The sequence below is a fragment of the Bos javanicus genome, chromosome 12 (genome assembly GCF_032452875.1).
Source record: "Bos javanicus breed banteng chromosome 12, ARS-OSU_banteng_1.0, whole genome shotgun sequence".
NCBI lineage: Eukaryota > Metazoa > Chordata > Mammalia > Artiodactyla > Bovidae > Bos > Bos javanicus.
Window position 1 is genome coordinate 51970852 of NC_083879.1, and position 72089 is coordinate 52042940.

The window sequence follows — 72089 nt, forward strand, 5'->3', positions numbered from 1 at the left end:
AAAGATGCAGAGTATGAAAATAGAAAGACATGATAAAAGAGGGACTATGGTGGAAGCTATTGGAGAGAAGTAACTCAAAGCCTGGGAAGCCTGTGTCACTGAGGCAGATGCTGAAGGCATCCCGAATATGACATAGCCGGAGGGTCCAGAGAAGGACTGAAGCCTAATGCCAAAGCGGAACCTTTTTAGAATGGTGAGTGCATTGACTCTTTCAGGACAATAAATTAGACACAGGATGTATTGCTGATCCTATTTGTGATGCCAATTGTCTCACTATATCTTACTGTGCACACTGTCCGTTGAACCCAGGGTAGGCAAGGCACAAGCTAAAATGTTGGAAGAAGATGCAAGGAGCCGTAGGAACTGCAGACATGTTTATTCTCTGCTGGCTGGCTCGGCAGGCGTAGAAGCAGACACAACATAATACAACATAACCACGCATAACACAATCATGATGCCGCTCCAGTGTAGACCTGATGCAGCAGCATCCAGGGTTTTCACAGTGAAGCTCATACAGGCTTACTGCACACAGCAGCCCGAAACCAAGTGAGTACCTCCTGAGGCGCAGGTGCAGTGCTATAAGCGATCTCAGCTGTTCCTGTTCCATAGTCATTATTGACAAAACATGGGGCAAGAGAGCCTGAACATGCCATCTTGGCTAATTTGCTCTCTCCACGCACACGACAATCAAAAAAGGAAACCTGAACTATCTCTGAGGCTTCCACGGTGGTTCAGTGGTAAAGAATCCACCTGCAATGCAGGAGACACAGGTTCAATCCCTGGGGCAGGAAGATCCCCTGGAGGAGGAAATGGCAACCCACTCCAGTATTCTTGCCTGGAGAATTCCAGGGACAGAGGAGCCTGGTGGGCTACAGTCCATGGGGTCTCAAAGAGTCAGACGACTGAAGCGACTTAGCACACATGAGACTTTAACTTTTCCATTTCTAAGACTGGATGGGGAAATGAGAATTCTTGGTTTAAATGTTCTGGTTAATTTCACAAGTCAAATTTAACTTCACCAAGAAAAGTTATGAAACATGGTTCTCTGGCATAACAGTAGCAATCAAGTGATATGGCACCACAGCATGAGATTTCAATAGTCTATATTTCAACACTATGAAATATAACACTTCCTAGAATTTCCCTTAACAAAAAGACAATGAATTCTGGGGGATTGATTATTAAAACATAAAATGTACAAAAATTCATTTAACAAATATTTATTTCGTTAGTTTAGAAAGCTATTTACAAATCATTAAAATTCTTATTACCTATAACCAAAAAGAAAATGGTGGAAGAAAAGGAATGAGTCTGCTGCTAGCTAGGACAGTGGATAGGAACTAGAGTAAAACTGTAGAATGTTATATAAAAGTGACCATCATGGGAAAATTCCAATCACCTGTAGCCTCCCTAGTACCAGCCATCAATTTCCTTGGAATAGCATTCCGTTTCAATATATCAGTTCAAAGAAGATGTGCTTGAAGCACTGAAGTTCTAATATCAAACCAAAAGTAAAAACTCAGGCATGTAAAAGCAAAAGGTAAAGTTCCCTTCGTCCTGATTCCTTTGATAAATAATTAAATAATAATGAAATTGGAGGGCTAATTTCACTTTAAAAATTCTAACTTGTTCAGATGAAAGTCTACTAAAAATTGCATATTAAATGACGATGCTTTGAGGCCCCAGTGCTTGATCCAAGGAAAAACTCCTTTGCAGTTTTGGTTAAAGTAAGATTCTCAACAAATAACCCCCAAGTATTTTTCTGATTAGTACTCATACACTAACTTCACAAAAGCTCAGAAAACTATTACGTTGGGGAAAAAAGAGATTGAGCAAACTATAACTGACTTTATGATTTTGTACTGGGGTACAGACGATTAACAATATTGTGATAAGTTTTTGGTGAACAGCAAAGGGACTCAGCCATACATATACATGTATCTGCTGCTGCTAAGTCACTTCAGTCGTGTCCGACTCTGTGTGACCCCATAGACGGCAGCCACCAGGCTCCCCCATCTCTGGGATTCTCCAGGCAAGAACACTGGAGTGGGTTGCCATTTCCTTCTCCAGCATACATGTATCTATTCTCCCCCAAAGCTCTCTCCCATCCAGGCTGCCACATAACACTGAGCAGAGTTCTGTGTGCTATACAATAGGTCCTTGTTGGTTATCCATTTTAAATATAGAAGCATGTACATGACCCTCCCAAGGAAAAGTATCATATGACATCTCTGATATGTGGAATTAAAACATAAATGATACAAATGAACTTACTTACAAAACAGAAAGAGACTCATAGACTTATAAAGCAAATTTATAGTTGCCAGAGGGAAGGAATAGTTAGGGAGTTTGGATTGGTTAACAGTTATGGTAGAACCAAGATTCTTGGCAGGAAATTAATTTTTAAATGAATACATTTTTTTAAATATTTGTCTTTCTATACAGTTCCCTAGGGGCATCCCTGTTGACTCAGATGGTAAAGAATTTGCCTGCAGTGCAGAAGGTCTGGGTTTGATCCCTGGGTTGGAAAAGGGAATGGCTACCCACTCCAGTATTCTTCCCATGAACAGAGGAGCCTGGTGGGCTACAGCTCATGGGATCACAAAGTCAGGCACGACTGAATGAATAACACATTCAATTTCACTGTTAAATTTGGGTTGGGTTTATTACTCTTTTTCATTTGAGAACCAATTTTTATTCATTCTACTTACATATGTTATACATGGAGACTGAGAACTTTAATTGAAACTACAAAAGCCCTAAGAATTAATAATTTCATTGTTGAGGGCTCATAAACCTTAACAAGTAAGTCAACTTTTGATATTAATGTTTGAAACGAGTTTTTGTTTTTAAATCACAAGTAAAAAATTCGGTAAAAAATGAGGGGAAAAAAGAGAAACACACATACACACACACATGCAAGAAACAAAAAATATTTGTTTTATTCCTCTAAATACCAAAGTGACAAAGATACTCATTAGTCAGTTTCCAGGTAGCATACAAGTATGCCAGCATTTTTCTCACATTGAAAATTTGAAGGGAGAATGGGTACTTTTTTCTATTAGCTTTGAAAATTGAGGAAAAATATGTGTCCAAAATAACCCAGACCAAGTGGGAGTATATGTTTTTAGCAAAACAAAATTTAAAAAGTTAATGTCCATGTGCTACAGTTAAAAAAAAAAAAAAAAGACATACCTCTTTACCTCATGTCTTAAGAATTAATTCAATGCTTTTTAATTTTCCATAAAAGGATATCTTCTCACTTTAACATAAGAAGGCTGAGTATAAGCAAAACTGTCTCTATTTCATGTTTCATTCTCTGAAATAAATAAATCAACATAAAGCTACTTCTCAGCTTGACACAGTAACAGTTAAACCATCCCAGACAAGGATTCTGTAACCTCTCTCTTTTAATTTGACAACTTAATCTCCAAGACTCAGTCTGGAACACTTGCTGACCAAAACATTTTATGACCTATTCCTGGAATTATTCAAAAGAAAACAATAAAACATATCACACTGAGTAATTCTTCTTTTTGGAACACCACGGTAAAATCTTACAAAGATTTGATTGAACAACAGTGTCCCTCCGGAGATAAATTTTAGCAAAGATGCTTTGACCAGGAAAATCTTTTTCTCGTAAGATATGTAAGAAGAGATACAAAGTAGTAAGTATTCATTTGTGCTTTTCCTACCATCGGTGACAATGTAAGAAGGTTTTATCTACCTTCATTTTTGATGGCAGCATAAATTTAAGATAAGCTGTTCCCCTTGTAGACAATCCACTTGTAGATGTGTTGGCCCTGGTGGCTGTTTCCTTCCAAGTTATTTCTCTAAGAAGAAATTCTTTATGCTCAGAAAAAAAAAAAAAATCCGTCACAAAATAATGCATGCTTGTGAGTATGACTCAGCATTTTTTCCTTGAAAATTAGTCACTTCAGAAGAAGACAGATCATTAAACCTTGACCTAAATATCGAAGGTTCTATTTCAGCAAAGTATTTTGAGATTCATGAGTGACTCAAAGTAGATAATGATTAGAGTTTAAATCAAGGGAAGGACTATAAAGCATTGGCCAAAATGCTGGAGACCAAAGAAGAGTGATGATGATAAATAGCAGCAAAACCACTTACAAACAAGTTTTTTCCTTTATCAAAGCTTCAAATACAGTGCCATACTAACTCACTGTATTGCTTAAAATGACAGTTTCTCAACATGTCACAATAAAAATAATCAAATGGGTTTGCCTTAAAACATCTTACATGTTGTCGAAATGGTACTGAAAAATATTAGATTTTCAACCAAAATGTGACTGGCAGACTCTTAAAATTGGTGTCATATTCACTTTAAGAATATACTGCTCAACTTTTGCAGATCCCCTAGCTTACCTTTGCTCTTGCATCAATGAAGCATTTAATCTTGTCTGCCTTCAACAAAACCAATTAAACAGTCACACTGTCCAGCAAGAATTGTTCTTTGAAAATATGAAGCTTAGGTGTCAGAACTTGGCCAGAATATGTGCTCCCAGGCACAACTAGAACCCTATGGTCAACTGGATAGAATTTTTCTTCTAAAACACCATTTGCTCTTTCTCCAAATCCAAAGCAAAGATCTTTTGGGCAAAGTAACTGAAAAGACAGGCTCAGGATAAAGGGCAAATACAGACTGATTTTTTTTTAGAACTGACCTTTCCTTAAGCTAGAAATAAACTAATTTAGAATTTGTACACAAGAATCAGAAAGATGTCTTTCCTTTTTTATAACTTTTTTAAAAAGCAAAAACGTACCCAAATTTTGAAGGAAATATTACTGGAATAAGAGCTATGAATTCAATATTTCAATGAGTAAAATTGGAAAAAATCTTTTTAGTACAGCTGGCTTATAATTCCCATGTATTACTTCCTCTCACTTTTCTACCTTCCTCTTTGTCAATTTTCTGTCTTTTTTGTGTTTTCTTTTATCCCTGTCCATAGGTTAGAGAAGTTTCCATGGTTTGACCTTCTTCCAATTTCTTGTCTCTCTCTACTTGATATTTCATAGTTGAGTCTCATTGTATAGCACTTCATACATTTTATTTACAACAGTTACCACATTTGATTCTCATAGCCATCCTGTGATATAGTCCTGGAATTCAGTGTAATCTTCCATTTTACACCTGAAATCATACATCTATTAAGTGGTAACACAGAAACTCACAGTAATCTTCCAATTGTTTTCAACCACTTCAAAGAGACTAGACAGATCACACAGAAAAAAAAGGCTGTCCTGCATCAATGCGGTTTTAACGATTAGCAAAGTCTGTAGCGTATGATATATTTATACATACATAATATAGAACTATACACACATCAGCAGTGAATATGCTCAACATGTTAAGTAATAAATGAATTACAGACAGCTCTACTTCTTATCTTTCTATGAAATCTTACACTTTTCAAAGTGCTTTTAAAAATAAGACCTCTCTGATGAACACAGAATTTTATGAATTAGAATAATTGACTACTTTGGTCCCCAGTTTTAATGATAAAGACATTGGGGTTCAGAAAAGCTAAAGAACTTACTCATAAGTAGCCAGGAGTAGTGCCAAGCTTAGAGCCTAAAGAATATCGATATAAGAAGGGTTTTCAATCCCATATGAACCTGTGGACTATACTATAATGTTACAGTTAGGACTTATGGCTAGTTATTTTCATCATTCTGCACAAACCCAATAAAGCACACTGTCTGTGTATATCATGTGTGCTAGGCTATTTAATGCACAAGACCCAGGCTCAATTCCTAGGTCAGGAAGCAGTGGAGATGGAGAAGGAAATGGCAACCCACTCTGGTATTCTTGCCTGGAAAATGCCATGGACAGAGGAGCCTGGTGGGCTACAGTCCACAGTGTCACAGAAAGTCAGACATGACTGAGCGACTAACACTTTCACACTTTCATGGGTAGTTATTTTCATCACTCTGTACAGACCTGATAGTGCACATGTTTCTGTTTATATCACGTGTGCTAGGCTATTGGGATAGGCAAAAAACCTTACATATTTTTACTTAGCAGATTGCCTCTAAGCTGTGCATTGAAATAAATCCAATTACTCAGTTCCTTCTAAATTCTAAAATACATAATTAAAAGATCAAAACACTTTAATAACTATTTAAGCCAAAATAATAGTTCCCCATGTCACTGTTCTGTATTAACACTCCTTTAAACAGAAAGCATTCATGAATGGAGACATTCCTAACACATTACACGTATGTCCACACACGTATGGGGCACACACACTGTTTCTTGCAATACTCAGCACAAGGCACTGCCTTGCCTTTTGGCCCTCCAGATGGCCCATCACTTCTAATCAAACTGAACTCCAAGTTTCCTCTTTCCTAATTGCTGGCTTCCAGAAGGAGCCATTTGTGGCAGCTGTTCCCCCCAGTCAATTGCAACATTCCATTGCTTGAGCCTGAGTTTCAACATAGCCTTCAGGCTCTTCCTCTGCCTACCTAGTTCATAGCCACAACCAGTCCTTGATTATCCATGCAGAAAGGCGGAAGGGGCAACAATAATTGAATATATCATCATCAAATGATTTTATTTGAATGAACAAGAACTATTGTATCAACTAAGACCTGTGATCTGTTTTTTGGTCTCTGAAGGCAGCAAGTAGACTTGTGGAAAAATTTGGTTTTCAAGATAAAGTGTGTTTTTCTTAGTAGTCATTCATTCATTCATTCATTCATTTCTTAGTAGTCATTCATTCAGTAATTATAATAAAGAGTGTAGAGATATATAATGCCTCAATCAAGTGGCTGGAGGATGAAATCAGAGGAGAGAGAAAGAAAGAAAAAATAAAAGGAAAGAAGGAAGGGAGAAATGTGAATCATTATTTCAAAGCACCTACATTCTAAATGGAGACCTCCAGCTAACATTTCAGTGGTGATATTTTTTTCTCTTGGGCCAGTCCTGTGTTCTCCATTCTTTCCTCCTATCTAGCTAAGGCTGATTCATCATTCACATTCAACATCCAATTTTGCCCAGTGGAAACTTCCCCTCAACCTACCTCCCAACCACAATAGCTGTCCCTCTTGACTGTGCTTTCTTCTCCCATCTATTATCACATGCTGCTGCTGCTGCTAAGTCACTTCAGTCGTGTCCGACTCTGTGCGACCCCATAGACGGCAGCCCACAAGGCTCCCCCGTCCCTGGGATTCTCCAGGCAAGAACACTGGAGTGGGTTGCCATTTCCTTCTCCAATGCATGAAAGTGAAAAGTGAAAGTGAAGTCGCTCAGTCGTGTCCAACCCTCAGCGACCCCATGGACTGCAGCCTACCAGGCTCCTCCATCCATGGGATTTTCCAGGCAAGAGTACTGGAGTGGCTTGCCATTGCCTTCTCATTATCACATGAGACCTAATTTTATAGTTTAAATGTTTTAATTATATTTAATGCATATTTAATACAGGCACTACTGAGCGACTGAACTGAACTGAAGTGAAGACATTGTATGTCAGTTCAATTTAGTGACTCAGTCGTGTCCAACTCTTTGCAACCCCATGAACTGCAGCACGCCATGCCTCCCTGTCCATCACCAACCCCCGGAGTCCACCCAAACCCACGTCCACTGAGTCGGTGATGCCATCCAACCATCTCACCTTCTGTTGTCTCCTTCTCCTTCTGCCCTCAATCTTTCCTAGCATCAGGGTCTTTTCAAATGAGTTAGCTCTTTGCATCAGGTGTCCAAAGTACTGGAGTTTCAGCTTCAATATCATTCCTTCCAAAGAACACCCAGGACTGATCTCCTTTAGGATGGACTGGTTGGATCTCCTTGCAGTCCAAGGGACGCTCAAGAGTCTTCTCCAACAACACAGTTCAAAAGCATCAATTCTTCGGTGCTCAGCTTTCTTTATAGTCCAACTCTCACATCCATACATGACCACAGGAAAAACCATAGCCTTGACTAGATGGACCCTTGTTGGCAAAGTAATGTCTCTGCTCTTTAATGTGCTGTCTAGGTTGGTCATAACTTTCCTTCCAAGGAGTAAGCATCTTTTAATTTCATGGCTGCAATCACCATCTGCAGTGATTTTGGAACCCAGAAAAATAGTCTGACAGTTTCCACTGTTTCCCCATCTATCTGCCATGAAGTGATGGGACTGGATGCCATGATCTTAGTTTTCTGAATGTTGAGTTTTGAGCCAACTTTTTCACTCTCCTCTTTCACTTTCATCAAGAGGCTCTTTAGTTCTTCTTCACTTTCTGCCATAAGGGTGGTGTTATCTGCATATCTGAGGTTATTGATATTTCTCCCGGCAATCTTGATTCCAGCTTGTGCTTCCTCCAGTCCAGCGTTTCTCATGATGTACTCTGCATATAAGTTAAATAAGCAGGGTGACAATATACAGCCTTGACATACTCCTTTTCCTATTTGGAACCAGTTTGTTGTCCATGTCTAGTTCTAATTGTTGCTTCCTGACCTGCATATAGGTTTCTCAAGAGGCAGGTCAGGTGGTCTGGTATTCCCAACTCTTTCAGAATTTTCCACAGTTTATTGTGATCCACACAGTCAAAGGCTTTGGCATAGTCAATAAAGCAGAAATAGATGTTTTTCTGGAACTCTCTTGCTTTTTCCATGATCCAGCAGATGTTGGCAATTTGATCTCTAGTTCCTCTGCCTTTTCTAAAACCAGCTTGAACATCAGGAAGTTCACGGTTCACATATTGCTGAAGCCTGGCTTGGAGAATTTTGAGCATTACTTTACTAGTGTGTAAGATAAGTGCAATTGTGTGGTAGTTTGAGCATTCTTTGGCATTGCCTTTCTTTGAGATTGGAATGAAAACTGACCTTTTCCAGTCCTGTGGCCACTGCTGAGTTTTCCAAATTTGCTGGCATATTGAGTGCAGCACTTTCACAGCATCATCTTTCAGGATTTGAAAGAGCTCAACTGTAATTCCATCACCTCCACTAGCTTTGTTCATAGTGATGCTTCCAAAGGCCCACTTGACTTCACATTCCAGGATATCTTGCTCTAGGTGAGTGATCACACCATCATGATTATCTGGGTTGTCAAGATCTTTTTTGTATAGTTCTTCTGTGTATTCTTGCCATCTCTTCTTAATATCTTTGCTTCTGTTAGGTCCCTACCATTTCTGTCCTTTATCAGCCCATCTTTGCATGAAATGTGCCCTTGGTATCTCTAATTTTCTTGAAGAGATCTCTAGTATTTCCCATTCTTCTGTTTTCCTCTATTTCTTTGCATTGATCACTGAGGAAGTCTTTCTTATCTCTTCTTGCTATTCTTTGGAACTCTGCATTCAAATGGGTATATCTTTCCTTTTCTCCTTTGCTTTTCACTTCCCTTCTTTTCACAGCTATTTGTAAGGCCTCCACAGACAGCCATTTTGCTTTTTTGCATTTCTTTTTCTTGGAGATGGTCTTGATTACTGTCTCCTGTACAATGTCACAAACCTTCATCCATAGATCATCAGGCACTCTGTCTATCAGATCTAGTCCCTTACATCTATTTCTCATTTCCATTGTATAGTCACAAGGGATTTGATTTAGGTCATACCTGAATGGTCTAGTGGTTTTCTCCACTTTCTTCAATTTCAGTCTGAATTTGGCAATAAGGAGTTCATGATCTGAGCCACAGTAAGCTCCCAGTCTTGTGTTTGCTGACTGTATAGAGCTTCTCCATCTTTGGCTGCAAAGAATATAATCAATCTGATTTCGGTGTCGACCATCTGGTGATGTCCATGTGTAGAGTCTTCTCTTGTGTTATTGGAAGAGGGTGTTTGCTATGACCAGTGCATTCTCTTGGCAGAACTCTATTAGCTTTTGCCCTACTTCATTCTGTACTCCAAGGCCAAATTTGCCTGTTACTCCAGGTGTTTCTTGACTTCCTACTTTTGCATTCCAGTCCCCTATAATGAAAAGGACATCTTTTTAGGGTGTTAGTTCTAGAAGGTCTTGTAGGTTTTCATAGAACTGTTCAACCTCAGCTTCTTCAGCATTACTGGTAATCATATTTAATAAGTATAGTTATAGATTTTAATTATTTAATGTCCCCAGAAGCTAACACCATGCCAACCATTTAAGATGTCTCCAATAAATATTCCTGAATAAAGAAAAAAGTTAGGGGCTTCCCTGGTGGTCCAGTGGTTAAGAATCTGCCTGCCAGTGGAGGGGATACAACCAGGAACACTCCACGTGCCAAGGAGCAACTAAGTTCAAACACCGCAACTACTGAGCCCACGCTCTAGAACTCACGAGTCACAACTACAGAAGTTCATGTGCCCTAAAGCCTGTGTTCTGCAGGGAGCCACTCCACCACCAGGAAGAGTGGTGGTCACAGGCCACACTTAGAGAAAGCCCAGCACAGCGACAAAGACACAGCACATCCAATAACACTTTTTTAAAAAAGAATGAGTTAGTAAATGATAGATTTAAGACAAAATGATGTAAGCCCCTAGTGGTTAAAAATGCAAATTTTGAGTCAGAATTCTGGGCTCAAATCCTTCAAGCTGAAAAAACTTGAGATTAAAGTTGCCTCATGCAACAGGAGATTTTCAGTAAGGATTCTGTGAAGGTTAATTTTATGTGTCAGTGTGGCTAGTCTATGGTACCCAAGCACCAGGCAACATGTTGCAGTAAAGCTATTATTTAACATGTAATTAACATTTAAATCAGTAGACATTGAGTAAAGCAGAGTACTGTCCATAATGTGTGTGGGACTCATTCAATCAGTTGAAGACCTTGAAAGACTCAGGTTCCTCAAAGGGGAAGAAATTCTCCCCAAAATTGTAACATAGAAACCCTGCCTGAGTTTCCAACTTGCTTTCCTGAAGCATTCAGACTCAAGACTGCAGCATTAACTCTTACCTAAATTCAAATTTCAGACTTGCCAGTTCCCACAATCATGGGACCCAATTCCTAAAAATAAATCTATTTCTCTCTCTCTTTCTTTCTCTGACTCTTCCCCTCCCTTTCTCTCTCTGTCTTTCTCTCTCTCTCTCTCTCTCTCTATATATATATACACATATATGATATAGAATAGCATGCAATACAATAATACATAAATATATGTGTTCTATATATTTTACATACACATATACACTAATTACATATTACATGTATATTACATACATGTATAATAATTAAATGATAAAATATTATTATATGCTATATAAATTACATTTATTTATTATATATTATATAAATATTCTATATTATATAATGTGCATGCTGCTGCTAAGTCATTTCAGTAGTGTCCAACTCTGTGCGACCCCATAGATGGGCAGCCCACCAGGCTCCACCGTCCCTGGGATTCTCCAGGCAAGAACACTGGAGTGGGTTGCCATTGCCTTCTCCAATGAATGAAAGTGAAAAGTGAAAGTGAAGTCACTCAGCCGTGTCCGACTCTTAGGAACCCCATGGACTGCAGCCTACCAAGCTCCTCTGTCCGAGGGATTTTCCAGGCAAGAGTACTGGAGTGGGGTGCCATTGCCTTTTCCGTATATAATGTGCATATATAATATTATATTTATATATACCCTATTACCCTGGAAAACCCTGCCTAATACAGATCTATACTAGGGAACCTAAGAGAGGCCAATGGCCCTGTCTTACACAGAAAAGACAAGATAGAATCGGGCTCCGGGACCAGAGCCATTCAGATACCCAGTTACTCAAGGCCTCAGCAGCAGGAATTTGTACTTCTCCTTCTATGGCTTTGTCATTGGTGTGGCATCTGATACTTTTTCTCGTCCCGACCATTCTCCAGGAGCTAGAGACTGACTCTCCATATGCTAATCTGTTTCTCTTTTCCCTGCTTTGTATCTTCTGCTTATTCATGACTTTGGTTTGTTGTGATCCTCAAGGTGCTAACACTACTCCACGGCTTTTCTCTAAGCAATCTTTCAGCTCCCACAGCTGACCTCTTCTCTATCGTTACAATCCACAGATCACATTCTTGACAGAGAGAATTGAGTCAGTACAGCTAATTTCTTGAAGCCAGATGATATCTTAGGACTCTGGACAGCCTGGGAATCAGCTGCCTCTGGGACAGGTACCAGTCTCTGGAACAATGAACTACGACTGGGGACAAGAGTCATGTGATGCCTAGGAAGACCATCTGAGACTGTTGGTTCCTGGGGAACTATAAAAAATTTTCCTTGGAGGATCTTTAAAAAATTATAAATAGAACTACCATATAATCCAGCAATTTCACTTCTGGGAATATATCCAAAGAAAATGAAAACACTCACTTGAAAAGATAAATGCACCCCCACGCTCATAGCAGCATTATTTATAATAGCCAAGGTATGGAAGCAAACTAAGTGTCCACCAATGGATGAATGCATAAGGAAGTAATGAATGGAATATCATTCAGCTATAAAACTGAGGATATCCTACCATTTGCCACAATATGAATGGATCTTGATGGTATTATGCTATGTAAAATAAGACAGAAAAACAAATACTATTTGATCTCACTTATGTGTGGAATCTAAATGAAAAAAAGTGAAATACATGGAAAAAGAGATCAGACACTTGTGTTTACCAGAAGCAGAGGGTGTAGGAGGGGAAATTGGAGGATGGTGGTTAAAACATACAAACTTCCATTTGTAAGATTAATAAGTACCAGAGAAGTACTGTGGGCTTCCCTAGTGGCTCAGTGGTAAAGAATCTGCCTGCGATGCAGGAAACCCAGGTTTGATCCCTGGGTGGGGAAGACCCCCTGGAGAAGGAAATGGCAACCCACTCCAATATTCTTGCCTGAGCAGTTGCACAGACAGAGCCTGGTGGGCTACAGTCCAGAGTCACAAAGAGTGGAACATGTCTGAAGAAACAGCATAGCATAGAGATGTAATTTACAATATGATGATTGTAGTTAACATTGCTACATGATATATAAGAAATCTGATAAAAGAGTAAATCCTGAGGGTTCTCACTGCTGCTGCTGCTGCTGCTAAGTCACTTCAGTCATGTCCGACTCTGTGCGACCCCATAGATGGCAGCCCACAAGGCTCTGCCCCATCCCTGGGATTCTCCAGGCAAGAACACTGGAGTGGGTTGCCATTTCCTTCTCCAATGCATGAAAGTGAAAAGTGAAAGTGAAGTCGCTCAATCGTGTCAGACTCGTAGCAACCCCATGAACTGCAGCCCACCAGGCTCCTCCATCCATGGGATCCTCCAGGCAAGAGTACTGGAGTGGGGTGCCATTGCCTTCTCCTAGGAAAATGTTTTTTCCCTTTCTTTCCTTTTTATTGTACCTATATGAGAAGATGGATATTTGTTGTTGTTGTTGTTCAGTGGCTCAGTCGTTTCTGACTCTTTTTGCCCCCATGGGCTGCAGCATGCTAGGCTTCCCTTTACTTCACCATCTCCTGAAATTTGCTCAGACTCATGTCCATTGAGTCAGTGATGCCATCCAACCATCTTATCCTCTGTCATTCCTTTCTCTTTCTGCTTTCAATCTTAAGAGAATCAGAGTCTTTTTTAATGAGTTGGCTCTTCACATCAGGTGGCCAAAGTGTTGTAATAATCATTTTACAATATATGTAAAGCAAACCATGATGCTTGTATGCCTTAAACTTAACAGTGATGTATATTAATGAGTTCTCAGTAACAGTGGGAGTCGGGGAGAATGTATAATTTCAGGGAAGGCAAAGATGTAACACACTTTGCCTTCAGATGCTTCAGATGGGCTGCAATAGGTGTAGGATGGCTGTCCTAAGAGATAAGTCACATAGGCTTCTCTTCTGTAGACAATTTGGCTTTTAAATCATTAGGACTCAATGCTCTCTGGTGATCTAGTGGTTAGGATTCGACATCCTCCTTAGGACTCTACATTGGGCCTATTTCTTAAAATGTTAAACACAGTGTCACCATATGAGCCCATAATCCACTCCTAGATATACACCCAAGGGAAAACAGCTGTTCATATCAAGACTTGGACATGAATATTCAAAACAACATCATTCATAATAGCAAAAGAGTTGAAAGAATCCAAATGTCCATTGACTGATAAATGAAAAACTAAAATGTGACATATTGACACAATGGTCCTGACACAAGCTATAATGCTGATGAACATTTAAAACCTAGGCTAAGTGCAAGTCACTCACAGAATACCATATAGTGTACAATTTAATTTGTATGAAATCCCCAGAACAGGTGGGGAATAAATAAATCCTCATGACAGGGAATAGATCAGTGTTTGCCTAGGACTGGGATGAGATGATGAGGGAGAATGGGAATTGACTATTTATGGGTACAAGGTTTCTTTTGTGGATGATGAAAATGTTCTAAAATTGATTGTGGTAATGGTGCCCAACTCTGTGAATAGCCTTTCCCTTCTCCAGGGGATCTTCCCAACCCAGGGATTGAACACAGGTCTCCTGTATGCAGGTCAGGAAGCAACAGTTAGAACTGGACATGGAACAACAGACTGGTCCCAAATAGGAAAAGGAGTACGTCAAGGCTGTATATTGTGACCCTGCTTATTTAACTTATATGCAGAGTACATCATGAGAAACGCTGGACTGGAAGAAACACAAGCTGGAATCAAGATTGCCGAGAGAAATATCAATAACCTCAGATATGCAGATGACACCACCCTTATGGCAGAAAGTGAAGAGAAACTAAAAAGCCTCTTGATGAAAGTGAAAGTGGAGAGTGAAAAAGTTGGCTTAAAACTCAACATTCAGAAAACGAAGATCATGGCATCTGGTCCCATCACTTTATGGGAAATAGATGGGGAAACAGTGGAAACAGTGTCAGACTTTATTTGTTTGGGCTCCAAAATCACTGCAGATGGTGACTGCAGCCATGAAACTAAAAGACGGTTACTCCTTGGAAGGAAAGTTATGTCCAACCTAGATAGCGTATTCAAAAGCAGAGATATTACTTTGCCAACAACAGTCTGTCTAGTCAAGGCTATGGTTTTTCCTGTGGTCATGTATGGATGTGAGAGTTGGACTCTGAAGAAGGCTGAGCACCGAAGAATTGATGCTTTTGAACTGTGGTGTTGGAGAAGATTCTTGAGAGTCCCTTGGACTGCAAGGAGATCCAACCAGTCCATTCTAAAGGAGATCAGCCCTGGGATTTCTTTGGAAGGAATGATGCTAAAGCTGAAACTCCAGGACTTTGGCCACCTCATGTGAAGCGTTGACTCATTGGAAAAGACTCTGATGCTGGGAGGGATTGGAGGCAGGAGGAGAAGGGGACAACAGAGGATGAGATGGCTGGATGGCATCACTGACTCGATGGACGTGAGTCTGAGTGAACTCCGGGAGTTGGTGATGGACAGGGAGGCCTGGCGTGCTGCAATTCATGGGGTCACAAAGACTCAGACACGACTGAGCAACTGAACTGACTGACTGAACTGAACTCCTGCATCGAAGGCAGATTCTTTACCAGTTGAGCCACAAGGGAAGTCCAAGAATACTGGAGTGGGTAGCCTAGCCCTTCTCCAGTGGATCTTCCCAACACAATTTAAATTGGTGAATTGAAGAGCATGCAAAGTATATCTCAATAAAGTTGTTTTAAAAATGTTAAGCTTCCCTTGGAAGGACCTGTGAGTACACGATCATATGTCTAACAAAAGAGGAAATGGCATTGACAGAAAAGGGACCAGCCTCGGGACGATGACTAGGGTGGGAACTCTCTCATGCAGCCTTGTGGAGGGAGCATTTGGCACCACCAGTGGTGGCAGCACCACCATTCTGACCTGTCCTCAGTCACCTTCAGGGACAGGGAAGACTCAGAAGTTGCATCGCTTACAAAACTGAGTCAGAGATGATAACCAGTATTTATAGTGTTGTCACGAACAGTGTTCCCAGTATTCCTAGTATTAACACTATCATGAGCCCTATTCTTTTACTTTTACATTAGAGTGGGGACAGCCTTCAGAAATATTTATGATCTTTGAGGGAGAAGGGATTTGACCAGGAATAGTCCAAATTCCAGAGCAACATTCAGCTACCCCATAGACCAGCTGCCCCCTCTCGACCTCAGCTCCTTGATGTTGTGGGAAATTGCAGTGGGACTTTGAAATGATCTCAGTCAGATCAATGTGGGCCCTTAAAGACCACTCCTTGCTTGGGGAGTACTGTTGAATTGAACTGTGGCAAGGGCACCACTGAATAGATGGAGCTTATAGCTGCTGGGTTCGGAGAAGGCAATGGCAACCCACTCCAGTACTCTTGCCTGGAAAATCCCATGGGTGGAGGAGTGTGGTAGGCTGCAGTCCATGGGGTCGCAAAGAGTCAGACACGACTGAGTGACTTCACTTTCACTTTTCACTTTCATGCATTGGAGAAGGAAGTGGCAACCCCCTCCAGTGTTCTTGCCTGGAGAATCCCAGGGACGGGGGAGCCTGGTGGGCTGCTGTCTATGGGGCTGCACAGAGTCAGACACGACTGAAGCGACTTAGCAGCAGCAGCAGCATAGCTGCTGGGTTAGAATGGAGCTGTACTGCCTAATACAGTCGCCCCTTGATATAAGTAGCTATTTACCTTTAAATGAATTTAAATTTTAAATTTAGTTTTCCATCATGTGAAGCCACATTTCACATACTCAGTAGCCACGTGTAGAAAATGGCTATTGTATTGGACAGCCCAGAAAGAGAACATTTCCAGCATCATAGAAAGGTCTATTGCACAGTGCCACTTGTCACGCTTACTTGATGTTCACGATGAAGGGAACGGGAACACAGTCTTACTAGAATTTTCCTTACAGAAAAATGATCCTAAGATTTCTAGGAAGATACTTGTGAAGAGAGTTCCAAGAAAAAAAAAAGTGTTTGAGTCCCCTGCCTGAGATATTGAACTTTTTAAGTTAACCCATTTCCTAGAAGGGGCTTTCCTGGTAGCTCAGACAGTAGGGAATCTGCCTGCAATGCAGGAAACCCAGGTTCGATCCCTGGATTTCGAAGATCCTCTGGAGAAAGGAATGGCAACCCACTCCAGTGTTCTCACCTGGAGAATTTCATGGACACAGGAGCCTGGCGGACTACAGCCGCTCAGTCGTGTCCAACTCTTTGTGATCCCATGGACTGTAGTCCGCCAGGCTCCTGTGTCCATGAAATTCTCCAGGCAAGAATACTGGAGTGGGTTGCCATTCCCTCCTCCAGGAGAAAGTAAAGTGAACACATCATAAAATATAGCCAAAGCCCCACCACATGAAATCACCTTTGCAGTGCCACATGCAGCCCCATTATATTACAAGTATGCTCATACACTGGGGCACATGTTGGGTGCGTAATTCAGCAAAGCCCTTATAGAAGCCACAAAAAATCAGAACATTGGTGATCTTCAAGAGAAATCCTAGGTGGGTCTCTGAGAAAAATTTCTGAAAGCTGACTACAAAAAACAGCTATAATGATGAATGGCAAGTTTGAGGAAGGAAAACCATGGAATTCACTGGAGTTCACAAGCACTTCTGTCCAAGGCAGCCATGCTCGCATATGGTTCCTACTTGGGTGTCGGGAGCTCTGAGAAACTTAATCATTCTAGCAGGACAAAGGAACCAGGTTAGAAATATTACACGACTTAATAAGTAACTGGAAGTTGGAAAGCATCTGGAATTACAGTGTCCAACACTGACGATTAAAACAAGAACAGTTACTCAAGGATCACCCCCCTACCAGGTCGGAAGAAACCAGAAGGAGATGGGGCTTCACAGGTACTCACGTGCTTTTTGTTATTTATTCAACAGTACTATGAATCACCTCCTTTTATTTTTTAATCTTCTTATAATGGGAAAACACCTAATAAATATCACTATATGTGTGTGTGCTTAGTCGCTCAGCTGTTCGACTCTTTGTGGCGCCATGGACTGTAGCCCACCAGGCTCCTATGTACATGGGAATTCTCCAGGCAAGAATACTGGAGTGGGTAGCCTATCCCTTCTCCAAGGGATATTCCCAACCCAGGAATCAAACCCAGGTCCCCCACATTGCAGGCAGATCTTTACTGACTGCCATGAGGGAAGCCCAGATACCACTATAGATGCTTGGAATATTTATTTTAACCTTTTCATTGTAACATTTATTGGTCAAGATTTTTTTTACCCTACTGGGTTGGAAATTGGGTGGCCAATGGTAGAGCCTATTAGTATGGGTTTTCCTCAATGGCTCTGGTTTAATATTGTTAAAGAAGTACTTATCAATAGAATCACTTTCACTCACAGAAGTCCCAGTTTGGACAATAAATATATGGTCCCCTACCCATAATGCTATTCTCTAAATGCACGCCAACATGCCAAAGGCTGCTCCCCTACCCATAATGCTATTCTCTAAATGCACGCCAACATGCCAAAGGCAAGATGCATTGTTTTCAGTGGCTGGTGGTTTTACTGCCACGTTCCATCTCAGGAAATGTCACCTTGGGTGGAAGACATTACTTCACCAAGTTGGTATTGCTGACTGTTTTCAAAACTATTTCATTTTGATGCCTTTTTTTAACCTGTTTGTACTTCTCAAATTCAATTTTAGTGTCAGCTTCGCTTGGCACAGTCTTCTTCCTGTCCTTCACTCTTCAAGACTTTTCCCTTTGGCTTTCTGTTTTCTTACCTTTGCTATTTTTCTCCATTTACTGTAATGTGCGTCTTCTATTTGTGGCTTCCTTTCTTCCCACATTCAATTTGTCTGTCGTGTTTTCAGTGACTATCTTTTTAGTAAATGATAGCATTTCACAAACATTCACTGATGGGATGTGCAAAGCTGGTAACTAAGCTGTCCATTCTACCTCAGCTATGGTATATGAAACTTTAATCTGATAGTTTAAATTTTCTAGTTCCTTTAAAACTGTCCAAAAAAGCAGTCATCTGCAGGTTAATGTTCACTAACCAATTTGACGGCAGAGGGGAAAGGAGATGTTGCGGGGGGGTGGGGGTGTCCTGATTTGTACTCTTGCTGATTCCCATCATGTAAACACCCCACCAAGGATAACTTCAAGCTACCAACATGACCTCAACCAATCTGTGAAAATTTAATAATTGTCCCAGATGAGCCAGTTCCAGCTGACCACTGCCAAACCCTTGGCAGAGATACAGAAATTAAAGTTTGGGGTGGCAGGGGAGATAAGAGGGGAAAATCACATAATTTAAAAAATCATTCTAATTATTTGAATTTTGTATTATTATTAAAGAAAAAAATGCATTGAAAAAATAGATTGAAGAGACACAGATGTACAGAACAAATACAGGGACATCAAAGAGGGGGAAGGGGGGTTGGGATGAATTGGGAGATTAGGATTAATATATATACACTTTTGATATAATGTATAATATAGATAACTAATGAGAACCTACTATATAGCACAAGAAACTCTACTCGATGCTCTGTGGTGACCTATTATGGGAAGGAAATCCAAAAAAGAGGGGATATTTATATATACAGCTATGTGTGTGTGTGTCTTAGTCATTCAGTTATGTCCAACTCTGTGACCCCATGGACTGCCGCCCACCAGGCTCCTCTGTTCATGGAATTCTCCAGGCAAGAATGCTGGAGTGGATCACCATTTACTTCTCCAGTGGATTGGATAGCTATATGTCTACATATAGCTGATTCACTTTGCTGTACAGCCAAAAATAACACATTATAAAGCAACTATACACCAATAAAAACTTTTTAAAAATAAAAAAAAGATTGAAAATAAGCTTATATAAGAAAAATAACATGTAAGTTTCCATTTGGTAATTAAACATCCAGTAGGGGCTGTTTCTGATACACAAAACTGTCAGGTAAACTACCTTGATTCTATCCTCCCAAAGATTATTCTCAAATCTCGAGGACATTATTATGCAATGAGAAGTCTAGGCTCCATGACTGCCACACTAAAGCAAATCCATGGACCAGAAAACCTCCGCGAGCTGGAACTGAGCCTCAGGGCAGAGAGTGAAAAAGTCAGATGCTATCAGAGCTATAGATCACTTGACTAGCTACTGAAAATCCTTCGGCATTTTAGCAAGGTTATAAGACTGCCTTTTCTCTGTTCTGAGAGATTCCAGAAGGGCCTAAAGGTTACATTCGGTATTAGTGTTTTTTAACAGATCTAAGCATTATTTTTATTCAAAGCCAATTTATAGCTTTGTTTAGTCCTGATGGATTAATACATTACAGAAACTAAAGAAGGTTAGAGATGGGGGAAGTCCTTTGAGGAGTAAGTAGTATAAGCACCACTCACATTAATTCAAATGCTTTCATCAAATGTAAGAGAATCTACACAGAATGCACTAGCAAGAGACACCCAGTGAAGGGCAAAATGAAAATTATCTAGAGAACATTCTGCTGCCAACACAATGTTACCTCTGAACTTGAAATATTTGGCCTGAGGGAAAAATCTAAGGGCTAAAGATTTACTGAACCCAAATTTATTAAGATAAATGTGTTTGAACACATTAGCCATCTATCATTGTAGATTAAAAAAGAAAAAACTCATACACTAAACTTTAGGGCTTCCCAGGCGGTGCTAGTGGTAAAGACACAGCCTGCCAGTGCAGGAGAAATAAGAGATGTGTGTTCAGTCCCTGGTTGGGAAAGATCCCCTGGAGGAGGGCATGGCCACCCACTCCAGTATTCTTGCCTGGAGAATCACATGGACAGAGGAGTCTGGTGGGTTACACTCCATAGGGTTGCAAAGATTCAGAAATAACTGAAGCAACTTAGCATGCAGGCACATGCTAAACTTTATAGATAGCAGATTAAAAATAAAATACTCCATTTCCTCCTCCAGAGGATCATCCTGACCCAGGGATTGAACCCACATCTCCTGCATCTCCTTCATTGCAGGCAGATTCTTTACCACTGAGCCACCTGGAAAGCCCCCCCAAAAAATAGACTCTGTTTTAGACTTGTAAACTGATGATGTATCATTTCTAGAAACAGTTCCTATTTATTAAGCTAGATTGGGCTTCTCTCATAGCTCGGTCGGTAAGGAATCTGCCTGTAATACAAGAGACCTGGGTTCGACTCCTGGATTGGGAAGATCCCCTGGAAAAGGAAATGGCAACCCACTCCAGTATTCTTGCCTGGAGAATCCCATCGACAGCAGAGCCTGGTGGGCTGCAGTCCATGGTGTCACAAGAATCAGACACTATTTAGCGACTAAACCACCACCAAGTTAGATACTGTGCTAAAATCTCTCCACAAAATATTTTATTTAATCTATTATGAACCTCTGGAAGTAGATGCTATGATTCACATTCTACAGATTAGGAAACCAAAACTTGGGTCAGTTACTTACCCAATGTCATACACCTAGAAAATGGCAGAATCTGTGTTAAAACTCAAGTGTAACCAAGAGCGCCTACATTTAACCAAATTGCTACCCTGCCAAAAACCTTAAAAACCTAAAAGTATTTTATACTAAAAAGCCTCTTGATGAAAGTGAAAGAGGAGAGTGAAAAGGTTGGCTCAAAACTCAACATTCAGAAAACTAAGATCATGGCATCCGGTCCCACCACTTCATGGCAAATAGATGGGGAAAAAATGGAAACAGTGAGACTTTATTTTGGGGGGCTTCAAAATCACTGCAGATGGTGACTGCAGCCATGAAATTAAAAGACACTTACTCTTTGGAAGAAAAGCTATAATCAACCTAGATAGCATATTAAAAAGCAGAGACATTACTTTACCAACAAAGGTCCATCTAGTCAAAGCTATGGTTTTTCCAGTAGTCATGTATGGATGTGAGAGTTGGACTATAAAGAAAGCTGAGCATCAAAGAATTGATGCTTTTGAACCGTGGTGTTGGAGAAGACTCTTGAAAGTCCCTCGACCTGCAAGGAGATCCAACTAGTCAATCATAAAGGAAATCAGTCCTGAATATTCATTGGAAGGACTGAAGCTGAAGCTGAAAATCCAATACTTTGGCCCCCTGATTCGAAGAACCAACTCATTTGAAAAGACCCGGACGCTGGGAAAGATTGAGGTGGGAGGAGAAGGGGAGGACAGAGGATGAGGTGATTGGATGGCATCACTGGCTCGATGGACATGAGTTTGAGTAAGCTCCAGGAGTTGGTGATGGACAGGGAGGCCTGGCGTGCTGCAGTCCATGGAGTCACAAAGAGTCGGACATGACTGAGTGACTGAACTGAACTGATACTTTTTGAACCAATCACCCCACTGCTACAAACCTATCCCAAGATAATATACCTTAGGCAGGCACAATGTAGCAAAGGAAAACTGGAAACAATGCAAATGTTCATTAACTGAAGAATGTTAAATAATCTATTCATACAACAGAATATTTTTCAGTCAGACAATTGTAGTCATCAGGGACATTTCATAAGATGAGAAACTCGTCATGTAACATGAAGAAAATACCCAGGTTATAAAGCAAAATAGTATTCCACTATACGACTTCCCAGGTGGCTCAGTGGTAAAGACTCTGTCTGCCAAGCAGGAGGCACAGGTTTGATCCCTGGGTCAGAAAGATCCCCTGGAGAAGGAAATGGCAGCCCACTCCAGTATTCTTGCTTGGGAAATCCCATGGACAGAGGAGCCTGGCAGACTACAGTCCATGGGGTCACAAAGAGTCAGACACGACTTATCAACTAAACAGCAACAAAAATTCCACTACACAAAATAAATACAAATGTAGATGGGGAGAGCTAAAAGAAAAAACACAGCGATATTTTATCTTTGGTTATCTCTGTGGTTTAGAGTTATATATATTTCTTACATTTCCTTCTACATCTTCTTATTTTTCATTTTTATGATGAAATACATATCATTTTTACAATGAGAAAAAAGTCATGTTTAAATTCAACTAGAGCATACATATAGTTCTTGCCACATCTGACGAAGGAAATGTTGGCACTAAGAAAGGTCGAAGAAAAGTAACTAGAATGGTCAGAGGAATGGATGACCAATTAACATTATCAGGTCTGGGAATTATTCAACAATTTCTGAAATACACAGGCAGGGAATGCACAGCGAACACAGTCCTGGCTGGGGAGCATAATGAATAGGATTCCCAGCCAGAAACAGCACAGGACCCAGGTCAGCTCCAGTGTCTCTCATATCCTGCATAACCAAGACCCTTGGACCGTCTCTCCCTACCTCCACTCTCTCATCCCCCACTTACTCTTTAACTCACCATAACTAGGTTTCTTGCCCTAAGCCCCCTACAACTCCACGGTGATTGCTCTCACCATCACCATCAACATTCTCTTTGTTGTCAAATCCAATAGTCACATTCAATCTGTCCTTACAAGAGTGACTTCTCATTCACAGGAGTTCTTTATTCTAAACATTTCTCTTCTTTTTCTATTCTGTAAGTTTGTGTGTATTGTATAGCCTGTTTCTTAGAGATTTTGTAAAACTTCTCATAAAGTTACCTGACCCTAAAATGTTCTTTGGAGAATGGGCTTTTATTTCTTCTTGAGTCAGCATTTGCAGATTATGTTTTTCTAGAAATTCATCTATATTTGCGAGTGCATAAGCTTAAACTTTTCTGAAGTACAAATTTATGGCTAAAACTTCTCAGTGTACATCTTTGGTTGCACCCCATCAGTTTTTATACAGAGTATATTTAGGTGTGATTTTAAATATTTTCTAATTTCTATTATGATCTCTTCTTTGACCCATGGGTTATTTAGAAACTTCTTTCTTAATTTTAACATATATTGATTTTTTTTATTTATCTATTTTTAGTGACTTTTAACATAATCACATTTATGGTCAGAAAATATATTGTGTATGATTTTATTATTTTTAAATTGTTTAAACTTCCCTCAAGGCACAGGATATACCAATTTTTATAAATAACCCATCTGTTACTAAAAAGAAATGTATTCTTCACTTTTTCATGTTTGTATGTGACCATTAGATCAAATTTGTTAATATGTTATGCAAAACTTCTCTTTCCTTCCTTGTTAATTTTGTTGTTAACTAGTTCTGTTACTTATTGAGAGGGATGTGTTACATCTCCCACTATGATTGTAAAGTTATTTTTATTCACAGTTCTGTTTGATTTTGCTTTATCCATTTGAAACTATATTATATGGAGCACCCAACTTAATAGTGCTGCATCATTCAAAGAGACTGAATATGTTATCTTTATCTCTAGTAATGCTTTTTGCCTTAAAAGTGTATTTTTTTAAAATAAATTAATATAGCTGGTTCTTTGGTGAGAACTCATCAATTTATCTTTTTACATCCTTTTAGTTCCAATCTTTCTTTATCATCTCCACTGTTTTTCAAATGACTCCATAAGACTACTATCACTGTAACATTCTAATTACAATTTTAACTTCCAAAATGGATTATTTACTTCTCAAAAGAAAGAAGAAACAGAACTGGCATTTCTGGAATTATGGTTTGTGGCTTTGAGTATCATTGGTTTGCCATGGTAAGCACTGTTTTTTCTCTGACAACCAGTTCTTGTTTTTAGCTGAGTTCAGGGGCTCTGTTGGAAAAACATACATGTGTGGGTGGATGCTGGGGCAGGAAGAGGGAAGATGTGGTCAAGACAGGTAGAGGTGAGTAAGCAGTGCTAAGCGTGGAGTGGGTGTCACAAATCCAAATGCAAACAAGGGCCAAACAGCTATTTTAGCCAATTGCACAGGGCAGAAGAGAACTATCTGTACTAGGGATCACTCGTCCTTCCTAAGGCAGCTATTTATCCTCCATCAGTCCTTACCCAGCTTGGATAGTGCCAGGCTTTTTTTAGGGGAAACGTGAATCTAAATTTGAGTGGGAAATCTACTGAATTTGAAAATTTGCAGCTAATCCATTATTTTAATGTATGCAAGTTAAATAAGTCATGTCTGTTATCTATATCTGCAAATCCTTGTAAAACCTAAAAGAAGGGAACAAGTGGAGAAGACCTTTCCCAGCCCTGGTCATCCTCTCAAGTGGACTAACTCATTCCTCTTTACACAGAGAAATCCCTCCTAGGAAATGCAAACTTTAATTCATGTTCTAGCTCTTCAGAAATGGGTTTTCAAGATCCATGGTCTGGTTGACTGCCACAAGCAGCATTATATGCTGGTCATCCCTAAAGACAGAATTGGAAAATTGTAGGAAGCCAAAGTAAGGCTCACACATGAAAGGATTCCAAAAAGTTGCTACCAAAACAAAATTCAAAATTTTGCCTAGGGCCCCTGATGGCAGCTCTATGTCCAGTCTGAGAAAAAGATGTGGAAAAAAGAAGTGAAGAAAAGGTAAGCTGTCCCCTCAAAAACAAAAGCTATACAAATACTTACATGCACATGCAAAGTCCTTAATTCATCTGCTCATTTGTTATTTCAAAATAATAAAATATTTGTGAAATATCTGCAGGGAACTTTTTTTTTTTACTTTACAATATTGTATTGGTTTTGCCATACATCAACATGAATTCTCCACGGGTGTACACGGGTTCCCCATCCTGACCCCCTCCCCCCACCTCCCTCACCATACCATCCCTCTGGGTCATCCCAGTGCACCAGCCCCAACCATCCCGTATCATGCATCGAACCTGGACGGGTGATTCATTTCACATATGATATTATACATGTTTCAATGCCATTCTCCCATATCATCCCACCCTCGCCCTCTCTCACAGAGTCCAAAAGACTGTTCTATACATCTGTGTCTCTTTTGCTGTCTCACATACAGGGTTATCATTACCATCTTTCTAAATTCCATATATATGCATTAGTATACTGTATCGGTGTTTTTCTTCCTGGTTTACTTCACTCTGTATAATAGGCTCCAGTTTCATCCACCTCATTAGAACTGATTCAAATGTATTCTTTTCAATGGCTGAGTAATACTCCATTGTGTATATGTACCACTGCTTTCTTATCCATTCATCTGCTGATGGACATCTAGGTTGCTTCCATGTCCTGGCTATTATAAACAGTGCTGCAATGAACACTGGGGTACATGTGTCTCTTTCAGTTCTGGTTTCCTCAGTGTGTATGCCCAGCAGTGGGATTGCTGGGTTGTATGGCAGTCCTATTTCCAATTTTTTAAGGAATCTCCACACTGTTCTCCATAGTGGCTGTACTAGTTTGCATTCCCACCAACAGTGTAAGAGGGTTCCCTTTTCTCCACACCCTCTCCAGCATTTATTATTTGTAGACTTTTGGATCGCAGCCATTCTGACTGGCGTGAAATGGTACCTCATAGTGGTTTTGATTTGCATTTCTCTGATAATGAGTGATGTTGAGCATCTTTTCATGTGTTTGTTAGCCATCTGTATGTCTTCTTTTGAGAAATGTCTGTTTAGATCTTTGGCCCATTTTTTGATTGGGTCGTTTATTTTTCTGGAATTGAGCTGTAGGAGTTCCTTGTATATTTTTGAGATTAATTGTTTGTCTGTTGCTTCATTTGCTATTATTTTCTCCCATTCTGAAGGCTGTCTTTTCACCTTGCTTATAGTTTCCTTTGTTGTGCAGAAGCTTTTAATTTTAATTAGGTCCCATTTGTTTATTTTTGCTTTTACTTCCAATATTCTGGAAGGTGGGTCATAGAGGATCCTGCTGTGATTTATGTCGGAGAGTGTTTTGCCTATGTTCTTTTCTAGGAGTTTTATAGTTTCTGGTCTTACGTTTAGATCTTTAATCCATTTTGAGTTTATTTTTGTGTATGATGTTAAAAAGTGTTCTAGTTTCATTCTTTTACAAGTGGTTGACCAGTTTTCCCAGCACCACTTGTTAAAGAGATTGTCTTTTCTCCATTGTATATTCTTGCCTCCTTTGTTAAAGATAAGGTGTCCATAGGTGCATGGATTTATCTCTGGGCTTTCTATTTTGTTCCATTGATCTATATTTCTGTCTTTGTGCCTGTACCATACTTTCTTGATGATTGTGGCTTTGTAGTCGAGCCTGAAGTCTTAGAATGTACACCACCACCTAAAGGAGGTGCTTCAATGACGGGCTGAAAAAAGGTGCTCTTTACAAAAAATAATAATGATAAAAATAAAAGAAAGAAAAAAATCTGAGTCCCTACTACTTACAAATCACTGCTAGATGCATACATAGATAGATAGATAGATAATTTTAAGAAGTACTTGAAACAAAACTGCACAGTACTTCCATTTTATACTGAGAAAACTGAAGCACAAAGGAGATAATTTAATAAGTCTTAATGTTACTTCTGGCTTCCTTGGTGGCTCAGACAGTAAAGAATCTGACTGCAATGCTGAAGACCCAGGTTCGATCCCTGGGTTGGGAAGATTCCCTGGAAAAGAGAATGGCAACCCACTCCAGGATTCTTGCCTGGAGAATTCCATGGACAGAGGAGCCTGGAGAGCTACAGTACATGGGCTTGCAGAGTCGGACACAACTGAGCAACTAACACACAATGTTAGTTCAGTTCAGTTCAGTCGCTCAGTCATGTCTGACTCCTTGCAACCCCACGGACGGCAGCACGCCAGGCTTCCCTGTCCATCACCAACTCCCAGAACTTGCTCAGACTTGAGCAGCAGGACTCAGTGTGTAGTGAGAGCAGGACCACTGGACGGTGGCAAGAAAACACTTAGTTAGGCCGGAGTTTTAAAAAGAAAACACTTAGGCCAGAGTTTTAAAAAGAAAACAGTTAGTTAGGCCGGAGTTTTAAAACCCTTTGCTTTCTCACCTTTGCCACAACTGAATTCCTCTTCCCTTCCCTCCACATAAATGTCTACAAACATAAAAGACAAACTTTACTCCAAAATTTTTTTTAAACTACTTTTTTTATTTTTTTTATCTCCTTACACAACTCAAGTCAACTAATCCCTTAGCAAATTTCAACTTTATATGATACTATTTCACTATCCACCTTCTTATATTTTAGTATATTAAGATAGGTAAGTCAATTTGTATTGTCTCAGATAAAGAAAACACACTTATTATAGATTAGAACATTTTTAACAACAAAAACATTTTATTTGCTTTCATCATAGTTTCACTTAACAAAAGTGTTAGTTGCGCCAAAAAAAAAAAAACTCAGTGTTGTCTTTCAGATAAAAAATAAATAATGAGCAAGAGAAAGTAGATAATTAAATTAATTCTCATTCTCTTCAATATGCACAATGACAATTTCTTAGGGAACTGTGATAAAAGAGATTTCATTGGAAAAGAAAATTCATAATTCATCTGCCGTCTCTCTGGTCAATTCTCAGATTGACCCTTCAGACCAAAGCCTGTCATTATTCTTCAGCATTTTCTTTATCAAAGGTTTATTTTGCAAATAAAAATTACACATGCATAACCCACCTCCCAACTAAGTGAAATTTAACTTATTTTTGTTCTTTTGGAGATTCATTCTGAAGTGAACAGCTTCTCCCCTCTCAATCTGATCTCAGGCCCACCTTTCTCACAGCTGCTTTGGATCTGAAAATTCACGAGGGCTTTGATGAAATATTTAATAGCAAAGACAATGTCTTATTTACTTCAATCAGTTTCTACTGAGGTGCCCTGTAAGGAATTATGGAAGGAAAGGAGAGGATGTGAAAATGGTAATCTCCTAGGTATTTGCCTGCAAACAAAATTAATCTTTAAGTATAGATTTCCTCTACCATTGACTCAAATCTATCTTTGAAGAGTTCACCAATTTCCAACAGGAAGGTATTTGGGAAAATAAATCATTTACATTTAACAGAAAGTTTACTTAACAATTTTGTCATAAAGTTATGTCTTTTGAAAATGCTTGCTTACTGATATCTTTTGGCAAAGACATAGGCACATAGAGCATGATACAGCTCTTTGCAAAAGAAGACCATTTCAGTTTTTCCAACCCTATTATACAGATTTGACTGTTCCCTTTAAGCAATTGTTGCACGAGGGGATCGATAATTATAAAAAGAATTATATTTCTCTTGTTTTTTAAGAAAAGAATTCATGAAGTGCTTTAACGAACATTTTAAAAATATCCAGCAGTTTGTTTCATCCATATTTTCAGGATCTTTGGCTAAAACCAAAAATCCATTAGTTTTTCTGAAACATTTCACTAGGCATCACAACTTATGTATAAATAAGCTCCCCTAAGGGCCCACATTATCCTCAGTGACACCTGTATTATAGTTTCCCATAATTCATGAGCAGGCCCAGTGCATCATGGTCAGATCACAGCAGAGGAGCAAAGTCTGATGGCATTCTGCTATTGACTAAATGGGACAAGAACATCCTGATTCTGTTCTCCCCATTTTAATCCAGAATCATAACAATCTTATCAGTTCAGTTCAGTCACTCAGTCGTGTCTGAATCTTTGCGACCCCATGAATTGCAGCACTCCAGGCCTCCCTGTCCATCACCAACTCCCAGAGTTCACTCAAACTCATGTCCATCGAGTCAGTGATGCCATCCAGCCATCTCATCCTCTGTCGTCCCCTTCTCCTCCTGCCCCTAATCCCTCCCAGCATCAGAGTCTTTTCCAATGAGTCAACTCTTCACATGAAGTGGCCAAAATATTGGAGTTTCAGCTTTAGCATCATTCCTTCCAAAGAACACCCAGAACTGATCTCCTTTAGAATGGACTGGTTGGATCTCCTTGCAGTCCAAGGGACTCTCAAGAGTCTTCTCCAACACCACAGTTCAAAAGCATCAATTCTTTGGTGCTCAGCTTTCTTCAGAGTCCAACTCTCACGTCCATACATGACCACTGGAAAAACCATAGCCTTGACTAGACGAACCTTTGTTGGCAAAGTAATGTCTCTGCTTTTGAATATGCTATCTAGGTTGGTCATAACTTTCCTTCCAAGGAGTAAGCGTCTTTTAATTTCATGGCTGAAATCATCATCTGCAGTGATTTTGGAGCCCAAAGAAGTAAAGTCTGACACTGTTTCCACTGCTTCCCCATCTATTTCCCATGAAGTGATAGGACCAGATGCCATGATCTTCGTTTTCTGAATGTTGAGCTTTAAGCCAATATTATCACTTTCCTCTTTCACTTTCATCAAGAGGCTTTTTAGTTCCTCTTCACTTTCTGCCATAAGGGTGGTGTCATCTGCATATCTAAGGTTCTTGATATTTCTCCCGGCAATCTTGATGCCAGCTTGTGCTTCTTCCAGCCCAGAGTTTCTCATGATGTACTCTGCATATAAGTTAAATAAGCAGGGTGACAATATACAGCCTTGACGTACTCCTTTTCCTATTTGGAACCAGTCTGTTGTTCCATGTCCAGTTCTAACTGTTGCTTCCTGACCTGCATATAGGTTTCTCAAGAGGCAGGTCAGGTGATGCCCATCTCTTTCAGAATTTTCCACAGTTTATTATGATCCACACAGTCAAAGGCTTTGGCATAGTCAATAAAGCAGAAATAGATGTTTTTCTGGAACTCTCTTGCTTTTTCCATGATCCAGCAAATGTTGGCAATTTGATCTCTGGTTCCTCTGCCTTTTCTAAAACCAGCTTGAACATCTGGAAGTTCACAGTTAACATATTGCTGAAGCCTGGCTTGGAAAATTTTGAGCATTACTTTACTAGTGTGTGAGATGAGTGCAACTGTGCGGTAGTTTGAGCATTCTTTGGCATTGCCTTTCTTTGAGATTGGAATGAAAACTGACCTTTTCCAGTCCTGTGGCCACTGCTGAATTTTCCAAATTTGCTGGCATATTGAGTGCAGCACTTTCACAGCATCATCTTTCAGGATTTGAAAAACCTCAACTGGAATTCCATCACCTCCACTAGCTTTGTTTGTAGTGATGCTTTCTAAGGCCCACTTGACTTCACATTCCAGGATGTCTGGCTCTAGGTCAGTGATCACACCATCATGATTATCTTGGTTGTGAAGATCTTTTTGTATAGTTCTTCTGTGTATTCTTGCCACCTCTTCTTAATATCTTCTGCTTCTCTTAGGTCCATACCATTTCTGTCCTTTATCAAGCACATCTTTGCATGAAGTGTTCCCTTGGTATCTCTAATTTTCTCAAAGAGATCTCTACTCTTTCCCATTCTTCTGTTTTCCTCTATTTCTTTGCATTGATCTCTGAGGAAGGCTTTCTTATCTCTTCTTACTATTCTTTGGAACTCTGCATTCAGATGCTTGTATCTTTCCTTTTCTCCTTTGCTTTTCGCTTCTCTTCTTTTCACAGCTATTTGTAAGGCCTCCTCAGACAGCCATTTTGCTTTTTTGCATTTCTTTTCCATGGGGATGGTCTTGATCCCTGTCTCCTGTACAGTGTCACAAACCTCCATCCATAGTTCAACAGGCACTCTATTTATCAGATCTAGGCCCTTAAATCTATTTTTCACTTCCACTGTATAGTCATAAGGGATTTGATTTAGGTCATACCTGAATGGTCTAGTGGTTTTCTCCACTTTCTTCAATTTCAGTCTGAATTTGGCAATGAGAAGTTCATGATCTAAGCCACAGTCAGCTCCCAGTCTTCTTTTTGCTGACTGTATAGAGCTTCTCCATCTTTGGCTGCAAAGAATATAAGCAATCTGATTTTGGTGTTGACCATCTGGTGATGTCCATGTGTAGAGTCTTCTCTTGTGCTGTTGGAAGAGGGTGTTTGCTATGACCAGTGCATTCTCTTGGCAAAACTCTATTAGCCTTTGCCCTGCTTCATTCCCTATTCCAAGGCCAAATTTGCCTGTTACTCCAGGTGTTTCTTGACTTCCTATTTTTGCATTCCAGTCCCCTATAATGAAAAGGACATCTTTTGGGGGTGTTAGTTCTAAAAGGTCTTGTAGGTCTTCATAGAACCATTCAACTTCAGCTTCTTCAGCGTTACTGGTTGGGGCATAGACTTGGATTACTGTGATATTGAATGGTTTGCCTTGGAAACAAACAGAGATCATTCTGTCGTTTTTGAGATTGCATCCAAGTACTGCATTTTGGACTCTTTTGTTGACCATGATGGCTACTCCATTTCTTCTAAGGCATTCCTGCCCTCAGTAGTAGATATAATGGTCATCTGAGTTAAATTCACCCATTCCAGTCCATTTTAGTTTGCTGATTCCTAGAATGTCGAAGTTCACTCTTGCCATCTCTTGTTTGACCACTTCCAATTCGCCTTGATTCATGGACCTGACATTCCAGGTTCCTATGCAATATTGCTCTTTACCTTGCTTCTATCACCAGTCACATCCACAACTGGGTACCGATGGACCACGCAGCAGAAGCGCGCCGGCTGCAATGGACCTCACAGAAGCGTGGCTGAGAGGAGCTACCCCACGTCCGAGGTCAGGGGCGGCAGCCGAGGAGCAACCCCATGTCCAAGGAGCAGTGGCTGCGCAGGCGCAGGAGGGCCAAGAGGAGCTACTCCACGTTCAAGGTCAGGAGGGGCGGCGGTGAGGAGATACCCCTCATTCAAGGTAAGGAGCAATGGCTGCGCTTTGCTGGAGCAGCTGTGAAGAGATACTCCACATCCAAGGTAAGAGAAACCCAAGTAAGACGGTAGGTGCTGCGAGACGGCATCAGAGGGCAGACACACTGAAACCATAGTCACAGAAAACTAGTCAGTCTAATCACACTAGGACCACAGCCTTGTCTAACTCAATGAAACTAAGCCATGCCATGTGGGGCCACCCAAGATGGGCAGGTCATAGTGGAGAGGTCTGACAGAATGTGGTCTACTGGAGAAGGGAATGGCAAAACACTTCAGTATGCTTGCCTTGAGAACCCCATGAACAGTATGGAAAGGCAAAATGATAGGATACTGAAAGAGGAACTCCCCAGGTTGGTAGGTGCCCAATATGCTACTGGAGATCAGTGGAGAAATAACTCCAGAAAAAATGAAGGGATGGAGCCAAAGCAAAAACAATCTTATACCAATATCCATTCCATAGAGTATAATTCCAGTTCTAAGATAGAACATTATTTTTATACTGATAAAATATACTGGGTCTGTCTCATGGAAACTGGAAAGGAAAATAAAACGCTGAAGTGATACAGCATATTGAAAACTAGAGCCATCACTTTGCCAACAAAGGTCCGTCTAGTCAAAGCTATGGTTTTTCCAGTAGTCATGTATGGATGTGAGAATTGGACTATAAAGAAAGCTAAGCACTGAAGAATTGATGCTTTTGAACTGTGGTGCTGGAGAAGACTGTTGAGAGTTCCTTGGACTGCAAGGAGATCAAACCAGTCATAAAGGAAATCAGTCCTGAATATGCATTGGAAGGACTGATGCTGAAGCTGAAACTCCAATACTTTGGCCACCTGATGTGAAAAACTGACTCATTTGAAAAGACCCTAATGCTGGGAAAGATTGAGGGTGGAATGAGAAGGGGAGGACAGAGATAAGATGGTTGGATGGTATCACCGGCTCAATGGACATGAGTTTGAGTAAACTCCGGGAGTTGGTGATGGACAGGGAAGCCTGGCATGCTGCAGTCCATGGGGTCACAAAGAGTCAGACATGACTAATCAACTGAACTGAATTGAACTGATGAACATTCAATATATAGCAGAGAATATTCTTTCTCCTTCCTGAAATAAATAACCCTGAGGCTTCTGGGTTACTTGTTCACAACTGTTTTGCTCTACGTCTGGGGATTTCTTCAGCAGATCAACCAATCCTGCTAGTCATCTACCATACTGGTCTCTACTTGCCCAAACAGAAAGAACTCAATAGAATGAATGAATCCTAAATAAGATACCAAATGAAAAAATATTGAGAAAATTAACATTTCTAGAAAAAACACTGACACATCAGAATAAATAAACTACCTGTCCAAGAACCATGGGATAGACTCCTATTGACTGTAAAACAAATTACCACAACTTTGATGATTTAAAACAACAGAAATTTGTTCCTTCATGGTCCAGAGGCCAGGTGTCCAAAATCTAGTTCAGCCTTCAAGTTGAAAATTTCCAAAGATGCTTAGTGCGTTCGCATGTTCAGTCACATAAGCTCAAGTGTCTGGCGTACCTTGTCACATGCATGCACCCTCCACAGTGGTTGGCTTCTACTGTGCAGAACTGTACAGAGTACAGTAGTGCAGTATCTTTATTTCAAGTCCAGGATGTCTGGAAGTAAGCATAAAAGCAACAGTGACGTCGCTGGTACTGCTAAGAAGTGCCAAATGGTAAGAAGGGAAACAAAGGCGAAATGATTGAAAGAGTGAGGCAAAGGTGGAGCTGGGGGCCCAGAGCAAGGCCCAAGAGAAACAAAAGGAAGAAGACATGACTGAAGAAACAAAGAGCTTCACGACTCAGGAGATGGCAAGAGGATTTTCTTTATTTGAGGAGGCACTGCTGGGTTTTGGGCACAGGACTCAAACATAGAACGGTACATGAAGGTTGCAGCGGCCATTCAGAAGGCAATCCAGTGCTACTGTGTCACCTATGATGAGGAAAAAAAGAGCTACGACCTAGACATCACTGGATCATTTTTTTCAAGAGGGTAGATGGAATTGAATCCAGCAGGGAACCAGAACCTGTGCCATCAGCATCAGGCATGAGTGAAATTTCAGCTTGCCTTCCATCTCCTATTGCTAACGATCCTTCAGCTCTACCATCTCCTACCTCCTCTCCCTCCTCCAGTCAGTAACTCTTCTAGCCTGTCCACTCAATGCCAGCATCTGTATGCCAGCTGTTGTACTGTACTACTCTACTTTCCAAGGTACTTTACAGTAAGATTAAAAATGTTTTCTCTATTTTGGGGGCTTGTTTTTTTGTATTATTTGTGTGAAAAGTAGTATAAACCTATTACAGTACAGTACTATATAGCTGATTGTGTTAGCTGTGTACCTGGGCTAATTTTGTTGGACTTACATTCCCAGTATGGAACTTGTTCCTATGTAGAGGACTTAGTGTACTCCTTGGTTTGTGGTCCCATCACTCCAGCTTCTGCCTCCATGGTCTCATGAGCTCATCCTCTTCTCTCTATGTTCCAATCTCCCTCTGCCTCTCTAATAAGAACACTTGTGTTGGCATTTAAGAATCGCCATATCACTAGTGGTAAAGAACCCATCTACCAGTGCAGGAGATGTAAGAGACATGGGTTCGATCCCTGCATCGATCCAAGATGCCTTGGAGGAAGGTATGCAACTCACTCTAGGATTTGTGCCTGGAGAATCCCATGGACAGAGAAGCCTGGCAGGCTATAGTCCATGGAGTTGAAGAGAGTCAGACACTACTGAAGTGACTTAACACACATAACATATGATCAAATATCCTGATCTCAAAATCCTTAACTCTATCAACATCTGTAAGGACACTGTTTTCACAATTACAGGTTCCAATAATTAGGAAGGAGATCTTTTTGGGCGGAGTCTGGGTGGTGGTGGTATTTTCAGCCTATCACACTTATCACACTGCTCAGGACCATAGCTCAAGAATTTAAACATAGATAAAGAAAATGGTGGGGGGCGGGGAACCTGCATTATCCATAAGCCTCACACCATCCATGTCCTTCTCATGTCATGACTATATGATGTTAGGTGTTTGGAGTCATGTTCAGGGTCTTAGTCATAATGACGTTTGTGGATCAGTGGATTCTCTGCCTTTAGGCTAATAATAAAACATAATTGTAATGGAGGCAGGCAATATTCTTACCTGATACTAAACTAGGACCAAACTTGTTCTCTGATAAGGATTTGAGGTTTTGATCAAAGTGTTTTAGCTCAAAAATTATCTAGAGGCCAACAGTTTTTTGGTTTTTTTTTTTTTTAACGTTCACAGGTTATTGTTGCTGACACCAATAGTTACAAATAAGAAGGCAGAGTTTACTTTAAAAAATGTCAGGTGAGGCTCTGGGAAAATATCAGGCCAGCTTCTGGGTCATGGTGCTTAGCTTTCAGCTGCTAATGTATGTAAATAACTCCATCCAGGGACCCAGCTGTTGTATGTTGAAATGTGCTGATGAAACTAAATTGGGATTCTAGAGAACACAAATCAAATTGTAAGCAAAATGACTGAAATACACCAGCCCTCCTTTGCAGCATCATAGGCCAACCCAAGAAAAATGACTAATGGGTAATAACACTCAGTCCTGACAGGAATCATAAGCTAGGAAGGAAGTTACATGTAAAATAATAATAAAGAATATTAAATTGCCACCAGGCCCTGGCTAGAGACAAATGAAAACGGAACAGATTTCTTACCACCAGTCACTTATTCAATCCCTTTGAAAATGTCCCTGGAATCTGCAGACAGTGAACGCGTTCACTCATATTCCCTTTCTACTAGAAAGGGATGTTTTCTCTGGAAAAGACAGATAAAGAAGGACCTTCTGAAAAGGAGGCTCTTAGAGGTACCCTCTGGCAGTTCATTAGCCTTCCTTGGGCAACAAGGTAAGAAAACAGGCCACCTTTACCAGCTACTGGTAGAGAAAATGATGCACTTTTGCCAAGATAGCCATAGTTTGCTGGCTTTTCATTTTGTCTCTTGTAATGCCATTCTTATATGTAGAATATGAAGTAATTTGTAATTGTCCATGTAACTCACATTATTATTTTTACTCTAAGTGATATTTTCTCATCACAAGGTAATTTGGCTACTCTCTACCAGTTTAAACCCAAAGCTGTGTCATTGGTCACGAGAAAGAAGTGAGCTCCTGCTGCCTGCTCACTCCTTATCATCAAATTGTAAGCAAAACCCAGCCTGAAGCTCCTGTCGTCTCAGACGCAGCCTACACACCTCTCTGCAAAGGACGGGTAGCAAAACACTGCAAAACAGAGCAAGCAGCCTCTAATCTTGGATGGCAGTGTATTTCAGAGTATTGTTCTAGTTGCCCTATTTGTTCATCCTTGACTTTACTGACCTGTTAGGACAGCAGTTCTCAGCACTAGTTGCTCATTAGAAATACCTAGGAGATGTCGATAACCAGACTTGAAGTCAGAACCCATCCTAGTCTTGTTACAGGGGAAAACAAAATCTGACCCCATGTGGAATCTGTTGGTTTTACTTTAACCTTTGTTTCCCATTGCTTCTGTTCACTAATAGAATACTGCCCATTCATAATGGACTTCCTCAGGGAACCCTACCCCCGACTGAATGTTAAACCAAAATGCCTTTATTCAGGAAGATATCCTGACCCTGTCCAACTGTGAATAGCTACAACAAAGAAGAAATGAACACATCCCATCCCCGAGTGAGAGACTTTATTTTGGGGGGCTCCAAAATCACTGCAGATGGTGACTATAGCCATGAAATTAAAAGACACTTGCTCCTTGGAAGAAAAGCTATGACCAACCTAGACAGCATATTAAAAAGCAAAGACATTACTTTGTCAACAAAGGTCCATCTAGCCAAAGCTATGGTTTTTCCAGTAGTCATGTATGAATGTAAGAGTTGGACTATAAAGAAGGCTGAGCGCGGAAGAATAGATGGTTTGAACTGCAGTGTTAGAGAAGACTCTTGAGAGTCCCTTGGACTGCAAGGAGATCCAACCAGTCCATCCTAAAGGAGATCAGTCCTGGGTGTTCATTGGAAGGACTGATGTTGAAGCTGAAACTCCAATACTTTGGCCACCTGATATGAAGAACTGACTCATTTGAAAAGACCCTGATGCTGGGAAAGATTGAGGGTGGGAGGAGAAGGGGAGGTCAGAGGATGAGATGGTTGGATGGCATCACCAATGCGATGGACATGAGATTGAGTAAGCTCCGGGAGTTGGTGATAACAGGGAGGCCTGGCTTGCTGCAGTCCATGGGGTCACAAAGAGTCGGACACGACTGAGCAACTGAACTGAACTGACTCCCAAGGCTGGCCATTCCAGAAGATATTTGCAAGATAAATGGCCTTTTTACTTTACTTCCTCACCTCACCACCTCTCTGTTTTGTAAAAGAACCTGGCATCCAGACCCCATAAGATGGTTATTTTGAGACATTAATCTGCCATCTTCTTGGTCTGCCGGCTTTCCGAATAAAGTTATATTCCTTGCCTCGATACTTCATCTCCGATTTATTGGCATGATTGAACTTGGAGTAACAGTTTGAGGTCGGGCCCAGGCACTAGTATTTTTCTTAATTCCCTAAGTGATTCTAATGTACACAGGTTTGAGAACCATTGTTCTACCTTGCTAGCTTCTGCTCCTTTTTACTTTCCACTTCTTCCCACACTTTCTTCCACACTTAGCTACCTAGACCACCATATTTACCCACTTCTTTTCATCATTCTACGACCTCTTGACCTTCATTTTGCTGCCTCTTGCTATGGTACTCTCTTGCTCTTCTCCAGACTTGATAAAAACCTGGCAAGACCTTCTGATCAATTTTTTTCCAGGTCCTGTCTTCTCCTGGCTATTCCCAATAGAACATCCACCAAGGTTACAAAAGTACCTTGGCAAGAGTCTAACTACCCACTTACCATTTTCCTCCTTCATTTAAGCCCATCTCAAATCTTACAGTCCACATAATCTTTTGCTCTTGGAACTCAGCAACATTCAATGCCTTGCTCTTGCTCTACATTTGAACCAAAAACCTTACCCTAGCCATTTCTTTGTCCATCTATCCATTCTCTTTTCCATCACAGGACTTCTCAACTTCAAAACTATCACATGTAAAGTTTAATCATTCTTTGTTGTGGGAGGCTTTCCTGTATATTAATAGAATGTTTAGCAGCATCTCTGGTCCCTGCTCAGTAGATGTCAGGAACAGTCTTCCTCCAACTTGTAAAACAAAAATGTCTCCAGACATTACCAAATGATCCCTGGGGAGAGGGAAGAAGTGCCCCTCCATCCTGGCACCCCATTGAAAACCACTGCTCTGTATGCCTAAAACTACTTCAATTCAGTTCGTTCCTCTGCCATCTGGTGTATATTTCCTTCCCAGTTTCAATTTCGCCCAAGTTTACAATCCATTACTCTGAAGCATCTACTTCCTCCTGAGTTGGCAGCCTTCAGCTTTGATTCAACTTCACAAATGATGCCAACTCCAAAGCAGCTAAGACAGATCCTCACATCTGTTAGTCATCCTTAACCCTCCCGTTGCAGAGGAGCAACGATAATTTCTCCATTACATACCTTTGTTCCACAAAGACTGGCCTTATGCTATAAGCCCTGTGAACACCAAATTAATTTATAAAACAGTGGGAGTATTAATAGACAGAACATATATCAGACCCTCTCTTAAAATTACAGATGCTAAGCTGGTTCCTGACTCTAAACACACGTACCTTCCTGAACAATTATTCATTTCTCCCTTTAAATAGGTATCATATGTTCTTGCAAAGCCCTTTGAAATTTCAAATTGAGTGGAATTTCAATTCATTTTGAGTAACAATTCTTAATTATCTGAGCTAATGCAAAGGGGTGAAGCACAAAAAATTAAAAATTCACATAATACAAATTTAAGCACATACTGACACAAACACATATTCTCAAATTTTCAGAAATTAAAAGGTTACTAAAAGTTATTAGACTGATTTTATTGTGTGACTCATAACTCATCCAAGTGAAGAATTGCTAATATGTTTGAGAATAACATTATTGGCAAAACACAACCAAAGAAATGACTTTCCATAGTTCTTCATCATAATTGGAGATAATTTTAATGTCAAATTCTTGGTCGAGCTAAAGAACAACTTTTATTTGCTTTATAATTGTCTATATTTTGTTACCTTTATTAAGCCCATATTATTTTACTATGGTACACTATACATAATGTAAAATTTACCATTTTAACCATTTTTAAGTGGACAATTCTGTGGCATTACATGCATTCACATTGTTGTGCAGCCATACCCACCATTCAATCCCAAAACTATTTCATCTACATGGGGGCTCATTGTTAAAACGGCTCATTATGTTGACCTTGCAAACAAAGAATAAAATCACAGTGACCCTTGAGACTGACCAAATTGCCAAATAACATTCTGTTTTCCCACTGGCACCTACCTTCTCAGGGCTACAAGACCACCTGATTTCAGACTTTTGGCTACGTGACCACAGGACTCAGCTACAGGCTAAAAATTAACCATCCCTTCAGAGAATTTTTCATTAGCAAGGGTATAAGAAAGACCCCATCAGAAAGGGAGGACACTGGTTCTCCTTAAGGGCCAGTCACCCTCTCATTTCCCTCTAATAAATTTCCTTTTCTTTGCCTGAATGCTGGCTGGCTTTCTTTTTCTCCACACTCACCTTACAGTCTTCTCCAATAACAACAGGTTTTACTAGATACTGCCTCTCCTCTGCCTACTAATAATCTGCTAAATGTCATTTTAAATTAATTTCCTATAGCTCTTACTGAAATAAATGTAAAGTCTACCAAAATAATTGTTTTCAAGGACAGCATTTATATAGGTTTATTAATTCAACTTTCTTATACAAAAGGAGAATTCTTGTCTTTTCATAATCATGCTTCATACATTCCCACTACTCAATGCCTGACTCATCCTGACCTTCTTCCATCTCCCTGTCAACAGCCTAGGGGAACTTAACATGTACAAGCCCCAAAGGCTCTTTTCTCCTCTTAGATCCAGAAACTAAGATAAAAGCAGTGATTTTCCTCACTTATCCTCAAATTGCACTAGAATTAAATTATATGATGATAATAGCATGAAGCTTTTTTGAGAATTCTCTTAAGACTCTGGGAGAAGATTGTGCATTATAGGGGAGAAATATAACAACAATATAATGAAGTTTTGGTTTGGCCTGCTATAACAAAAATACCATAGACCACCTAGCTGAAGCAGCAAACATTTCCTTCTCACAGTTTTGGAGGCTGGGATGTCCAAGATGGAGGAACTGGCAGATTTGGTGTCTGATGAAGGACTGCTTTCTGGTTCATAGACACACATCTTCTCGTTGACTTTACATGGTGGGAGAAATGAGGGGTCTCTCTGGGGTCTCTTCTATAAGGGCACTAACTCTATGCATCAGGGTTCCACCCTCATGACCTAATCACCTCCCAAAGTCCCCACCCTCAAACTCCATCACAGTGGGAATTAGGATTCCAGCATATGAATTTGGGGAGGACATAAACACTCAGCCCATAGCACTGTGGCTATTTCTTGCTCGCATTTTAAAAGAAAGCCTCTCAGATCCCTGGATAAAACACTGACCTTACAGCTGTGTTTCTAACATAAACTGAGGGGGAGAATTTATACATTTGAATACACGTGGTTCTGAGCTGAAGGAAAAAAAAACCATGTCTGCTATTGTAAGGTCAGCACATCATTGTACAGATCATTCATTTTTTAAAAGTCCTTAAAGCTGTCATTTTAAAAACTCACAACTCTCACCAGCTGAATATTTGAAACAGTACACTCTAGCATGTCAGGGAAGTCAAATTTCTTTCGTACAACTCTTAAGAGGCACCTCTTGAAACTTTCCAGTTAAGATTTTCAAAACTCTGTAACAAATAACAGCCCCAGAGGAAAGCCTATAATATAGCTGTCAGTGAACTTAACTTCCATCATAAAATGGAAATATTGTCAAGTGTTTTGGGCTTTGGAACAGCTGCCACCTAACAACTATTGAGAAAAAAATAACCAAATCAGTTTAGGTCTCATCATAATTCTTGTGACTTTCAAGTCAAAGAGGATAGTCATTTTTATGTATTTATTTGTGAAAACTACAATTACAAATTTCTCAAAAAATATATACATAGGTATATAGAGGGAAAAGTGATTCTTGGTAGTGTTACCAAAAAGGTAAAAGCCAATTCTAAGTTAGTTCATTTTTTTCCCTAATACATAAAAGAATGAATTAACATAAGCACTCATTCATTTATTCAACACACTTTTACTGATGATCTATTATGTGTTAAGCAGTATGGAGCCCTGAAACAAAACTAAAGAAATAAATGCTTTTTCCCCTCCTACAAATGGGCAAATAGATGTCAAAGGTGAGTGAATATTAAGACCACACCATAAAGAAAAGCAAACAACCCAAGTCACCAGGAAATCTAAACTCCTAGTTTCATTTCCTTCACATTCCTCTCACCCTAACCTGTGACTTTCATCCAATGTTTTCCAAAGAAAAAAGATAAAGGCTGAACAAGAAGATATTTGTACTGCCCTTTCCATCAACATACAGAAATGAGGGCTTCATCTCACCTTGGATTCTTTATCACCAACCCAGAAAGTAATGGAGAAAGATAATGAATTAATGAGGAATAATTTGTAAATAACTTGGGAAATTTTTGCCAGTTACTATAACAAAAGAGAAGCCCCAAATTTTAAAAAATGCCATTTTCCACTCTGAAAAACTCCGGAAGGGCAGCACATAACAGAGTATCATTCTTAGTAGCTATTCATGTACTTTTTTAACTGCAAGGGGAGATACTATTCATCAAAGTCCAAAAATGCCAAGTGTATAATGCCCAACGTGGTGAAGATTTCTGTGATTTTTGGTTGTTCCAGAGGTAAAGTTTCTTTAACTGGCCAGTTCACCATTTCCCTCTCTGTTGTGGAAGATAAAGAAAGAAAACCTCATGAAAGGACCTGCCTGTTTCCCAGATATTTGAGGGGCTCAATGAATGGTTGTTGAAAGCTGAAAGGATGAACTGCTATTTCAGGGTTCTTGATGCATTAATGCAGGGAGGTACTTGATAAACTACCTACTAAGTAAATAATTCATTAGGTTTCTCTCAAGACTTCCTAATACATCTCTTGAGGATGGGATCTAGGGATTAACAGAAGAGTTCCTCATTCAAACACAGTGTTTCCACAGCAGGGAAAGGAGAGGATAGACAAATTCAGAGAGTAACATTGAAATATATACATTACCATATGTAAAATAGATAGCTAATGGGAAGTTGCTATATAGCACAGGGAGCTCAACCTGTGACAACCTAGAGGGGTGGGATGGGGTTGCAGGGTGGGAAGAAGCTTCAGAAGGGAGGGGACATTTGTATACTTAGGGCTGATTTGTGTTGTTTCATGACAAAAACCAGCACAATATTATAAAGAAATTATCCTCCAATTAAAAAATAAATTCAAAAGAAAAACCACACTGTTCCCAATATTATTGCAAACAAATCTCATGTAAAATTGCGTGACCTAAATAAAGAAGTTGTGGTACGTATATACAATGGAATATTACTCAGCCAGAAAAAGAAACGCATTTAAGTCAGTTGAACTGAGGTAGATGTAGAGCCTGTTACATAGAGTGAAGTCAGTCAGAAAGAGAAAAACAAATATCATATATTAACACACTTTGGCCACCTGATGAGAAGCGCTGACTCATTTGAGAAGACCCTGATGCTGGGAAAGATTGAAGGCAGGAGGAGAAGGGGATGACAGAGGATGAGATGGTTGGATGGCATCACTGATTCACTGGATATGAATTTGAGTAAACTCCGGGAGTTGGTGATGGACAGGGAGGCCTGGCGTGCTGCGGTCCGTGGAGTTGCAAAGAGTCGGACACGACTGAGCGACTGAACTGAACTGAACTGAACTGATGGAATCTAGAAAAATGGTACTGATGAACCTATCTGCAGGGCAGGAACAGAGACTCAGACACAGAGAACAGACTTAAGGACATAGCAGGGGGCAGGAGATGGTGGGAGGAATTGAGAGAGTAGCACTGAAATACATATATCACCATATGTAAAATAATAGATAATGGGAAGTTGCTGTATAACACAGGGAGCTCAAGACAGCATTCTGTGACAAGCTAGAGGGGTGGGAAGGGGTGGGAGTGGAGAGGAAGTTCAAGAGGGAGGGGACGTATGTATACTTATGGCTGATTCACATTGTATGGCAGAAGCCAACACAATACTGTAAAGCAATTATCCTCCAACTAAAAATAAAGGTTTTTTTTAAGTTGCATGACCTGAAATGTTTGAAGGGAGAAGAAAGGTGAACAAAACCTTACCCCACAGGCAGACTCATGTGTTCTGCCTGTGACTCTCCTGGAATTCTCCAGACCAGAATATTGGAGTAGGCAGCCTTTCCCTTCTCCAATGCAACCCTTTGATTACTTCACATTTTACTTAAAATTCTTCATCCCTAAGAACTATAATGTTCAAATCTTTCAATATCATATATGAGGCTCTCATGGGCTTCCCAGGTGGTTCAGTGGTAAAGAATCTATTTGCTAATGCAGGAGACATGGGTTCGATCCCTGGGTCAGGAAGACCCCCTGGAGAAGGAAATGGCAATCCACTCCTGTATTCTTGCCTGGAAAATCCCATGCACTGGTGGGCTACAGTCCATGGGGTCACAAAAGAGTTGGACATGACTTAGTGACTAAACAAGAACATAAACATTGCCTCTCCAGCTGTTTTTTGTTTGGTTGATTGGTTGACTTTTTTGTTTTGGTTTGATTTGGGGTTTTGGGTTGTGCGATTGGAGGGGGTTGGCTTTTTCCCCTGAGTTTATGGTTCTTACCATCCCTGGGTCTTTCCTCATTAAGTTGGCCTATGCCTAGAAGGCACCTCCATTTCCTCTTCACCTTGAAACCTCAGTTCTGGCATCTCTTCCTCCAGAAAGCCTACAGAGTTAGATATCTCCCTTTCTCACTCCTATAATTACTCAGGCTATCCCAGCACCACACTTCAAAGTTACGTTGTCATTATTCAACAGCTCCCTTACTAATGCTCAGCACTTACTTACTCGTGTGTCTCTGAGACAGGCACAACCCAGCATACAGTAGGTACTCATGAGATTTTGAATGACTAGTGAACAACTGCCCACAGAGAAATCTTACAGAAGCCAAGTTAAGAGTTAAGGACCAAAAGTAACCCTCTATGCCTCTCTTTTACTTAGCCCCAGAGAGCACCCTACCTGTAAGTGGAAGCAGAGGTGCTTTTTGGCTTCAGAACAGCACTGACCTTGAAACTTACTTTGTGAGCAGAGCAAAGAGCTTGAGAGACTAACATCTCCCCTAACCTAGCCATCAAAACACTAGCCCAACAGATACCAACAGTTCTCAACCGCACCACCACCACCACCACCACCAAGTTCTCATCGACATAGGAAGGTGAAGACCTCCCTGGAATTCTACAACTTCAGGGTATCTTTAAAGGTTAGGAATTTGTCTTTTAAATTCACGTAAACTTACCATTCTTTCCATTAAATGGAAATCAGTCTTTGTAAATCAGTTACCAGGTAAATTACTTAATTCCTTAATTCATATATCTACACCTCAATTAGTCCAACTAGTATTCCAGGAAGGTGCTCCATATTTATTTTACAGTTTCCCATCCTTTTCCAACTCCCCCAAGAGGTGCCTCATTAAGAAGTATGGGAAACATTATAGTTCCTCTAACGTACTATATTCTTAAAAACCAAGCATCAGCCATAAGTAATGAAAAAAAACTAGAATAAAAACTGAGGGCGGAGGACTTTCATAAGTTGAAAAAAACAAAGGTGTGTGTGGGGTTTGGGTTTTTGGTTTCTTTTTTTTTCTTGCAAGGGGGGCTTGTCCTCAATGTGAATGGTACATAAAACTTCACACTGTTATCTAATGACTCTGTAGTTATTTCACACTACCACCATCCTCATTCCCTTTAGAATTTCCAATGAAACCTATTATTTCCATAGCACTTAAAGAAGAAAAAAGCATCTCCAGGTGCTTTCTCTCTTGACATCACTTCATACAAAAAAGACTCAGATATATTTGCATATATGTAAAAAGATATTCAATAGAGCACTTTTCGAAGCAGAATAAAAAACTTAAATGCCCATCAAAAAAAGACTGGCAAAATAAATGACACCACATCTAGACAATGGCAGATCACTCAGAATGTTATGACGCCATCAAATAAGATGAGGTAAATCACTGCTACGTGTCCAAGCATGCATTTCAAGAGCTCCAGGGTCAGTGGTTAAAAGAAGAAAGCAAGGCAAGGAATGGATATAAACCCTACTGAACACACAAAAAAGAGAGAGGAATTATTTATGTATTCATTCATTCCTATATTCATTCATTTGTTCAATATATGGAATATTTCTATAAAGATTTACCAATGATTACCCCTGGGAAGGAGATCAGCCCTGGGTGTTCTTTGGAAGGAATGCTGCTAAAGCTGAAACTCCAGTACTTTGGCCACCTCATGCAAAGAGTTGACTCATTGGAAAAGACTCTGATGCTGGGAGGGATTGGGGGCAGGAGGAGAAGGGGACGACAGAGGATGAGATGGCTGGATGGCATCACTGACTCAATGGACGTGAGTTTGAATGAACTCCTGGAGTTGATGATGGACAGCAAGGCCTGGCGTGCTGTGATTCATAGGGTCGCAAAGAGTCAGGCACAACTGAGCGACTGAACTGAACTGAACTGTACCCCTGGGAAGGAAATGGCAACCCACTCCAGTACTCTTGCCTGGAAAATCCCATGGATGGAGGAGCCTGGTAGGCTATAGTCCATGGGGTCACAAAGTGTCAGACACGACTGAACGACTTCACTTTCACTTTCACCCCTGGAAAAAACTAGGGGTTACTGAAGGGTGGACATCTACTTTTTATGATATACACTCTTATGCTGCTTAAATTTTTCACCCTATATTTTTTGGAAACTAAAACAAAAGCTATCTAGAGGAAGTACAGGCAAAAGCAAAGAGGAAGGCCAAAGGCGGCCTTGCTCCTCCGCCCAATGCACAGCTTCCTGTGTCACAGCCCAGCAACACAGGACTGGTGTGGCCAGCTTCAGCGTCTGTGGTTTCTCAACCCGGGGGCACTGTGTTTTCAATCAAGAACGGTGGGACATCAGTGACCAGGGATGATTCAAGAAAGAGCCCCTATATCCAAAATGCAGATATATTTGTTCATACAGATGATTCACTTTGTTGTACAACAGAAACTAATACAACGTTGTAAAGCAATTATACTAAGACAATAAAATAAACAGACTTCCCAGGTGGCTCAGACGGTAAAGAATCCACCTGCAATGAGGAAGACCTGGGTTTGATCCCTGGGTTGGGAAGATCCCCTAGAGGGAGGGCATGGCAACCCACTCTAGTGTTCTTGCCTGGAGAATCCCCATGGACAGAGGAGTCTGGCAGGCTACAGTACATGGGAGTCATATAGAGTCAGACACAACTGGTTGACTAAGAACAGCAAATAAAATTTTTTAAAAAATGCAGAGCCTCTTCCCACATTCTTTAGATTTTTATCTTCATGCATTATACTTTTAATTAAGGCCTATCTCACAGCTTCTTTTTCCTTTTCCTATAAACTTGAAGAGGTCATCTCTATCTACAACCCCATCCTCTGTTCAAAATAATTCACATGTGTTGCCAAGACTGTGGTCAAAGGAAATGTTTGTGAAGGGCTTTACCTCCACACTAAGGACCAAACCACCCTGACAACGGGGGTTCTTGACAAAAAACTCTGGGGAAAAGGCCCATTCTCTCCTGGCCCAGCTGGCTAATTTCCGAGGAGGAGCCCTTCTAATGGTATTAACAATAATTTAGGAAGCATTACCAGTTTTTAAGGGGCTTCCCTGGTGACTCAGAGGTAAAGAATCCTCTTGCAATATAGGAGACGCAAGGGACTCAGGTTCGATCCCTAGGTCGGAAAGATTCCCTGGAGGAGGGGTTAGCAACCCACTCCAGTATTCCTGGGGCTTCCCTGGTGGCTCAGATGGTAAAGCATCTGCTTGCAATACGTGAGACCGAGGTTTCATCCCTGGGTCGGGAAGATTCCCTGGAGAAGGAAATCACAACCCACTCCAATATCCTTGCCTAGAGAATTTCATGGACACAACAGCCTGGCTACAGTTCATGGGGTCTCAAAGAGTAGGCCACGACTGAACCACTAACAGGAACTAACCGGTATTCTTGCCTGAAGAATCCCATGGACAGAGGAGCTTGGCAGGCTGCAGTCCATAGGGTTGCAAAGAGTCAGACATGACTGAAGTGACAGCATGCACACATGCTGTATTCAGAGTGCCCCTTAAATGAAATTAGACCAGTGTGTGAGCCAGTCCATACCTTGGAGCCAAGAGGAATAATTAAAGGAGTAGATGTTTTATTCTTTAGTGTTTAATAGAATACATAACAAGTCACATAATCAATGATTCATTACTTCACACACAGGGAGGAAAACAGCATCGAGTATTTCTGTTATACAACTGGTTGTGAACAGAGAGAACAAAATTTCTAGAGCATTTAGATGGTTGAAGAAATTCTCACTTTAAGTTTGGGCATGTCTGAAAAGAACTTCGTCGGTTTTTAAAATATAGAACGATTGTTTTTTCCTTGGCTTTCTGTTTTGTTAGAAAGTCTGGTAGTTGTATGATGATTTTTTTTCCCCCTTTCTCCTTCAATCACTGAGGAAATGGCTAAGTGATCCATATCACTGAGCATTTAACATGTTCAACAATTTTATAAGCCCAGGTAACTCTGTGGGAATCTTACATCATCTCCCAGATAAGAGTTTTTCAGATGCCCAGAAAAACTTAAACAACACATTATTTATAACTTCAAAATTAACATACATAATGGATATTTTTAACCTTTGTCATTAAATGTCACATATGCTGTTTGAGTGATCATAAATGAATTGTCATTTGTATTCAATAGTAATAGCAAAATTCACCTGCCTATGAAGTCACAAAGACAGTTGTATAATAGCTTACATTACAATTATGTCCACATACCTCAAAACACGTTTAAATTTTTTAAAACTTGGGGGAAAAAAATCACAAAATGTCTAAGGTGACAAGAATTCTTGATCAACTAGTTCAGCTTCCTACCACACGAGATTATACTGTAATATAAATATTCTGGTTGAATTTCTTCCATCAAAGTTTCAAGGGTCCCAGTAGAGAATATTAATCTTCAAACATTAATCCTTTTAGATGTTTATTGTCCAAAATTGTGACGAAGAAAAGTTAACTTCAACATAGCATGTTTCTGGCTTTAGGAAGGCTTATTTTAGGTACCATAGCCACTGGAAACAGAAGAATATTTTATTTCTCAAGAGAGAGATTTAGGTCATCTAAGAAAACTAATTCAGTTTTTAAATGAGTTATAATAAGGAAAAACAGAAGAAAAAAAAATCCAAAGAATTTACTCTGGTAGGTTTAGAATAAAAACATTCAGTTTACAATAAAAATTTTAAGTCAACTGAGTAAAGTACTTATGATTTAGACTATAAAAGAAATTCTTAGGGAATTCAACCCCAGTCAATACTTTTCTAAATACCTGCACTATCATTTAGCATTTTCCATGTGGAGTATAAAACTGTTTTTTGGCTATTAGATTAGAATTTACCATAATTTGAAAAGTAAAAAATTATCAAAGCTTCAACTTACATGGCTTTAATGTAATAACATTACAAGGAAAAAACGAATAAAAATGGAAATGTGTCATGAGCACTGCCAGTTGCCCATTTTGTCTGAGAATTCAGATTATGCATTTCCCCAGAGAAGCAACAGGCCATACATATATATACGGATCTGGTTTGAAAGAGAAGACAATTTGGGCTAGTATTAATACAAATGACTTTGCTATCAACACCAAAACCAAATAAAATACAAGAATAAAAATCATCTGGAAAGGGAAAAAAATTTTAAGTTTCACACATTCAAGGAGTATTTTCCAAAACACATAATCTGAAACATTAAAATGAGCATGGATCATAGTTCTACATGTGTTAAAAAACAGACAATTTGTCAAACTCTTGGTGCAAAAGCATTGGACATGGTACCTGTTTTTCTAACCACCACTGTCAACTATTCTTTTTCAAAAAGTTAAATTTGTTATTAAAATCTCAGTAATATTTTTGGACCAAATGGTAGTTGAGCCATTACATATGTAAATACATACTGCACTGAGTCAGATGAATGCAGTTTAATTTCTGAATAATTTATGACACTCTTCCAAGTTCCTGACTGTCTTTGGAGGGCTTACTCACACATACCCTCAGAATCTCATCCAACCTACAGATGACAATCAACACTCCCAGCCCGTGATGTAGGCCAGTAAGGCTCCTTCCATGGCTCAAAGCACATGGTGAATAAGGGACCCAAAAGGGCAGTGGCCAAGTCATCTTACCTCAGTTTCAGTGTCCACCCAAGGGAAACATGAGTTTCCTACCCAGCCTTTACTTTGGGTTGAAGATAAAATTTTTCACATATCAACTTCCAACTTTAGAGAGGACAGTTATCATACGAAAAGAGGTCAGTTTACTGTCTCTAACAGTTCAATTCCCAGTTTTTCAGCTAATGAAAGAAGGAGGGGAGACCTGCAGGCCACCAGGGATGTCTGGAAGGAGAAAATTTTGCCAAGCAGTGGAACAGTCAACTCAAAGTTTTACAAGATAAAACTTTTTAGACTTGAGTGGCAGAGACAAAACTCGACCAGTTTCCCATGACTCCTGGAGTTGAGCAGACTTAACAAGGAAAATCAGAAGCTCAGAGTCTTGCCATATGTCAGTGGCTTTCATCTGTCCGCAAGATGTTCTCAGTTACCTGCTTTGTGTTGCACAATACAGAAGAGCACATGGGGTACAGAAATCTCTGTGATACTCACTTTTGGCCAGCAGGTGACATTCCTAAATCATTTCAGGTTTGAAACAGGGGTATGTTCTAATGCATTACCTAGTCCGAGAACATACTCAACACCAGCAAATATGACTTTCTGAATTTGTTTCTGCTTCCTTTAAAATTACAGTCTTTGTATATAAAGCTAACTGTACTTTTCTAAAAATGAACCTCCAGTGAAAGACCTCAAGTCCTTCTCTCCCTCAATAAAAAAAGAAAAGAATTAGTGGATCAAAAATGCAGGTACCTTGGTTTACAAAGACAGTTAATCAACATATTAGAATACAACTAATAGCTAAGCAAAAAGAATGGAGCAAATTCAGCTTTATAATTATGCATTTTTTTCCTAACCCAATTTCCCCATAGACAAGGATATAAGAAACTCATCAAAGCATGTTGCTTTAGTATATACACCATCTGATGCAAGTTACTAGGGTAAATACAGGAAAGTTTATAGCATTTAGTAAATGAATTAAAAAACTAAATGATTCGTGTAAAATGTTTATATATGGTATATACAGATTGGATCACATGAGGCTAAGAATAAAACTGTTTCAATTCTTAACATCTGTTATGGACATATAGGAAGATATAGTACAAGATTCATTTTTAAAAAGAAGAAAAAAATAGCGCTAATTTCAACACTGAAAAGACTCTTACAAAATTTTTTAAAAACATACTTCAGAGAATGATGCTGAAACAAATGAAAAAGGAAAGGCTTCTCCTTAATCACAGAATATCCAAAGGAGCCTCATAGCATGAAAGACAAGGATTCATTTCCCTTCACTTACAGTGTAGATAGGATATACAGTGGGGATTTATTCCATGGTAGAGTAAAGGTATAAGGCAACCAGGTCTCCTTCTGCTTCAGCTGCATTTACCTGGGACACCATTTTATTGCTCAGCTAGCTCACTTTGAAGTACTTATTTGCCTTCATTTAAAAATATTCCCACTTTCCAGTTATCTACAGATGGCAGCCCTCAGCATTTCTGCTTCTCTGAAGCTCTGTCATTTGGAAAGACTCACCTTCACTTCAAACCACCTGCATCAAAAGGGCATTTTCAGGTTTGCCCAGAAGTCAACATTGGCTGGGCTTGGAGAAAATAAAGATTTTTTTAATAAGAAAACTAAATCTAAGTAACTCAAACGTATTTTGCTCAAGGTAACAGATTTTAAAATCAGGACTTATAATCAACAAGAAAATAAAAGTTCAAAAACTAAAACCCTACTGGGTAACTCTTTGGTTAGGTTATATAAGTATCAGTAACTTCTAAGTTTAGGACTCAAAACAGTTAGTTCAATCAACTGCCAGGTAAGAGGAGATCTGTGATTGATCTTTACAAAACGCTCTGCTTGTTTCTTGCCTGCTATTTTGTAAATGTGCATATACTCAGACGGATGGTACAAACTTCCAACTGTCAACAATAAATGAGTATATCTGCTCCCCCCATTTCCCACCCTTCTTACCCTTCTCCTTCCTCCCTCCCCACCCTACCCCCTAAGTCTTAAGAACTAAGGTACTACTGCCATTCACTGCAAGAATACGGGCTTTCCTAACACCCACGACGTGCGTTACCACCCAGCTCCGTTTACAGTCACAGCAGTGCTTGGTGACCTGGGCTGTCATGCTCTCTTTCCCCGTCTTGCCAATAAAGGCTGCCATGTCAAGCCGTCGAAAACCCTCGAAAACCAAGGGCTTCGGGCGCTGAGCCCAGGAGAAAGGGTGCCTCCTCAGGCAGGAGGGGAACTTCCTGCAAGTTTAAGCCACAGGCGAAGATCTTTAAATCGGCACGGAAACCAGAGGCTCCTCGGTAGAGCCAGCACGAGATTCTTCTACTTCTACCTGTAACCGTTCCGAACTTTCTTCACGTGTAGTCACTGAACTACCTCCGCACTGAACTCATTACGGCTCGGCTCCGGAGTCCTCCGTTCAGACTTCTAAAACTCTACCTTTAAAGGTCAAAAGACTGCGTAATGAATGACCTTTCGAAACTAAACTATTCCCAGAGTGCTACCAAGTCTCTTAAACCGCGAGTGAGTCATCAGGGCTTTGAGAAGACTTCAAGGAATCTTCTACACAAGTGGACAGGGTCCAATCAGGGTCGAACAATTCAGTCATTCCCGGCTACTCTGTGGCTTTGTGGCCACACTGCCCCACCCCCCACTAGATCCAGACTGAAGGACAACTCGAGGGGAGGGTTGGTTTGGGGCCGGGGACAGAGGAAACATGGGGTGGAGGGGTACGTCTGGGCTCTCTTTCAGTGGGGTCCGGAGAAGACGAAGAAGCCGATAGGATCTGCGGCTGCAGCCTGTAAAGTGAGGGGGCAGTGGGTCTACGGGAGGTGGGGAACGGGGGGAACGCGAGAACGTGGTGGGTCGGAGGGGGAATCTAGAGTCCCCTCCAGGGCAAAAAGAAGAGGAGGGAACAGGCGCGCTGGAGTCGCCAGGGGGAGCGGGGAGCTCACTCCCTGCAGAAGACGTACTCGGTGTAGCTAGTCCAGATCTTGTCCTCGCTCTGGTCGGTGCTGCCGGCGAAGGCGCAGGTGCCCGTGGAACTGCACGCCACCATGTGGAAGCCCGACTCGGACAGCTTGTCGAAGGCCTGCTCCAGGAAGTTGAACTTGAGGTAATAGCGCGAGGTGTAGCGCTCCGGGGGCCGGTCGGGGTCCCGGCTCTCGTTCAGGGTGTCCCCGAACACCTCCTTGGCCAGCGACGTCTTGCCGCACACGGTGATGCGCGCCACTCGCCGGAACTTGGCGTCTGCCTGCGCATCCCGCCCGATCGTGTAGGAGCCGCGGTAGCCGATGGTGATGTAGCCCGAGCGCCGGCTGCCGTCCAACGACTGGGACGGCGTAAGCAGCGGGCCCGCCGCGCCCCCGGACGGGCTGCGGCTAGCAAGCTCCAGCGTGGGCGACGGCGCCCCGGCCGAGGCGCCCTCCTGCTGCTCCGACTCGGCGGAGCCGAGCGGCAGCAGATCGTCGCCTAGCGAGCCCTCCTTCTGCACCCCGCGCCGGGAGTGCGGCGGCGGCGGTCCGGGGCCGGGCTGCTGGGGCGCCCCGAGGCGGCGCACGAGCTCGGGCAGCTCGAAGTACTCTGCCTCGCGCTGCAGCCGGCTGCGCTCGGGGAAGTAGTCAGGCAGCACGAGCTGCAAGTCCCGCAGGTAATCCAAGATGTAGCGGAAGAGGAAGCCGTCTCGGTCCAGAAAGAAGCGGCCTTTGCTGTCCCGGGCTAGCTCTTGCGGCTGCTGCTGCGTGAACATGCGCCAGAGCAGCGAGTCGGGCACCGACACCACCGTGCAGCGCCGGGTCACATACACCTGGCCCCCCACGTTCAGCTCCACGATGTCGGGGAAGAGTGGCGGCTCCGCCGAGGACGACGAGGAGCCGCTGCCGCCGCCGCCACCCCCGTTGGGTAATCCACGAGTGCTGTCGGCCAGAGCCATGGCCAAGAGGTGACCGGGGCCGCCGCCGCCGCCTTTCTCGGACACTCGCTCAGCCCTGCGCCCTGGCTGCCGCCGAGAGCCGCGCGGAGCCGAGCGCACGATGCGAGCGCGCCGCTGTGCGCCCCCGCGAGCCCAGCTGCGCTCCGCCCGCCTCGCCCGCGCGCTCCAGGGGAGTGCCGGGTGGAAGCCGGCGCGCTGCTTAAGTAGAGCCGCCCGCCCGGGCGCCGCGGCGCGCAGGAGGCGGGGGCGGCTGCGGAGCGGCGGAGCCTCGCTCCCCCGGCGGGAGGGGCTGGTGGAGCGGGGAATCGATTTGCATCTTAAACGCTGACGCCGCGGCCGGCGGCTGGCTCCACCCCGGCTCGCGCGCAGCCCGGGGGCCCCGACTTCCCTACTGCCCCGTCGCCCCGCACTCTAACGCCTTCCCGCTCCCGCCCAACTTTCTTCCTCCTCCAGAGTGGAAGGTCCTGGATCCGGCTCCTGGGGAAGAGGAGCCTTCTTTGGAGGGACAGTCCGGTGCGCCGGCTCCTCTCCTAACTGCACCCGGGGACTGCGGAAGAAGCATGTAAACTTTCCAGTTCCCCCAACCCGAGGAGTGGGAGTGCCTTGGCCACCCCTCTCCCCCGGAAACAAGCCGCTTGAAACACTGGGACTGTGGCGCCATAAACACACCGGTCGTCGCGTCGCTGAAAGTTCTAGAGAGAAACCAAAAAATCTGGAGTGGTGGTGGGGCCGCCCCCAGCCCTTAGGCAGCTAGATTTTGTTCGCGTGTACGAGTAGCCTCGAAAAAAATCCTGGAAACAAAAAGCTAACCTCGGTATCCTGCTCTCCCGTAATTTGTTTTCCGGGCCAAAAGGCAAACTCATTAGTTAGGAGACCTCAGAACTGGAGGAAACGGGCTGAAATGGCAGAGGGGGACTTCGGGGCAAGTTCCCTTCTGAGTGGCCGTCGCGGTCTCCTCCCCGCTTACCCTGCCCTTCGAGGCCAGGTTGAAAAGGCGTACAAGGTGAGGCCTAAGGGAAAGCCCCGTCTCCGGAGCCCTCTCAGCCCCGGGTGAATGGCTCTATGCACTCGGAGAGTTTGAAGATCTAACTGAATTTAGAAAACCTACCTTTCAAATTCGGTTCAGTTCAGTTCAGTCGCTCAGTCGTGTCCGACTCTGCGACCCCATGAATCTCAGCACGACAGGCCTCCCTGTCCATCAAATTTCAAACCCTGCGTCTTTATTCTCGCAGAGGTCCTTGCGCCCCTGCTCTCCCGTAGGCCCGGGTCATTCCCTGCAGCCCTTTCCGAGTTCCCTCTAGTCTCAAGGTCCTTGTGCATTTGAAGGCCTTCTCTAAACCTCATTTGGTCTTGTAACTCCTACCCACTTCACAATGCAGCACACAAGTCTCCTCCGGGAAGCCTTCCCTGACTTCTCAGGCAAGTGGGCTTCGGTTGGCTCCTTCCATGTACCCTAAGGCCCAACACAACATGAAATTTCACATTTCTGAGTGATTATCAGATATCTGACTTTAGCAGATAAAGTGCTCCTGACCACTGCAGAAAAAGGACAGAAGAGAGGCTAGTGAAGGAGGTGTTCTTTTTGTTGTTCAGTGGCTAGGTGATGTCAGGTTCTTGGCGGCGTCATGGACTGTGGCACTGCCAGGCTCCTCTGTCCTTCACTATCTCCCAGAGTTTGCTCAAACTTATGTCCATTGTGTTGTAATACTATCTAACCATCTCATCCTCTGTCCTCCCCTTCTTCTCCTGCCTTCAATCTTTCCCAGCATCAGGGTCTTTTCCAATGAGCTGGCTCTGCATCAGATGGCCAAAGTATGAGAGCTTCCACTTCAGCATGTCCTTCCCATGAATATTCAGGGTTGATTTCTTTTAGGATAGATTGGTTTGATCTCCTTGCAGTCCAAGGGACTCTCAAGAGTCTTCTCCAACACCACAGTTTGAAAGCATCAGTTCTTCGGCGCTCAGCCTTCTTTATGGTCCAGCTCTCACATCCATACATGACCACTGGGAAAACCATAGCTTTGCTATATAGACCTTTGCTGGCAAATCATGAAATCAGTGGATATTTGTTGTGCGCGGATATTTGCTGTGCGCCAGCTGTTTGGCTGCCCCCGGTAGAAGAATGCAAGGTTGAATATGCTCCCAAGAGCTTTCAGTGTAGCTGGGTAGGCCAGAGTTAGAAGTCTGAGCAGTTTATCAGATCAGTGTGAAGCACAGACTGTCAATCGGTATAAATCAGGCAAGATCTTTGTTCTTGATTATAATGTTTCCCCTTTTGTGTAACTACCCACTGAGCTTTACAGTCTCCTCACGGATAAGTGTCATTTTTACTTTGAAATGTTTGTCTGCTGAACAATTATCTCATTCATATCAGTGTGCTGAAATAAGATCAAGCCCCAAATCAGCTCACTTAATTGCAAGGACAGATTCTGATACTGAATATATTTGACCACTCTCTTTTTGTTTGTTCTTGGGTATAAATAATAGCTGACACAGAAGTTCCAAGTTCCAGTGCTGATTTTCTAGGGCTGTGCTCTTTGTTAAATCAGTGTCAAACCCCGAAAGAAACCAGTCTCTTTTTTGTAAATCCAAGAAAAGCCTTTGTATCAATTCTGTACATATTTTTGTATCATTTCTTTGTTCATCATCTTATCAGCAAATCCTGTCGGTTCTGCCCTCAGAATTCTTCCAGGCTGTTAATGTTTCACCAATTCCCAGCTACCACCTGGGACCAAGTCACCCACTGGACTCCTAACTGCTTCCACCTTTGCCTCCTACAGTCTTCTATCACCAGAACCAAGAGGGATCTATTTAACTAAGTCAGATCATGTCACTGTCCAGAGCCCCTCACTGGCTTCTCATCTCACCAAAGAGCAAGAACCAAAGTCCTTTTATTGCTTACAATACTGTACTAAATCGAAGCTGCCCCACTAGGACCTCTCAGACCAGCATGCGTGCTAAGCTTTAGTAATGTCCGACTCTTTGTGACCCCATGAGCTGTAGCCCGCCAGGCTCCTCTGTCCATGGGATTCTCCAGGCAAGAATACTGGAGTGGGTTGCCATGCCCTCCTCCAGGAATCTTTAGACCCAGGGATACAGCCCGGGTCTCTTAAGTCTCCTGCTTTGGCAGTTGGGTTCTTTACCTCTAGCGCCACCTGGGCAACCCTCTCAGAGCCCTTGCCATTTTCCCATGAACTCTTGCTTTAACTTGGTGGCTCAGATGGTAAAGAATCTGCCTGCAATGCAGGAGACCCAGGTTGAAATAGGAAATGGTAACCCACTCTAGTATTCTTGCCTGGAAAATTCCATGGACTGAGGAGCCTGGTGGGCTGCAGTCCATGGGGTCACAAAGAGTTGGATACCACTGAAGCAACTTAGCACACAGGAGGGGCTACACTTCCCGCTTGCTTTAACCAGATTACCCTCTACTCCCCCTACTGTTGGCTCAGGGCCTTTGCACTTCCTGCTCTTTTTCCCTTCTTATCTTCCTCATCTTGTTCAGGTGTCTCCCTTCTCATCTTCTCCAGGTCTCTGCAGCAAGACCTTCCTTTGATCACCCCACTTAAGTGGCACAACCCCACCCAGGCAGAATCATGTACCCTGCTTTATTTGTTTGCTGTTTGTTTCCCCACATTAGAATATAAAGTCCAAGAGATTAAAAATTGGGATTTGCTTGATTCAACACCACATCCCCAGTGCCTGGAACAGAACTGGCATATAATAGACATTGGATAACTAAGTGTTTCTCACTTGTTTATTCCACCAATCTTTATTAAAGGTCTGCTACTATGTTCCAGACAACACGTTTTTAAAAAAAAAAAAAATTTCTGCTCTCTGGGGGCTTACAGACCTGTGAGGGAGACAGATAATAAGTAAATAGATGAGTATATCTACTTCAGGTAGCAATAAATGCCATGAAGAAAATAAAAATGTGAAATGAGAGGGACTGGTTGGTGAAATAAGTTCTGGGATACTACAGTAGATGAGAATATACATATGTATCTGTGAAGAGCCAACTCATTGGAAAAGCCCCTGATGCTGGGAAAGATTGAGGGAAGGAGGAGAAGGGGGCAACAAAGGATGAGATGGTTGGATGACATGACCGACTCCATGGACATGGATTTGAGCAAACTCTGGAGTTAGTGAAGGACAGGGAAGACAGGCGTGCTGCAGTCCGTGTGGTCACGAAGAGTGGGACATGACTGAGCGACTGAACAACAACAACAACACTGTATACAGACTGGCTGGGAGTCTCTCCAGGAGAGCGGCATTTGAGCAGAATAATAAGAGAGACAGCCATGGGAAGTTCTGAAGGAAGGGCATTTCAGGCAGAGGGCAGAGCAAGGGAAAGGAGTCTGGGTTAGCAATGAGCTTGATATGTCTCGCAGTGGAAGCTTGTCTGCCGTATCATCTTCATGTATCCTGTGATCGCCAGAGTACTCTTGAAGAGACAGGACAAGCTCACATGTGAGCGATACTGGATATGCCCAGACATCTTCGTTCTCCATCACTTCACACATTCATCTGTCAAACGCTGGCCCACTGCACAAAGTCATTGGGATTTCCTTACAGAAGTCTCGGTTGTGCATGAGAGGAATAATAATGAATGAAATGGGTGATACCAGACTGAAGAAATAATTTTCTGGTTAATTTTGTAATGTTCTGTTTCCTGTCTACTGGTTGGTGTCATGAAATTCAAGAGGAAATAAAATAGGGAACTTTAATGCTGGGACTTAATGGGCTGGGTGTTTACAGAGGAGGGGAGGGCCATAACTCTTTAGGCTCTTCAGTAGATTAAATATGCTTAATTGTCAGAGGGTAAAGAAAGTTCAGACGGTAGAGAATCTGCCTGCAATGCAGGAGACCTGGGTTCGATCCCTGGGTTTGGGGAAGATCCCCTGGAGAAGGGAATGCGTACCCATTTCAGTATTCTTGCCTGGAGAATTCCATGGACAGAGGAGCCTGATGGGCTATACAGTCCGTGGGGTTGCAAAGAATCGGACATGACTGAGCAACTAACACTTTCACTTTTCAAGGGTAGATTTGGGAAGCCACTAGCTCTGCATCTCGTCTCAATCCAGTTTCTAGTGATGGATGCATTAATGGTGATTGTTTCTTCTCAAGTGACTGTACTTTTCTATATAAGAGACGGAGCTCTGTCCTTTCATCCTGAGATGTAGGGTATTGGCTACATCCTTGTACCTACTTTCTCATCTGATTTGTATCTCTTCCCCACTTATTGCCTTTTCTTCCAACCAGCTTCCCACCCCCAGTGCACACAGTAAATATTCTGGACACCAAAGAGTTGAGAAAAGAATGAAGAAGATTAAGAGAAATGTAAAGTTAAAAAGGGAGGAAGAACTGGGGTGAAATGAAGTGAGTGCCTCTGAGGACTGAATAAATGTAATATATGTGAAAACGATCTGTAAGCTGTAAAGCACCATTCAGGTGTCAGAATCAGAATTTTCTACTGCCTTTCAAGATTGACAAGTCTACTCAATAAATACTGAATGAATAAATGTATGGCAAAAAAACATGAAAATGAATGCTGTGAGGCAAGAGGGGAAGAGACAGAATCAGAAATTGTCCCAAACAAATGTTTAGCTCATTCATCATCTTCCCAATACAAGTGAATCTTATCTGTACGCAGGCTTTAAAAATCATTGATTTTTTTGTATACAGGGAGAGGAAAGAATGAGATTCAGAGAGATTAAATATCATTAAGCTTAAGGAAGCAGGGGATAAAATGATCTCAATAAATAACTGGTAAAAGATATGCCAATAACTAATTTTAAAAATGAGAGTGAAAATGTTCTATGAGGAACACTGCCGAAATATCAGGTTGAGACAGTAGAGAAAATCACAACATCATGAGAACCAGAGAAACAAAAAACAATTTGGAAATTTTTTAATTTTCATTTTTGTATCCTTATAGACAGTTTTGAAGCTTTTCTGGGAAATAAGTAATAATATGATGGCATTTATATAGTACTTACTATGTGCCAGCCCTGTTGATAGAACTATATGTGTATTAGTACATTTAATCCTCACAATAACTCTATGGAGTTGGTACTGTTACCGCCTGATTTTTAAAAGATCATGAGTGCAAATAAGTGTTGGAGCTGGGATTTGAACCCAGACAGTCTAACTTTAGAATCTGTGCTTTTAAACAATGCATGTGTATATAACTATATATATATAAACACATCTATGAATGCTTTATATGTAGGAAAGAAATAGGTTCTATGATTCTCCCGCTTTACAGATGATGAACCCAAGGCAAAGAGAGGTTAGGCAATGTGACCAAGACAATGCAGCCATTTAGCCCTGCTCAGAGCAAGAATGGTGGAGAAGATGATGGCACCCCACTCCAGTACTCTTGCCTGGAAAATCCCATGGATGGAGGAGCCTGGTAGGCTGCAGTCCATGGGGTCGCTAAGAGTCGGACACGACTGAGCGACTTCACTTTCACTTTTCACTTTCATGCATTGGAGAAGGAAATGGCACCCCACTCCAGTGTTCTTGCCTAGAGAATCCCAGGGACGGGGGAGCCTGGTGGGCTGCCGTCTATGGGGTCACACGGAGTCGGACACGACTGAAGCAACTTAGCAGCAGCAGCAGAGCAAGAATGGTGTTCTTTTTTTTTTTTTTAATGATTTTATTTATGTATTTGTGGCTACACTGGGTCTTGGTTGCTGTACATAGGTTTTCTCTAGTTGTGGCGAGTCGGGGTGCTACTCTCTAGTTCTGGTGCACAGGGCTCTCATTGCGGTGGCTTCTCTTGTTTCAGAGCATGGGCTCTCGGGTGCACGGGCTTCAGTAGTTGCAGCTTCCAGGCTCTAGGACGTAGGCTCAGTCGTTAGGCTGCACCGACTTTATTGCTTCACAGTATGTCATCTTTTGGGGCCAGAGATCACGCCTACATTAGCAGGAAGAATCCTTACCACTAAGCCACCATGGAAGACCAGGAATGGTATTCTAATGTCCATGGGCTTCTGATCTACAGCAGAGGTCCCCAGCCCTGGGAGTTGTGGACAAGTATAGGTCTGTGGTCTGTTAGGAACCAGATCACACAGCAGGAGGTGAGTGGCTGGCAAACAGGCAAAGCTTCATCTGATTTACAGCTCTCCCCATCATTTGTATTACCCACCTGAGCTTCACCTCCTGTCAGATCAGTGGTGGCATTAGATTTTGGTAGGGGTGCAAGCCCTCCTGTGAACTGTGCATGAGAGGGATCTAGGTTGCTCACTCCTTATGAGAATCTAATGCCTGAGGATCTGAGGTGGAGCTGAGGTGGTGATGCTAGCACTGGGGAACAGCTGCCACTGAGTCCCATCACCCCTGGAGTCAACCGTTCAGTTACAGGAAAACATCCAGGCTCCCACTGATTCTGCATTATGATGAGTTGTATAATTGTTTACTTATATATCACAATGTAATACTAATAGAAAGGAAGTGCACAATAAATGTAATGATCCTGAAACCATCCCACTCCCCAGTCCATGGAAACATTATCTTCCACAAAACTGGCCCCTGGTGCCAAAAAGGTTGGGAACCACTGATTTACAGGATTGGTAACCAGAAACTCAAAGTAGCTGCTGAGAAAGAACTAGGAATTAGGAAGGAGTTCAATCCCTGGCTCTCATTTCTCCTTCTATCAATGGCCAAACCCTGACTCAAGTAGGAATCTGCAGGGACACACTGAGCCCACAGACAGAATGGACACTCTTGTCCTTCTCGTCACCCAACTGAGTCCTACACATGATAAGTATGATTTTATTTCTGGCTATATGAAATATCGTTATGGTTTGCAAAGAACCAGATTTATAGGATGTTTATTCAGTCTTATTCTGATCTCATTTACTCTGGACAAGGATAAAGTGAGTCCATGGTAATTGTTGAGATCTAGGTTCCAATATTCAAAAGCAAGTAGTATCCACTGCTCTTCTGGGGCTTGTAAAGTTGAACAAACATATTCTACTTGTGGTGTTAGATGTCAAACTGAGCACAAAAATAATTGGACCTCATACACATGGGTGAGGCTGGAATTACCATCAATGATGTTCCATATGACTCTGAAGGCTTTGGTTTCAAATTGTGACCTGAAACTTGGAGGTTAATTATAAATGAGTTGTCACATTCTGTTCTAGTGCTTCACTGTCTTGAGGGCTTTCATATTGTCATGATGATCACAATTTCAGGAGGTGTTATTCAACAGCGTCACACATGAAGAAAGAAGCTCGGAAAGGTTAGGTGACTGACATTGCTCTCAAGTATGCAAATGGTGCCTTTCAGGAAGCTGGGATGCAGTGCTGGGATGCAAATGGATGCTTCTTGACTCCACATACAGTGCTCTTCAAACCCCTTAGCAGCCTTATCAAATCTACTCCATGTAATACCCCCAGTGAAGGCTGGCATTCAAAATAATCACCATGAGGACTCTAGGCTTCTTTGAGACATGTCTGAATCACCCACCATTTTTAGCATATCTGTTTAGGAATTTTCTTCAGGACTAGTTTACCCAAAAACCTTATTTCATTAATTTACACTGATGCCAAATTTGGGGGTTGATTACTTCTTAAAAGGCTGTAATACAGGGCACAACACGGCAGGACACACCTACATGCCTGAGAATAATCAGGACAAAGCCAGTTTTCATGAGTGTGAAACTAAGGCAATGAGTATCAGGTATTCACCTTTAGACATTGGGTTTTAAAGATCTTATTCCTGCAATTCACTTGTCTGCTGAATAGCACTGAGTTTAGGTTACTCAGAAAGAAGAAAGGCTGACTCAACTTCCAAGACTTTAATATGTGGTTCCAGAAAGTCTGCATGTTTCACTGTGAGGCTTGGACAAGTAGACAAGAGAGACCATAATGGGCAACTGCTTGTGTAATTGTAAGATCGTTTGTTTGATATAACTAAGGGGGAAAAACACCTTTCTCCAGTTTGCTTTCCAGAAATATGTATAATATTTCTCAGTAGGGAAATGGCCTCAAACTATGCTAAGCTTTGTGTAATTCATTTATTTATGCCTTGGCTGTGCTGGGTCTTCGTTGCTGCACATGGGCTTTCTCTAGTTGCAGAGAGCGGGGGCTACTCTTCCCTGTGGTCCTCGGGCTTCTTATCAGAAAGACAGTGGCAGCCACATTCCCCAATGCTAGCATCACAACCTCAGCAGTGGTGGCTTCTCTCGTTGCAGAGCACAGGCTCTAGACACGCAGGCTTCAGTAGTTGCAGCACATGGGCTCAACAGTTCTGGCTCGCAGGCTGTAGAGCATGGGCTCGGTAGTTCTGATGCATGAGCTTAGTTGCTTCACGGCATGTGGAATCTTCCTGGACCAGGGATCAAACCCGTGTCCCCTGCATTAGCAGGCAGATTCTTATCTGCTGCACCCCCAGGGAAGTCCTCATGCTAAACTTTAAATTTATATTACTTAATATGATTTGTATTTAAAAAATAGGGCTCTTTTCCTACAGTAAAGTATAGATGAGAAAATTATACACTTTGGAATTCAATGAACTTGTATTCTTCTTCTGGCCTTGTTACTTAAAATCCAAGATATGGAGTGAAGTTATTTAAATATTCTGAACTTAAGATCTTAACACCTACTTCATCAGACTCTTGTGAAATTAAATGAGGTGATGGAAAGCATTTCACTGCACGCTCTCCAGCACTTAATGGACACATCATAAACTAAGTTTTTTTCTGCCTGCACCTTTCCAACCCCCGGTTTCCATTGACTTCTGTAACCAGTTTCTTGTCGAGTGTGCTTTCTTTGCTCTCTTCCTAGTTTCTTTTCTCTTTTTCTTGAATGACATCTCTTGGGTACTATCTATAATGGACTAGGGTCAATGACATTTCATCTGCAGTGCCTCATTCTTTCCAGTAGTCATTTCTCGCAAAATTTGCTATTTGGTTGGAAGATGTAGTAAAAATCTAGACAGCTTGGAACTCTCCATTTCAGAGCTTATTTCTTATCCCAGTATTTGCATCTCAAGTGACACTTATCAACATAGCTTATGTTTGCTGTTGTTGTTAAGTCACTAAATCATGTCCAACTCTTTTGTGACCCCATGGACTGTAGCCCGTCAGGCTCCTCTGTCTGTGGAATTTCCCAGGCAAGTATACTGGAGTGGGTAGCCATTTCCTCTTCCAGGGGATCTTCCGGACCCAGGAATTCAACCAGTGTCTCCTTCATTGCAAGTGGAGTCTTTACTGCTGAGCTACCAAGGAAGCCCAGCTTAATTTTATCTCTAACTAGAAGTCCAGCCATTGGCAACACCCGGGAGATAAAGTCTAGGTAGAATTAGGCAGAAGTGATATAAGTAGGGGCCTTAAAATTTTTTTCAAATGTCATTAGAATTTTATGAAAGTAATTTCCTCCAGGAATTGAGGAAGATCCAAGACTAAAGAGGGTAGAGCTGTAAGAATGCCATCTCAGAGGGCAACTGTGGTGTTTCCCCGTAGTTTCCAGGTTGGGATGAGGCAAGAGAAAGACACACATGCAGACTGCATCACTGTAGCAGATATTACCAGAAGAAATATCAACAGTGCAGGGGACGTTTAGCTCCTCTTTACGTTGTATTCAACTTTCCTTCAAGTATTGTGAATTAACAGTATGTGTTCAGTTACTCAGTCCTGTCTGACTCTTTGCAACCCACGCTTCTTGTCCATGGGATCTCCCAGGCAAGAATACTGGAGTGGGGTGCCATTTCCTCCTCCAGAGGATCTTCCTAACAGGGATCAAACCCACATCTCTTCCATCTCCTGCATTGGCAAGTGGATTCTTTACCACTAACGCCACTTGGGAAGCCCTGTGAAGTAATTGCCTTGTGCCTAAGCTTCCTGGAAGTCATGGATGACGCATAATCTGTAAGGAAGTATGAAATATCAAAGCAAGTGGCCAGTGATGGCCGGAGCCGTCAGGAGTTCCATATGTCACACGTCACATCATAGGGAGGGACGTTAACTTCCTTATCGGTCAGTTTTCTCTGAAGAAACAGAGCCAATAGGATAGAGATAGTTGTATATAGTTATAGCTATATCTATTAAATGATAGATATAAGAGAGAGAGGTTGATTAATTTTAAAGAGTTGGCTTGCATAATTATGGGGGTTGGTAAGTCTGATGTCTGTAGGACAAACCAGCTGGCTGCAAATTCAGACAAGAGTTGAAGTTGCGGTCTTAGGTAAAATCTGTAGGGCAGGCAGGGAGGCTGGCAGGCAGGATTTCTATGCTACTTTGACATGGACTTCCTTCTTCTCTGGGATATCTGAGGTTTTGACATGGAATTCCTTCTTCTCTGGGATATCTCAGTTTTTTAGGTTCTTATGGGCTTTAGCTGACTGCATGAGGCCCATCTGCATCATCAAGGATAATCTACTTAAAGCTAACTAATTGTAAGTATTGATATTGTCTCTAAGAATATCTTTGCAACATATAGACTAGTGTTTGACCAAACAGCTGGGCACCACAGTCTAGTCTAGCTACATTGACACATAAAATTAACCATCATAATTTCCAAACAGCATTTTATTGGAAGTGAAACTTAACTTCTTCTGAGGAAAGATGCCTGTTTGTCAGCAAGAAGCCATAGTCTCATAAGCTATAAAGAACTGATACTACACTCATGTTTAGTGTAAGAGCCTGTGTGGTTACAAGTTTAGTCTTCTTAGTCCCCCTGTACTTATGATCAAGTTTTAGACAGCCTTGTGGAGTCCAGGATGTTTTTAACAGAGGAGCTATAGCAGTTGCACTCTCAGCTTCCACTCCAGGGGGTGGAAGAGACCCTCCGCTGTATTTGTCATACCATGAGCAGAGATAAACTAGCTGTTTAGGATACACTGGCATCAGGGACATAAAAGAAGACATAAATAGAGAATATCTTCACTCATTAATGAAGATATTCTTTATTTATTAATCTACTATGTATCACATTAAACTAGAGATGTGGAAAATTCTGAATGAGATGGGAATACCAGACCACCTGACCTGCCTCTTGAGAAACCTATATGTAGGTCAGGAAGCAATAGTTAGAACTGGACATGGAACAACAGACTGGTTCCAAATAGGAAAAGGAGTACGTCAAGGCTGTATATTGTCTCCCTGCTTATTTAACTTCTATGCAGGGAAATGCTGGGCTGGAAGAAGCACAAGCTGGAATCAAGATCGCTGGGAGAAATATCAATAACCTCAGATATGCAGGTGACACCACCCTTATGGCAGAAAGTGAAGAGGAACTAAAAAGCCTCTTGATGAAAGTGAAAGAGGAGAGTGAAAAGGTTGGCCTAAAGCTCAACATTCAGAAAATTAAGAGCATGGCATCTGGTCCCATCACTTCATGGCAAATAGATGGGGAAACAGTGGAAACAGTGTCAGACTTTATTTTGGGGGGCTCCAAAATCACTGTAGATGGTGATTGCAGCCATGAAATTAAAAGACACTTACTCCTTGGAAGGAAAGTTATAATCAACCTAGATAGCATATTCGGAGAAGGCAATGGCACCCCACTCCAGTACTCTTGTCTGGAAAATCCTATGGACGGAGGAGCCTGGTGGCCTGCAGTCCATGGGGGTCGCTGGGAGTCGGACACAACTGAGCGACTTCCCTTTCACTTTTCACTTTCATGCATTGGAGAAGGAAATGGCAACCCACTCCAGTGCTCTTGCCTGGAGAATCCCAGGGACAGGGGAGCCTGGTGAGCTTCCGTCTATGGGGTCGCACAGAGTCGGACACGACTGAAGCGATGCAGCAGCAGCAGCAGCAGCAGCAGATAGCATATTCAAAAGCAGAGACATTACTTTGCCAACAAAGGTCCGTCTAGTCAAGGCTATGGTTTTTCCAGTGGTCATGTATGGATTTGAGAGTTGGACTGTGAAGAAAGCTGAGCACCGAAGAATTGATCCTTTTGAACTGTGGTGATGGAGAAGACTCTTGAGAGTCCCTTGGACTGCAAGGAGATCCAACCAGTCCATTCTAAAGGAGATCAGTCCTGGGTGTTCATTGGAAGGACTAATGCTAAAGCTGAAACTCCAATACTTTGGCCACCTCATGCGAAGAGTTGACTCATTGGAAAAGACCCTGATTCTGGGAGGGATTGGGGGCAAGAGGAGAAGGGGACGACAGAGGATGAGATGGCTGGATGGCATCACCGACTCAATGGACATGAGTTTGAGTAAACTCTGGGAGTTGGTGATGGACAGGGAGGCCTGGCGTGCTGGGATTCATGGGGTTGCAAAGAGTCGGACATGACTGAGCAACTGAACTGAACTGAACTATGTATCATTTATGAATGATTCTGTTAAAAAAGACAAGAAACAATCATAGAAGAAGAAAGGATTTTCTAACTAAACTGACAATGCCTGCATTGTCTCCAAAATTCACCTTTCCCTCCCCCTACAGCTATCTTCCCCAATGGCACAGCAGGTAAAGAATCTGCCTGCAATGCAGGAGACACAGAAGACTTAGGTTCGATCCCTGGGTCAAGAAGATCCCCTGGAGGAGGAAATGGCAATCCACTCCAGCACTCTTGCTTGAAAAATCCCATGAACAAAGGAGCCTGACAGGCTACAGCCAATGGGATCACAAAAGAGTCGGACATGACTGAGCACTTACATGGCATAGCACCCATTGATCTTTCTGTCTTCCATCTCTAGGCTCTACATGAACAGCATGTCAAAGGATTGATCTTTTCTAGTCATAAAGGAGACAATCAAATGTTCTGCTTTCCAAGGAGAGAGAAAAGATGGTTCCCAGAATATCGACGCTAGAAAACTTAACATTCCTCCCGTTAACAACTCCAGAATGGATGATTAAGTAAACCGGTTCTGAGCTTTTGAGAGAGAGAGAAACTGCCTTCTGGAGACAGTATGAGCACAGCCTGAGTAAGTCAGGTCAGACAAAACATTTGCCCTTCTTGGATGGCATTGTTAATCTCATGAAGTGTGGTGATACTGTAGACACAGTGTATTATATTTTTGCAAGGATGTCACAGTTCATTCATGATATCTTTTTGGAAAATTTAGAGAAGTGTAAGGTGGATAATAGTCCCAATTAGATGGACACATTGTCGATAAGATAGGTCTATTTAAAGATTGTTGATGAATGGAAGCATGTCAAACTGAAGAAAAAAGCTAGAAATAAGATTCTGTTTTAGCTCTTAACTACTGAATTTTTGTTTTATCAACAAATTAATCAAGATTAAATAAACCAAAATAAAAATTAAATGCATATGTAGAATCATGCTAGCAAAATGTATAGATGAAACAGATCTTAGTGCGCTAACCGATCCAGCAGATAGAGAACAGACGTTCAAAGTCATCCACATGGGCTTCAGTAACAAAAAGAAACAAACAGGAGGATATAATAAGGATAAATGTAAAGTCACAGAGCTGACTAAAATGCAGCTTAGCAGAAGTTCATGTGAAAAATTATCTGGGACTCGGCATCAACTGCAAGTTCAAGAAGCCAGTAAGATGGTGTGCCTGCAACACACACATGCACACACACCCAGATACAATAGCTTTTAAAGGTTGGAAAGGGCCTTAGAAAGGCAGAAAAAGGCCTCAAGTCAGACCTCTCATGTTGCAGAGAAAAGCTGAGCATGCAATAATAAAAACACAATAACTGACAATAAAACTACATCTGGTATTTCCGTAGGTTTTATTACAGACATCTTTTTCTTTAGAGTTCCTTCACTGTGGTCTTGATTTGCGTGTCTCTGATGATTAATGATTCTGAGTATCTTTTCATATACTTCTCGGCCATCTGCATGTCTTCTCTGGAGAAAAATCTATTCAATTCCTTTGCACACTTTTTAGGTGGGTTATTTGTGTTTTTTTGCTCTTGAAGTAAATAAGTTTCTCATATATTTTGGACATTAACCTCTTACCAGATATATGATTTACCAATATTTTCTTCCTTTGTGTTGGTTGCCTTTTAATTTTGATGACTTTTTCCTTTGCTGTGAAGTTTTTATTTTGATGTACTCCCGTTTGTCTATTTTTGCTTTTATTGCCTAAATGTTCATCAACAGATAAAGAAAAGATGGTGTATATATATATACACAGTGGAATATTATTCAGGTTTAAAAAAGAAGGAAATCATGCCATTTGGGGGAAAACATGGATGAGCCTGGAGAACACTAGACTAAGTAAAAGAAGCCAGACACAGAAGGACAAATACTACATAATATTACCTATATAAGGAATCTAAAATAGTCAAACTCATAGAAGCAGAGAGCAGAATGCATTTCCCAGGGGCTGGGAGGAGGGAGGAGCAGGGAGGTATTCGTCAAGTGGCACAATATTTTGGTTGTTAAGTGATGAGATGATGTCCTGAAGATCTACAGCACAACATCGTATAGTTCACGACACTGTATTGCATGCTTAAAATTTTGCTAAGAGGGTAAGTCTTATGTTAAGTGTTCTTATCACAAATGAGAAAAGCAATAAGTAAAGAAAAAGTGTTATTTTAATAGGCAAGAGTATATTTTCACAGAGTAAAAACAAGGTTGTGAGAAATCTAAAAACAATATAGCAGATCTAAAATGACAAAGAGTTTTTTTTTTTATTATATTAGCCTAGAATACAGTAGAATAGCATAGAAGGAAGTAGTATTAGAGGCAGCATGGCAGCTGTATTCTTTCCAAAACTAAAGGGCAAAACTGGAAGCTACAGATATATGTTATTAAAAGGAAAAGTTCAAGTTTAGCTTAAGAAAAACCTTTGAACAACTAGTGCCACCCACTGATCAGAAAGGCCACTTCAACAAAAGTGGGTTCCCATTCCTACTGTAGATCTAAGCAATAGACCTCAAAGATGGGGGACAGAGAAGGGATGCATGATGCAAGAAGCTATACTAAGTGATCTCTACTTTCTAAGATTCTACAATTTCAGAGCACAACAGGTGTTGTTTCTTTCCAACCTTTGTCTCCCATTTTCAGGATCTACACTTTCTATTCAATTTTTCTTCACACTTAAAACTTTTCTAGTGCTCACTTCAGAAGCACATATGCTAAACAAACACTGGAACAACAGGAGAAGATTAGCATGGCTCCTTCGCAAACATGACATGCAAATTTATGACGTATCCCTTGGGGAGATTAGCAGATACAAAGTACTATATATCAAATAGATAAACAACAAGGTCCTACTGTATAATTCAAGGAACTATATTCAATATCTTGTAATAAACCATAATGGAAAAGAACATGAAAAAGATTATGTGTATGTGTATATATATATATATATATATATATATATATATATGAATCACCTTGCTGTACACCAGAAACTAGCATAAAATTATAAATCAACTACACTTATAATCCAATCCCTTATGATTATACAGTGGAAGTGAGAAATAGATTTAAGGGACTAGATCTGATAGACAGAGTGCCTGATGAACTATGGATGGAGGTTCAAGACATTGTACAGCAGACAGGAATCAAGACCATCCCCAAGAAAAAGAAATTCAAAAAAGCAAAATGGCTGTCTGAGGAGGCCTTACAAATAGCTGTGAAAAGACGGGAAGCAAAAGCAAAGGAGAAAAGGAAATATATACCCATTTGAATGCAGAGTTCCAAAGAATAGCAAGGAGAGATAAGAAAGCCTTCCTCAGTGATCAATGCAAAGAAGTAGAGGAAAACAACAGAATGGGAAAGACTAGAGTTCCCTACAAGAAAATTAGAGATACCAAGGGAACATTTCATGCAAAGATGGGCACAATAAAGGACAGAAATGGTATAGATCTAACAGAAGCAGAAGATATTAGGAAGAGGTGGCAAGAATACACGGAAAAACTATACAAAAAGGATCTTCATGGCGCAGATAACCATGATGGTGTGATCACCCACCTAGAGCCAGACATCCTGGGATGCAAAGTGAAGTGGGCCTTAGGAAGCATCACTATGAACAAAGCTAGTGGAGTTGATGGAATTCTAGATTATCTGTTTCCAATCCTAAAAGATGATGCTGTGAAAGTACTGCACTCAATATGCCAGCAAATTTGGAAAACTCAGCAGTGGCCACAGGATAGGAAAAGGTCAGTTTTCATTCCAATCCCAAAGAAAGGCAATGCCAAAGAATGCTCAAACTACCACACAATTTTACTCATCTCACATGCTAGTAAAGTAATGCTTAAAATTCTCCAAGCTAGGCTTCAGCAATACATGAACCATGGACTTCCCGATGCTCAAGCTGGATTTAGAAAAGGCAGAGGAACCAGAGATCAAATTGCCAACATCCGCTGGATCATGGAAAAAGCAAGAGAGGTCCAGAAAAACATCTATTTCTGCTTTATTGACTATGCCAAAGCCTTTGACTGGATGGATCACAATAAACTGTGGAAAATTCTGAAAGAGATGGGAATACCAGACCACCTGACCTGCCTCTTGAGAAACCTGTATGCAGGTCAGGAAGCAACAGTTAGAACTGGACATGGAACAACAGACTGGTTCCAAATAAGAAAAGGAGTATGTCAAGGCTGTATATTGTCACCCTGCTTATTTAACTTTTAGGCAGAGTACATCATGATGAGAAACGCTGGACTGGAGGACGCACAAGCTGGAATCAAGATCGCCGGGAGAAATATCAATAACCTCAGATATAAAAATGACACCACCCTTATGGCAGAAAGTGAAGAAGAACTAAAGAGCCTCTTGATGAAAGTGAAAGAGGAGAGTGAAAAAGTTGGCTTAAAGCTCAACATTCAGAAACCTAAGATCATGGCATCTGGTCCCATCACTTCATGGCAGATAGATGGGGAAACAGTGGAAACAGTGGCTGACTTTATTTTTGGGGGCTCCAAAATCACTGCAGATGATGAATGCAGCCATGAAATTAAAAGACATTTACTCCTTGGAAGGAAAGTTATGACGAACCTAGACAGCATATTGAAAAGCAGAGACATTACTTTGCCAACAAAGGTCTGTCTAGTCAAGCCTATGGTTTTTCCAGTGGTCATGTATGGATGTAAGAGTTGGACTATAAAGAAAGCTAAGCACTGAAGAATTGATACTTTTGAACTGTGGTGTTGGAGAAGACTCTTGAGAGTCCCTTGGACTGCAAGGAGATCCAACCAGTCTATCCTAAAGGAGATCAGTCCTGGGTGTTCATTGGAAAGACTGATATTGAAGCTGAAACTCCAGTACTTTGGCCACCTGATGCGAAGAGCTGACTCACTGGAAAAGACCGTGATGCTGGGAAAGATTGAGGGCAGGAGGAGAAGGGGACGACAGAGGATGAGATGGCTGGATGGCATCACTGACTTGATGGACATGGGTTTGGGTAAACTCTGGGAGTTGGTGATGGACAGGGAGGCTTGGCATGCTGCGATTCATGGGGTCGCAAAGAGTTGGACACAACTGAGTGACTGAACACTTCAATTAAAATAATATATTCCCCTACTGCAG

The 72089-nt window shown here is 41.5% G+C and overlaps 2 protein-coding genes across 5 annotated transcripts; both read right to left on the reverse strand.

Annotated features, from left to right (window-relative positions):
- Positions 1-26093: 26093 nt before the first annotated feature.
- Positions 26094-39472, reverse strand: LOC133258483 (craniofacial development protein 2-like). Of its 4 annotated transcripts, none has more exons than XM_061435125.1 (3): positions 35957-39472; positions 34626-34762; positions 26094-33878 (listed from the first exon to the last, which is right to left on the reverse strand). In XM_061435125.1, the coding sequence occupies exon 3, from the start codon at positions 31760-31762 to the stop codon at positions 30662-30664; it is 1101 nt and encodes a 366-aa protein (XP_061291109.1). In that variant the 5' UTR covers positions 31763-33878; positions 34626-34762; positions 35957-39472; the 3' UTR covers positions 26094-30661. The 4 variants fall into 4 exon arrangements, with proteins under 4 accessions (XP_061291109.1, XP_061291108.1, XP_061291107.1 ...); XM_061435124.1 differs by having other exon boundaries at positions 26094-32339; positions 33781-34762; XM_061435123.1 differs by lacking the exon at positions 34626-34762.
- Positions 39473-47690: 8218 nt separating this feature from the next.
- Positions 47691-53855, reverse strand: KCTD12 (potassium channel tetramerization domain containing 12). The gene has a single exon (XM_061435126.1). The coding sequence runs from the start codon at positions 53671-53673 to the stop codon at positions 52693-52695; it is 981 nt and encodes a 326-aa protein (XP_061291110.1). The 5' UTR covers positions 53674-53855; the 3' UTR covers positions 47691-52692.
- Between the last annotated feature and the right edge of the window lie 18234 nt (positions 53856-72089).

Bases quoted from the DNA above. Each gene is read 5' to 3' on its own strand.
- LOC133258483 (XM_061435123.1), bottom strand. From the start codon at position 31,762: ATGGTCAACAAAAGAGTCCAAAATGCAGTACTTGGATGCAATCTCAAA.
- KCTD12 (XM_061435126.1), bottom strand. From the start codon at position 53,673: ATGGCTCTGGCCGACAGCACTCGTGGATTACCCAACGGGGGTGGCGGC.